Raw genomic sequence first — 72,089 nt, 5'->3', positions numbered from 1 at the left:
CTTAGAGTAGTGAATTATACTCAGTTGTTGTTAAGGAATTTAAATATGCTTGGAAAGATCTCTTATGTTATGATGAAATCCTAGTGTATTAGAATGTTAGATGTATGGTTGGTAATTTTAAATGAAAAGCTTGAATGGAAATTATGAATGGATCTTAATGGATGAATCTTTGTTGTGATTTATATTTCCGTCCTTTGAAAGAAAATTATCCTGATTAAGAATTATCTCGTTGTTAAGATAATTAGCTTATTGGATTAATTGTGTGAGTAAATGAATTGTGAAATTTAAGTAATCTCGTTGGGAAACTCTTTAGGTGTTAGTTGATGTCTTCCGCTATGTAATCTGAATCTTTGATATCATGTTGCATCTTATGTGTTGTAACTTTAAAAAAATAAATTATTGCACTCTATTCGTGTAATTTTGGCTTATCCCTTCGGGGTTTCCTGGCGGGGCATTACACTTTCCTACTGGTATATCAAAGCCAAAATATTTTCTACCAATACCGGGTACTTGCTTAATAATGTACAACATTAAACATACAAGTAAATTTCCAAATCTAAAGGTTCCTTTCTTATCTCCCTTTATCTTCTTCAGATTGTCTATTAATTCATGTTTGAGCCATTAACACACATTTATTCTAGCATTATCATTTACCATGTCATATGCACTTTCGATACATAAGCTAGATACTAGGTTTAACCTATTTGCATGTGTAGCTTTGTAGCCTAAAATCACACTGACAAATCTGACATTTATATCCTTCACATCATTTACCCTTAGAGACCTTTTATCAAATGTTGCATCGGTTAGATCTATCACTATGTCATTTGAGACACTTTTAGTTCTGTCAGGTTTGCTGTCGATGGAAGGTAACCCTGTTATTGCCTTAACGGCTTCTTTGGTGATCTTATGAATTGAATCCAACCAAAAGAATTCACCATAGACTCTGCTTAGGACTATTCTTATCACATCTTCAAGAAAATTAGGAATACTAAGAATATCCACAAAACCTAGGGTTTCTATTACCTTGTGTTCCGGTTTGATATTGCCATTTTCATCACAAATCACAGTCCGATACATGTTCTTGATTTCATCATCTCCTAGTTCCTCTATGTGACAATGTATGTATATCCTAGGGTCTTCAGCATATACTACTCCCTTAGGAATTTGAGAAAATGCACCTAGGGTATCATCTTTCTTTGCTATTTTGGGAACAAGCTTGAATACGGGTCTAGGGCGCTTGATAAGTTTGATGTCATGCCCAAAATTTAGGGCAAAAACGGAACGATTTTTTTTTTTAAATACTAATTAATTAACAAGTTCGCTCACACGACAAGTGTTAATGAATTTGCCATAACTATATTCGAGCTAATTCTGAAACGAACCAAGCATCGATTATTGTTTAATTATATTTGCGGAAATCTAACTGGTCTAATTTTATCTCCACGAGATACCTAGTCATTAAATTTTATTAAAATCAATCACGTTAAAGAAATAGAGGAGGAAAATTAATTCAATCTTCAATATGACTATATAGTCTAAACATCCTTTTTTAAATTTTAATGCTCTAATTAAATTAACTAGGGCAAAATTAAGCATTTATCACATTAAATACATTTGAAATTATAATACTAAGGTTTATTCTTAAAATTGTATATTTCTCTTTCTTTTACTTCCTATTAGGAATCATGCGGAGGTATTTATATATTTAAATCTCTATTAAATACTTACTCCAAAAAAATTACAACCGATATATATATATATATATATATCCTTTAAAGAAATAATAACTAACCAATATAATAGTCAATATTTTTCCAACCCTAATTAGGGATCTATTTTTTTATATATATATATTAAACAACTCTAAACTATCATAATATTTTTATTTCATTTACCCTAGCCCTACCTGGGCTAGGGTTTAATCTCTTTGTTTTTATTACCACCAAATTTCCACAGGGCCGAACCCCCATGGCGGCGGCCATTTTTTTTTGTTACAGGTTTTGGTGAAGGGTGACGGGCCGAGGGCGCCACTGTGTGAACGCACAGTGGCGGCGCGACACCACTGTGTGTCCACACAGTGGGAGCCGCTGGCGGCTCACACCACTATGTGTCCACACAGTGGCGGCTGCGGCCGACACTGTGTGTCCACACAGTGGGAGCCGAAGCGGCCTACACTATGTGTACGCACAGTGAAAGCCACACGGCCCACACTGTGTGCACACACAGTGGGGTCCGCGAGCAACCAAAATCCTTTTTTTTTTTTTATTATTATTTTAAAAATATATATATATATATATATATATATATTTATATAAATTTATAAATATAAAAGTTATAAGGGTGAAAATATACAAATATATTTTTTTCCAATAAGATTTACATGCAATTTTTTTTTTCTTTTAAAACAAAATAACAAGGAAAAACATCATGTAAAATCAAATTACATGCGCATATATATATATATATATATAATTGGTATATAAACTTAGGCTCTTTTTCTTTATTTATTTTAATTGCTGATAAAAGAATGAAGCAAATCTATTGTTAAGCTTTTTATCAACACTAATTAGAAATACAATTTAGAAATACAATTTAAGAAATGCTATTTAGAAATACAATATACTTTTTTATAATAAATAGATTCATTGATTTCTCAACTAATAAAACAACTAATTTATTTACATGTTAACAACAAATACAAATCATGATTTTCTGCAATTAAATTGGAGATAGATTCTCAGCTAAAAGGAAGAACTCAGATTTAAATAAAATTGATTTTTATTTTTTTTTATATTACAAAAGAAGCTTTTGCATGCAAATCAAACAATCCCTTTACTTTTCAAAATAGAAATAGAAACATATCTGGCTTTTTACAACTCTTTCAATATTCTGCAAATATTACAAGATGTTTCTTTATTTAACTACAATATTAAATCTCATGCCCTATCTCAAAAATTACAACTTGCTTCTCATTCAACGAACGAGGTATTTTTCTACTAACAAATTTAAACAAATAACTACAAATGGATTTAAGTATCTTCAACAATAATCTTCTGCATCTTTTCACTGTTCCTATTCTCTTCTCCTGACTTTTCCTGCATAATAAAATACAATATGACCACGGAGTGCTCACCTCCCAGCCTAGGCTAACTGGTAGCCACCCCCGAGCTCGGAGAACCAATTCCTAGATGGGTAACAAACAGGCAAACACATAGAAGGCAAAAATACATACAGATTTTCAGACACACTCCCAACTTGGCTTCACAGCACCACACTTTGGTGATGATCTTTTCAAGGGTGGTAGTGGACCAATACCCTGAGGAGAACTGCAAGTATGGAAAAACAAGTAGCCACCTCATTGCACAATAAATGTATCAAGAATCTCAACCCCATATTCCTTATGCCCCCCAAAGACATTCTAGCCTTATATCCCTCCTTATGACCCCCATTGCACAAACAGGCCATGCGGCAAGGGTCACACAAAGATCCATTGTGATCACTCTCAAAACGAGAGTCTCTCACTCGAGGGTTGTCATTGCTACCACCCACAAGATCCTCTTCTCTCCCAAGAGTAAGAGGTCTTGAGAAAACTCCCAAAACACAACAAGCATAATGAAGGATTTTCAAATGAAATTCTAAAACAAGACATACACAAAAACACAGATTTCTTTCACCATTCATACACTCAAACACATGCAAGAAAATAACCATTTTAAGGAATGATCAAACCAACCTTAATCTGCCCAATGGTAGTTTTTGAAATTTGAGGAAGAGCTGCCCAATCCACGAATCTTTTTCCTTCTACCCTTAGTCAATTTTTCTATTCCAAACTATTATTTTCTTTTCAAAATTTCTCTTGTCTCCAAAAATGGAGAGTGGGTGATTACCCTCCAATTCCCAAAAATCTTGCTTAAGAAGCCCATTCTCTAAGTTCTCACAAGTTTCTAAAAACCAAAAAAAAGAAAGAAAAGCAGAATGCAAAAAGACTCTCATTCCAAAAGGAAAAATCTCAATTAGATTTAAACTTCTAATTTTCAATTTTCGCACAACTCAGAAAAGCCAATTTTTAAAGCGTGAAAAAGATCATTAAAAAGTAGAAACTTGCCTAAAATTACCCCTAACCCCTAGGTATACCTTATGGGCTTTAGGAAACCCTATTAAACTACCCCTAGGTGTTCATTTAACCCATTTTAAATCCCTCTGAAGTTTATTTTCGGGTCAAACATACGTTGACCACTCCAAAGATTATATTCCCAAAGTATTTATGACAACGCATTATATTATTTAAGAAAAACTATAGTTAAACACTTTCCCACCAAGAGACACAAATAAAACATTTAAATTTAAATCCACACATGTGTCAAGTGACACAAATAAAACACTTTTACAAATTAAAACATGGAATTGTCTCTTGTGGTTGTTTACACATTAAATTTAAATAACACTTAACACTCATGCAGCATATACTATTACGAATAAAATACAACACAAACGGGGTGTTGTCTCTCCAAATAGACAAACCCTGGCTTACGAACATACATAAGTCTAGGTTTGGTTCTCCGTAATTTTCCATGGTCACATGGTAAATTTCCTGCGCATCTCATTTAACACATTAGTACTTTCAAATATCCACATATAATATAATTCAAAGGAATAACAATACACATCATCACTTGGATACAATTTTCATCAGCACAGATTAAATACATCTTTTGTCAAGCAAAGTTCTCATAAACAATTTCATCCCAATTCACATAAACTTAACCATACATCATAGTTCTATTATCATAGCAAAGTCCTGCAAATTAAATAACGACATCTATCATTGCAATATCATCCTATCTAACAATCATGCAGTGTTCTATCTCATAAAGCATACAAGTAAATCATCAAAACATAGCAATGTTATCCAAATCCTGAAATCATGTAAGTTCTAAGTCTCAAAATGCATCAAAATAAAGTATCCATAATAGTCTAAATATAAAATCCACTGAATGTCTGACTGAGTCGAGGTGAGGCCTCACATCCTCCCCCTCTAGGCATGAACTTCCTCCTGGAGTTCATCAAAGAGGTGGGGGTATTCTGATCTCATACGTGTTGCGTCCTCCCATGAAGCCGTAACCTCATCATAACAATCCCACTGGACCCTAACCTGGTCCAGCTCTCGACCTCGAAGGGCCAATGTCCGGCGTGCCAAAATGCGAATGGGCTCCAAAGCTAGTTGCCCGTCCGACTCCACCTGCAAGGCATCCCAATCTAAAATGTGAGACTCTTCATAGATATATTTTCTCAAAACTGAAACATGAAACACATCGTGGATGCGTGACAGGCTAGGTGGCAAAGCTAAACGGTAGGCAACTGGGCCTATCCTCTCAAGAATCTCAAAAGGTCCTACAAAGCGAGGTGCGAGCTTAGAACCCTTTCCGTAACGAATTGGACTCTTATGCGGTCGCACTCTCAAGAAAACTCTGTCTCCAACCAAGTAGCTATGATCTATCCTCTTTGCATTAGCATATTTCTTCTGTCTATCCTGAGCCTCTCTGAGACGCTGCCTAATCAAATCCACCTGCTATTCCATATCTCGAACTAACTCAGGACCAATAGCAACTCTATCCTCTATGCGATCCCAACTCAAGGGCGTCCTGCAAGGCCTGTCGTATAATGCCTGATAGGGTGGCATCCCCAAAGAAGTGTGATGCCCATTGTTATAGGCAAACTCCACTAAGGGGAGATACTCTTCCCACCGGGTCTGATGATCCATGACGTACATGCGAAGCATATCCTCTAACACCTGATTGACCCTCTCTGTCTGACCATCTATCTCTGGGTGATAGGCTATACTGAAATTGAGCTTAGTGCCCATAGCTGCCTGCAATGACTTCCAAAAGGAAGAGTGAAAAGAGAATCCCTGTCAGAAATAATCTTGCGGGGCACGCCATGAAGTCTTTCCTGCGCATCTCATTTAACACATTAGTACTTTCAAATATCCACATATAATATAATTCAAAGGAATAACAATACACATCATCACTTGGATACAATTTTCATCAGCACAGATTAAATACATCTTTTGTCAAGCAAAGTTCTCATAAACAATTTCATCCCAATTCACATAAACTTAACCATACATCATAGTTCTATTATCATAGCAAAGTCCTACAAATTAAATAATGACATCTATCATTGCAATATCATCCTATCTAACAATCATGCAGTGTTCTATCTCATAAAGCATACAAGTAAATCATCAAAACATAGCAATGTTATCCAAATCCTGAAATCATGTAAGTTCTAAGTCTCAAAATGCATCAAAATAAAGTATCCATAATAGTCTAAATATAAAATCCACTGAATGTCTGACTGAGTCAAGGTGAGGCCTCACATCCTCCCCCTCTAGGCATGAACTTCCTCCTGGAGTTCATCAAAGAGGTGGGGGTATTCTGATCTCATACGTGTTGCATCCTCCCATGAAGCCGTAACCTCATCATAACAATCCCACTGGACCCTAACCTGGTCCAGCTCTCGACCTCGAAGGGCCAATGTCCGGCGTGCCAAAATGTGAATGGGCTCCAAAGCTAGCTGCCCATCCGACTCCACCTGCAAGGCATCCCAATCTAAAATGTGAGACTCATCATAGATATATTTTCTCAAAACTGAAACATGAAACACATCGTGGATGCGTGACAGGCTAGGTGGCAAAGCTAAATGGTAGGCAACTGGGCCTATCCTCTCAAGAATCTCAAAAGGTCCTACAAAGCAAGGTGCGAGCTTAGAACCCTTTCCGTAACGGATTGGACTCTTATGCGGTCGCACTCTCAAGAAAACTCTGTCTCCAACCAAGTAGCTATGATCTATCCTCTTTGCATCAGCATATTTCTTCTGTCTATCCTGAGCCTCTCTGAGACGCTGCCTAATCAAATCCACCTGCTGTTCCATATCCCGAACTAACTCAGGACCAATAGCAACTCTATCCTCTATGCGATCCCAACTCAAGGGCGTCCTGCAAGGCCTGCCGTATAATGCCTAATAGGGTGGCATCCCCAAAGAAGTGTGTTGCCCATTGTTATAGGCAAACTCCACTAAGGGGAGATACTCCTCCCACCGGGTCTGATGATCCATGGCGTACATGCGAAGCATATCCTCTAACACCTGATTGACCCTCTCTGTCTGACCATCTGTCTCCGGGTGATAGGCTGTACTGAAATTGAGCTTAGTGCCCATAGCTGCCTGCAATGACTTCCAAAAGGAAGAAGTGAAAAGAGAATCCCTATTAGAAATAATCTTGCGGGGCACGCCATGAAGTCTAACAATGTCTCACAAGAACACATGTGCTACTGCTGGAGCTGTGAATGTAGTACGAACTGGTGAAAAGTGAGCTACTTTTGTCAACTTGTCAACTGTCACCAAGATAGCATCATGGCGATGAGAAGACATAGGAAGACCAATGATGAAATCCATGGATATAGTATCCCACTTCCACTCTGGTATAGCATGAGACTGAAGCAACCCACCGGGATGGCGGTGCTCCGCCTTTACCCTCTGACACTCGAGGCATCGAGCTACTATCTCAGCAATGAGCTGCCGCATTCTCGGCCAATGATACAATTGCCTCAAGTCAGCATGCAACTTCTTAACCCCGGGATGCACTGCATAAGGAGCTCTACGAGCCTCCGTGACAATGAACTCTCGCAACCCTCCGGAGGAAGGTACATAAATGCACCCTCTGTGGCATAATAGTCCATCAGACTCCAAAGAATAATCCACATATTTTCCTTCTAGAGTAACCTGAGATCGTATTACCTGACAAACCCCCTGCATACCATCCATCCTCTGACAAGTGCTGTAGTATACGGTCTCTCAAGTCCATGCCCATGGATATGGTGTAAACCTCGTGACGTGTCCTACTCAAGGCATCTGCAACTACATTTTCCTTTCCCTTGATGTAGTGGACATCAAAATCATATTTGCACAAGAACTCCATCCATCTCCTCTGACGTGCATTAAGGTTCGGCTGAGTGAAGATGTACTGAAGACCCTGATGATCTGAATGCAACTCGAAGTGATGTCCTAAAAGGAAGTGTCTCCACCTCACAAGTGCATGCACTACTGCTGCGAGCTCAAGGTCGTGAGTGGGATAATTAAGTTGATGAGTCTTAAGTTTCCTAGACTCGAAAGCTATGGCCCTACCATCCTGCATAAGAACTGCCCCTAAACCCTCTAGTGAAGCATCTGTACAAACCATGAAGTCAGTTGTAGGATCTGGTACAACAAGGATAGGAGTGCTAATAAGTGCCTTCTTGAGTTCCTGAAAGGCCTTCTCGCACTTCTCTGTCCACTCAAATTTCTTCCCTTTACGCTGAAGAGAAGTAATAGGGTGTGCGACTCTGGAGAAACCCTCGACAAAACGTCGGTAATACCCTGCTAAGCCCATAAAACTCCTGACCTCTGTCACACTGGTAAGCACTAGCCAATCCATAATAGCCCTAATCTTTGATGGGTCAACTGAGATCCCATCATCGGAAATAACGTGCCCAAGGTACTTAACCTCAGACCGAAAGAAAGCACACTTCGATAGGCTGCCAAACAACTGATTATCCCGCAAACACTGCAATACCTGTTTTAGGTGCTCCTCATGCTCCTTCTCATTCCGAGAATATATCAGTATATCATCGAGGAACACAACAACAAAACGGTCCAGAAAGGTACGGAACACCCCATTCATGAGGCTCATAAAAACTGCTGGTGCATTCGTAAGTCCGAACGGGACTACGGTAAACTCATAGTGACCATATCTAGTGCGAAATGCGGTCTTGTGGATATCACTTTCCACTATTCTCAACTGATGGTATCCTGACTTCAGATCTATTTTGGAAAAGACTTTGGCACCCTGAAGTTGGTGGAATAAATCATCAATTCTGGGCAAAGGATATCGGTTCTTGATGGTTACTTTATTTAGCTATCGATAATCTATACAGAATCGGAGAGATCCATCCTTCTTCTTAACGAAGATGACTGGTGCACCCCAAGGGGATACGCTAGGACGAATATGACCCTTCTCAAGGAGTTCCTCAAGCTGTATTTTAAGTTCATTTATCTCATTTGTGGTCATCATATAAGGTGCTCTGGAAACTGGCTTGGCTCCTGGTACTAGGTCTATATGAAAATCAATTTCTCTACGGGGAGGCATTCCCGATAACTCTGAAGGAAAAACATCTGAATATCCCTTAAGGATAGGATGGTCATCGAGCGATGTTTCTTTTTCTTCCTCTTCTCCTCTGTCACTGATAGTGATAGCAAAAAGCTGACATCCCTTCCGCATGCTCCGCTTAAGCTGCATTGCGGAGATCATACGAAGAGACATGGGCCTCTGAATCCCGGTAATAACTACGGGCGAACCATGATCATCCTCACACTCGATCTTTCTCAAGCGGCAATCCATCTTGGCTCTGTGGGCATAAAGCCAATCCATGCCAAGTACGATTCCGTAAGATCCAAGTGGAGTCACTCTAAGGTCTACTAAAGTGGTTCTCTTGCCAATCTACAGCTGACATGCCCTAACCTCTGATTCCACTGACACTCTAGCCCCTAAAGCTAATTCCACTTCCCAACTGACACCATGTCTAGTTGCCACTAGCCCGCAACGCTCCACAACCAATGGAGATATAAAGGAGTCAGTAGCTCCTGAATCAAACAAAATAGATACATTGTTATGTTTGATTATACCTGAAGATTCGATAACCGTGGCCTGATGCTCAGCCTGGCGGTTGTCGACCGTTGCGAATACTCTATGGGACCTGCCCATATTACCAATTGTCGGCTCTGAAGCGGCCATCCGCTGACTCCCTGCCACCTGTCCCTGAGGGCAATCCCTCGCCATATGCCCCATGGCTCCACATGTAAAGCAAGCACCCCGTGCCTGAAACTGGGCACCCTGAGGCCTAGAGAATGCCTGACCTCCTTTCCTACTGGATCCGCTGTACCCACCCCTGGAGGACTGTTGAGTCCTCGCCGGCTGTGTGCACTGCCCCTATGCTCTCTGATCTCGTTTCTGTCCCTGAGTCTGCCACTGCTTGGGCTTGGAGCCCTGCTGATACTGTGGAGGCTTCTGCCTTTGGTTCTATGGTGTCTGTTGTGGAAGAAGGGGTTTGGAGAACCCTTGAGAATTTCGGTTGTTTCCTTTCCAATGTGGTTTCTGGAATCCATAAGTCTGAGGTGCGGGATTTCGGTTCTGAAATCGATCCCTATTGTCCTGTGGTCTGACCTGTATTTCCTCGACAATCAGTGCCTTCTCTACAGCAACCCGAAGGCTCTCTGGAGCGGACATCCTAACAGGCCCGGCTATACCGGCATTTAATCCCCTGATGAAGCGGTTTACAAGAAGTTTCTCATCCTTAAGATAATCTACATAAGGCAACAACTCAAAGAATTTACTCTCATACTGGGTTAATGACAAGCCCTTTTGTTGGAGATCATGAAATTCGTCTATACGACGCTGCCTGAAGTGTTCTGATAGGTACCTCTCATGGAACCTCTCTGTGAATATCTCCCAAGTGAGAGTATCAGGAACTAATCCGCATTTGTACTCTTCCTGTCTCCACCAAGTGGAGGTTGTCCCTCTCAGAAGATGAACTGCAACACGTGCTTTCAAGTTGCTCTCATAAGAACGCAACGCAAAGCACCTCTCAAGACTCAGAAGCCATGCCTCGGCCTCTACTCCATCTGTAGACCCTCCGAAGGATGGTGGTTGGAGGCGCATGACCTCCCTAATGAGATCCCCTGGATCTCGACGAGCTCTCTCAAAAAAAACTGGTTCCACCGCTGGAGGTGGTCCTGGCATATGCACAGACTTTGGCTCATTACCACCCTGACTCTCTACAGGAATCGGAGCTGGGCTCCTGCTTCGTTCTCTATCAACAGATCTATGACTCCCAGAGTCACGACTTCTAACCTGAGGGTTCTCTGCTGGGATCCTTTCCTGAACTATGCCAATAAGATTCTGAATGGCTGCTAACAGGTCTCGGTTAGGTTCATTTGGTTGTTCGGGAGGTGCTCCTGGGTTCTCCTCTGGAACCGATGCCTCCCTCTCTACCTCTTCGCGTGCTATGCGCACACGTCTAGGACCCCGTCCGCGCTTGCAAGCTTGTCGCGTCGTTGGAGGCATCCTATGAGGAAAATAAGGCAAAGTAATTAATTAATTTCTTTTAGAATAATATTAATTCAATTAAATTCAAAAGTCTGATAAAATCAATTTAACAAAATAATTTTAAATATTCTAAGGCGAAACGTAAGTGGAGTAAGGTTCCTAGTGTGGAAACCTTGCTCTGATACCAAAATGTCATGCCCAAAATTTAGGGCAAAAATGGAACGATTTTTTTTTTTAAATACTAATTAATTAACAAGTTCGTTCACACGACAAGCGTTAATGAATTTGCCATAACTATATTCGAGCTAATTCTGAAACGAACCAAGCATCGATTATTGTTTAATTATATTTGCGGAAATCTAACTGGTCTAATTTTATCTCCACGAGATACCTAGTCATTAAATTTTATTAAAATCAATCACGTTAAAGAAATAGGAGAGGAAAATTAATTCAATCTTCAATATGACTATATAGTCTAAACATCCTTTTTTAAATTTTAATGCTCTAATTAAATTAACTAGGACAAAATTAAGCATTTATCACATTAAATACATTTGAAATTATAATACTAGGCTTTATTCTTAAAATTGTATATTTCTCTTTCTTTTACCTCCTATTAGGAATCATGCGGAGGTATTTATATATTTAAATCTCTATTAAATACATACTCCAAAAAAAATACAACCAGTATATATATATATATATATATATATATATATATATATATTAATCCTTTAAAGAAATAATAACTAACCAATATAATAGTCAATATTTTTCCAACCCTAATTAGGGATCTATTTTTTTATATATATATATTAAACAACTCTAAACTATCATAATATTTTTATTTCATTTACCCTAGCCCTACTTGGGCTAGGGTTTAATCTCTTTGTTTTTATTACCACCAAATTTCCACAGGGCCGAACCCCCATGGCGACGGCCATTTTTTGTTGTTGCAGGTTTTGGTGAAGGGCAACGGGCCGAGGGCGCCACTGTGTGAACGCATAGTGGCGGCACGGCACCACTGTGTGTCCACACAGTGGGAGCCGCTAGCGGCTCACACCACTGTGTGTCCACACAGTGGGAGCCGAAGCGGCCCACACTGTGTGTACGCACAGTGAAAGCCGCACGGCCCACACTGTGTGCACACACAGTGGGGTCCGCGAGCAACCAAAATCCTTTTTTTTTATTATTATTATTATTATTTTAAAATATATTTTATATATATTTATAAATATAAAAGTTATAAGGGTGAAAATATACAAATATATTTTTTTCCAATAAGATTTACATGCAAATTTTTTTTTTCTTTTAAAACAAAATAACAAAGAAAAACATCATGTAAAATCAAATTACATGCGCACATATATATATATATATATAATTGGTATATAAACTTAGGCTCTTTTTATTTATTTATTTTAATTGCTAATAAAAGAATGAAGCAAATCTATTGTTAAGCTTTTTATCAACACTAATTAGAAATACAATTTAAGAAATGCTATTTAGAAATACAATATACTTTTTTATAATAAATAGATTCATTCATTTCTCAACTAATAAAACAACTAATTTATTTACATGTTAACAGCAAATACAAATCATGATTTTCTGCAATTAAATTGGAGATAGATTCTCAGCTAAAAGGAAGAACTCAGATTTAAATAAAACTGATTTTCTTTTTTTTTTTTATATTACAAAAGAAGCTTTTGCATGCAAATCAAGCAATCCCTTTACTTTTCAAAATAGAAATAGAAACATATCTGGCTTTTTACAACTCTTTCAAAATTCTGCGAATATTACAAGATGTTTCTTTATTTAACTACAATATTAAATCTCATGCCCTATCTCAAAAATTACAACTTGCTTCTCATTCAACGAACGAGGTATTTTTCTACTAACAAATTTAAACAAATAATTACAAATGGATTTAAGTATCTTCAACAATAATCTTCTGCATCTTTTCACTGTTCCTATTCTCTTCTCCTGACTTTTCCTGCATAATAAAACACAATATGACCACGGAGTGCTTACCTCCCAGCCTAGGCTAACTGGTAGCCACCCCCGAGCTCGGAGAACCAATTCCTAGACGAGTAACAAATAGGCAAACACATAGAAGGCAAAAATACATACAGATTTTCAGACACACTCCCAACTTGGCTTCATAGCACCACACTTTGGTGATGATCTTTTCAAGGGTGGTAGTGGACCAATACCCTGAGGAGAACTGCAAGTATGGAAAAACAAGTAGCCACCTCATGACACAATAAATGTATCAAGAATCTCAACCCCATATTCCTTATGCCCCCCAAAGGCATTCTAGCCTTATATCCCTCCTTATGACCTCCATTGCACAAACAGGCCATGCAGCAAGGGTCACACAAAGATCCCTTGTGATCGCTCTCAAAACGAGAGTCTCTCACTCGAGGGTTGTCACTGCTACCACCCACAAGATCCTCTTCTCTCCCAAGAGTAAGAGGTCTTGAGAAAACTCCCAAAACACAACAAGCATAATGAAGGATTTTCAAATGAAATTCTAAAACAAGACATACACAAAAACACAGATTTCTTTCACCATTCATACACTCAAACACATGCAAGAAAATAACCATTTTAAGGAATGATCAAACCAACCTTAATCTGCCCAATGGTAGTTTTTGAAATTTGAGGAAGAGCTGCCCAATCCACGAATCTTTTTCCTTCTACCCTTAGTCAATTTTTCTATTCCAAACTATTATTTTCTTTTCAAAATTTCTCGTCTCCAAAAATGGAGAGTGGGTGATTACCCTCCAATTCCCAAAAATCTTTCTTAAGAAGCCCATTCTCTGAGTTCTCACAAGTTTCTAAAAAACAAAAAAAAGAAAGAAAAGCAGAATGCAAAAAGACTCTCATTCCAAAAGGAAAAATCTCAATTAAATTTAAACTTCTAATTTTCAATTTTCGCACAACTCAAAAAAGCCAATTTTTAAAGCGTTAAAAAGATCATTAAAAAGTAGAAACTTGCCTAAAATTACCCCTAACCCCTAGGTATACCTTATGGGCTTTAGGAAACCCTATTAAACTACCCCTAGGTGTTCATTTAACCCATTTTAAACCCCTCTGAAGTTTATTTTCAGGTCAAACATATGTTGACCACTCCAAAGATTATATTCCCAAAGTATTTATGACAACGCATTATATTATTTAAGAAAAACTATAGTTAAACACTTTCCCACCAAGAGACACAAATAAAACATTTAAATTTAAATCCACACATGTGTCAAGTGACACAAATAAAACACTTTTACAAATTAAAACATGGAATTGTCTCTTGTGGTTTTTTACACATTAAATTTAAATAACACTTAACACTCATGCAGCATATACTATTACGAATAAAATACAACACAAACGGGGTGTTGTCTCTCCAAATAGACAAACCCTGGCTTACGAACATACATAAGTCTAGGTTTGGTTCTCCGTAATTTTCCATGGTCACATGGTAAATTTCCTGCGCATCTCATTTAACACATTAGTACTTTCAAATATCCACATATAATATAATTCAAAGGAATAACAATACACATCATCACTTGGATACAATTTTCATCAGCACAGATTAAATACATCTTTTGTCAAGCAAAGTTCTCATAAACAATTTCATCCCAATTCACATAAACTTAACCATACATCATAGTTCTATTATCATAGCAAAGTCCTGCAAATTAAATAACGACATCTATCATTGCAATATCATCCTATCTAACAATCATGCAGTGTTCTATCTCATAAAGCATATAAGTAAATCATCAAAACATAGCAATGTTATCCAAATCCTGAAATCATGTAAGTTCTAAGTCTCAAAATGCATCAAAATAAAGTATCCATAATAGTCTAAATATAAAATCCACTGAATGTCAGACTGAGTCGAGGTGAGGCCTCACATTTGATAACAGTAGAGTTTGCAATAAATTCAGGAGTGGATGAGGAAGCCATAGTTATAAATACCTCAAACTACCTTAGGGATGAGTGCTTGGATGAACTGCTTCACTTCTTCGCTAAGGATGCCTTCGCTCGGGAGTTTTCGCACTCTCGAAGATTTGAATGCTCGGTGAATGAAAAAGGAGCCAAAACACTTGCTTAATGTTATTTTCTCCAACTACCACATTTAATGCTTGCCGGTTAAGTTATAACTTAACTCATCTACCGGTAAAGAAGTAATTCAACTTCTCACCATCAATCGAGGGTATATTAGCATGTTTTTCAATTTGTTGCCAAACCCCCAAAGGATTTTCCTTTAGTTAGATGAAGAGTCTCCTGCCAGTGGAGTGTTACTCTATTCTGTCGGTGGAGGAGCATTCCCATCAACATTCTGATCTGACTTTCTGATCCACTGTTTTGAGAATTCTTGCTTTACTTCATCAACCTTTTCTTTACCTTTCAAGCTAGGACCTTTGTTGTTTGCCGGTGATGCCTTCTACAAAATTTAGTAATATGTCCAATCTTGTTACAAGCATAGCAAGTCACATTGTTTTTCTGAATAGCTTTCCCATATCCTAAGCCGGTATGTGTTCTTCATTGATTAGATAGGTGTCCAAATCTTCCACAAACACAACATCTTACATTCATTCTACAATTTTTTGAATTATGACCAACTTTGTTGCATTTAGAACATTGACCGGTGGGTGTACTAGTATTTTGATAATTTCTAGATCTACACTGATTTTCTCTATGACCATACTTGTTACAGTTAAAACATTTCCCATTAAATTTGTGAGCATTAGGTTGTCTTACTGGTTTGCTATGATTATGTTTGTTTGCAGTACCAGAGCTTTCACCAACTTCAAAGCCAAGGCCATTTGTATCACCATTAGGTTTCTGATTCTTCAGCATGCCATCAAGTTCTTCTAAACTTTTCTTGAATTTCTCCTTGTGTTGATTTGCAGTAGCCAATTCATTTTCCAAGAAGTCCTTCTATCTCATGAGTTCAGTTTTATCATGTTCTAAGTGAATTAGATCTGTCTTTAGCATATCATTCTCATGACCGAGTCTTAGATTTTCATTTGCAACATCATTGATTCTTCTAGTCAAGTCATCTTCATTCTTCTTTCTATCTTCAATTTCTTTACAAAACCTCATAGTCATATCTTGCATCTCATTCTTTGTTGTACTGATTTCTTGTCTCAACTTGTTTACCAAATCATTAAGAGTTCCCTTTTCATCATTGTCATTCTGCATCTTTTCACAAAGTTCTCTTCTCTTGTTCCTTGCAATAGTGAAATTCTCTTGAAGTCTTTGAATGATATCCTGAGCAGCCCTCAAATCATCTTCAAGTTTGATATTCTTCACCTTTTCTGCATCATAGTCTGAAAGAGTTGTTTCCAATTGCTTTCTCAAGTTTTCCATCTCTATTGGTGAAAAGATCTTCCTCAAGCTGTTAGGCTTTTGAAAATAGAGGACCAGGCTTTGATGTCAATTGTTAGGATTCCAAAGATATTGAGAGAGGGGCGGGGGGGGGGGGGGTGAATCAGTATCTAACCGATTGGATAATTTTCTTAACTTATAACATGAAAAGCATATTAAAACTGTGTACCGGTAAACCAAAAATAATGCAGTAAATAAGAATAGCAACAACAACATAAGAGACACACCATAACATAATATTTTAATGAGGAAACCCGGTGTGGGAAAAACCTCGTTGGGATTTGTGACCCACAATATTCGCTTACTGGCCAATAAGGGAATATTACTGTCTACAACAGGGGCCTGCACATGTAGGAAGGCCAAGTGCCTAGAGCTCACTGCTTAGTTACAAAAGAAGTCACACTGACTTACAAAATTGGATTATACAAATCCAATGTCTTGTACTGCTTCAGATCAACATCTTCTATGCCAGATTTAGTACTAGTTTAAGCTCTGCAATATACATAAACCCTTATCCTAATAATTCGCACATTAGGTTTGCTATATTCTTTCTCATACTTCTCTCTTTAAATGGGATCCAAGTTGGTTGTTTAAGCTTTTCTCTTAGCTCATTTGCTTTGGTGACATAATCTTGGATTGTATCAAAATTCTTGGGATCCAAGTTGGTGAGCTCATTGTCAATCTTGTAATCTCTGATTTCATCAACTTGACCATACAATTTTTGAAACATATCCCAAGCCTCTTTGATTGTAGTACACTTCTCAATGTGAAAAATGAGGTCATCTGATACATACTTACGCAAAGTTCCAAGAGCCATGAAATTTTTAGTGAGCCATTCCAATTATGCATTAGGATCAGCCTTAGGATCAGGTGGTGCTATTATTGTTCCATCTATGTAATGCGTGAGACCTTTTTCCATTAATTTGTTCCATACTTTAATTTTCCAAGATGCATAATTATGCTCTGATACCATGTGAGATTTTGCCAAGATCAATGGCACAATGAAACGTATAAAAGAGAGACAAAAGTATGACAAGAACAAACTGTATTCTCATTAATATACAAATAATCAACTAGATTAACCAATACAATGAATATGAGCCTGCTTATATAGGCAAGGCCATATGGATATACGAGCACACAATCATGACATGTGGCTCAATGAGAAATAAGGGTAGGTAAGAAATACTAGGGGTAGGTAGGAGAAATAATATAATATTCCACAAGAGGTGGATGACCCACCGAATGTAATATAATATAATATTTTGTTGCATCGGCGATAGGGCCATCAGCGTGGTGAGTGTTAGCAAGAACAGAGAAACGGTTCACATAGCCCAGATAGTTGCCAAACGACGGTCTTGACAGCAGGTTAGGAGTCGCATAGGCGTTACGACGATTTTTCACTTGCAGAGCCATGTTTTTTTTCATCTCGTGTTATTCTTATCCACAATATTAATTTAATATAAAATAAATAATTAAATTAAAATATAAAAGATATATTTAATTTAGCTGCAGAAGAAAACCACACCCTCTACATATTTCTTAATTTAGCTTATATGCAAAAGAAAACTACACACCTTCTGCATTAAAGAGACAATTCTAAATAGAAGTATTATTTTTCAATTTTATTTTATTTTATTTTATTTTCTACAATATTTTATTTTTATATTATGTAATTTGAATATTATTTAAGTATTTATTTCAATTGTATATAATTAATTAAATTATAATGTTAATATATTATAAGTTTAAATTAAATCATAAATATAGATTTTTGAAATAATCTAAATCTTTATATAAAGACTAAATTAGTTTTTACTATATTTGAACTACAAATCAACAACTCGTAAACTTAACAAAAACAAAAAAAATGACATTACCATGAATGTTTGAACTAAACAACCAATTTAGATTTCCATATTTGTACTCATAATACCTTGAATTATCTACCCTATATATATACATATAAATTATATATCTTTTTCATTAAAACCCAACACACTCGTTTTGAAGTGTGATGGCTTCTATCATGATTACAATATTACCTGTTTTCTATCCACTCATGATGTATATTCCTCCCCCAATGTTTTTCCCCATATGTTTGCCTAGAACACTTATGTGGGCAAACATATTTTATGGCCTCATCAAGAGAGGACCTCATTGTTTTCTCTACAATTACCCACAACTCATGGCTGCTCTAAGTTATGTAAGGCATGTTCTACAATTTTATTTCTTATTAGGTTATTGTTTTATTTTGCAATCATACAAATCTTTGATGACAGATTTGAACTTAGGTAATTGGGTTTTGTTTTGTAGGAATTTGTGATCAACCAGAAGAAAAAAAAAAGTCTGATTTTCACATAATTAAGGAGATTGTATTGATAGGAATACAATAAAGTGGTTGTTTGGTCAGAGACACATGGAGTTTAAGAAACAAACTGATGATAGACAATCTTAGTTTAAGAAACAAATTGCTACACAATATATGCTAATTTTGGGTTTTATGGGGTTCTTTTCTTTCTTGGTTTTAATTAATCTGTGTAATTTTAAAAATATATTTATTTATTTTACTTTCTGGTTTGGTATGCTTGGGCATCAAGATTGAAAGAGAATTGAAGTATTATTTAGAAACATGTATTAAATATATATTTATTTAAATGAGTATGTTTTTTATGTTCTAAGGATTTGTGTATTTTATATTAATTGGTTATTTTTAAAGAAACGAATCACTTACTGTTTACTATGTTATAGTATCAATTGTAGCATTGAAGTGTTTTCTGGAAGATGGTGATTACAATTAATATTTTATGATTAGATCTAAAATTAGGAAAAGTTTGATAAATGATTTTTTCATTTGTTTTCTGTTTTATGTTAAATTCAAGTAGCTGAAATTAGTAAGCTTTAATATTATGGGTTTATTAAGATCAAATTCATGTTAAGAAAAAGAAGTTGGTTTGTGGGTTGGACATATATTAATGATACAATATCAATGTTATCAATGATGTAGTGTGATGAAGTGGATTGCTCTAGGATTGATCAAATGATTAGATAATTTAAATTGAATTGGGGTTTGTCCTTTAAATTTTTAACAATCTAATGTATAAACCACGCATTTCAAACTCAAATTGGTATGTAATGGTTCCTAGAAAAGGGGTCAATTTGATCCATTTTCATTAAATAAAAAAATAATTTTTTAAAGTACCATGAATAAAGATAACCAATAATTAATTAATTAAACACATTTATTTAATAAGTAATTGGAATTGGATAAAGTCTAATGTGACTAGGTGTGGATATATTTAAGTCTCTAGATTTTTATCCTTTTTGAAATGACAATGTAACGAAACAATGATGTTTCAAAGAAGAATAGAACAAAGTATCTAGAAATGTTCAATTCATTGGAAGGATAGGAATGACAATGAGGAGGGAGGTTGGTGCGATCCCTTCTTAAGATTCTGTTGATAGTTTTTATTGTCTTTTCATATCTGCTTGAGATCTTCAAGATTCAAAATGCTTTCATATAATATACCATTACACATCTCAATTTTTCAAATGTCTATATCAACAACAAACATATCAGTTCCTGCTCATCATCACCTAAAACAAATATACTTGTACAATTATGTAATGAATTTTGGAAACTCCTTACAAAACAAGCTATGGTGATGGACATGGTTGAGCCTCTTTGTTATACTTTCCAATCATTTATAAAATAATACTTTACAATTGAATTAGATGAAGCCTAAACTTGTACCTACATCCATGTAAATAGAGAGACAATTCGGAGTTTGGATGAATTGAAGCATACCCTTGCTCTTCTGGCCATTATAAAATGAAAAAAATAGGAACAAAAAAAGGGTTAGTCTACAAAAAGGCTGGCAGTAGAAGAGTTGGTACCCATTGCATAAAAATAGAAAAGAAAATATTCACCAATCTTAACACCAGAGTCAAGTTAAGAAATGGTTGAAGGGCCATTTTTTAACGATCATGCAAAAGCACTGGAGCTAGTATCTATTGGCTTCTACACTAGTTTATAGGATGCAAAAGACATCACATTCCCATTGAATCTTGAATCATATTAACAGGGAAACATGAAAAGCATTTTGCTCCCATTTTGGGACAAGCAGGAAGGACGCTAACAAAGGTTGTGGAATCTGGCTTTAAACCTGCCACTTGCATTTGCTTGAAAGTTTCTACAGCCTTTTCAATGAATCCATTTTGTACATATCCTGCAATCGTTGCAGTCCATGAAACCGCATTTCCTTGAGGCATCCTGTCAAACAATTGAAATGTCTTGTCTATGCTGGACCATAATTTGCAACATGTCAACCAGGGAAGTTGCAACTACAACATCTCACAAAATTCTTCAATACTTTATGCTTTAATGGATGTCCATGCCCTATTTCAAAGCTCCCATTTTGGCACAATCATGGAGGATGCTTGCAAAGGTTGTGGCATTTGGCTTTACACCTACCAATTGCATTTGCTTGAAATTTTCTAAAGCCATTTCAACAAATCCATGGAGTGCATATCATTCAATCACATTATTCCATGACACCACATTTCTTTCAGGTATAATCTCCACTTGTGTTTTCTTGAAAGATTCTAATGCCTTTTCAACAAATCTAGTTTAAGTTTATCCTGCAATCATGGCAATCCATGAGATCAAATTTCTTTGAGGTATTCTGTCAAACACTTCACATGCTTTGTCTGTGCCTTCTCCACATTTTTCATACATGTCTACCAAGGCAGTTGCTACTACAAAATCTGAAAATATTTCTCTATCCTTTATGCTTCGATGGATATCCATACCATGTTCCAAAGCTCCCATTTTTGGACAGCAGGAAGGATGCTAGCAAAGGTTGTAGAATTTGACTTCACACCTGCCAATTGCATTTGCATGAAGGTTTTTAAAGCCTTTTCAACATATCCATTTGTGTGTATTCCATGTGATCACATTTCTTTGAGGCATTCTTTAAAACAGTTCACTTGCCTTCTCAATGCTTCCACATTGTGCATATACTTCTACCAGGCCATTTGCAACTACAACATATGACAATATTTCTCTTTCCTTTGTGCTTTTATGGATGTTCATACCCTGTTCTAAAGCTCACAGGAAGAGAGGATGCTTTGAAAGGTTGTGGAATTTGGATTTACACCTGCCAATGGCATTTGCTCGAAAGTTTCTAGATCTTTTTCACCATACTCATTTTGTACATTTCACGCATTCAGACATTCCATAAAATCACATTTTTTTTGTGGCATTTTGTCAAACAGTTCACTTACTTTCTTCTATCCTTTATGCTTTGATGGATGTCAACGCAGTTCCAAAGCTCCCGTTTTGGCACGAGCAGGGAGGATGCTAGCAAAGGTAGTGGAAGTTGGCTTTATACCTGCCAATTGCATATGCTTGAAAGTCTTAAAATTTTTGCAGCAAATCCTGAAATCATTGCAGTCCATGAGAATTTGTCTCCTTAAGGCATCCTGTCAAACAATTAAGACATAATCGGATTTATTTCTAAAAGGTGCTAAAATCAATCACGCCCTATTTAAACCATCATTGGAAGACATTGTTTAAATCAAAACTTTTTAATATAATTCAAGAAACTGAAAATCCCGATCTCAAAAAACTTGCAAAACTTGCATGAGTTCCCGATGCTTCCAATTACTTAACTGGAGAAGTTGCCAAGTAATTTTTCTCTAAAATTATGGAACTTACAGATAATGGTAAGTAGAAGATGAGTTTGAAGGAAAACGTGTGAAGCAGAAGCACGAGAAACGGAGATCTGTCAAGGATAACGCCCATAATATATCAAAATAAATAATGGAATTTATAAATAAAAGAGATACTTCACAAGACAACTACATAACTTCTACATGTAAAAATAAAATAACAATAAAAAATATTATCAAAATTAGTTTTTGAATGTTTAAACCAAACAACCAACTTAGATATCAATATTTTCATCTTAATTTTGAGTTAATTAATTTTTATTAAAAAATTATACCTTAGTAAATAATTAAATTTAGAATTAAAAGATATAGTTAGTTTATATGTAAAAGAAAATTATATATCTTTATGTAAAAACAACTTTAAATAGAAGAGCTATTTATTTTTTAAATTATTTTATTTACTTTCAAAAAATGCTTTTTCCATAAAATAATGATTATATAATTGGAATATATTTAATAGCTATTTCAATTGTATTTAATTAATTGAATTATAATTTATATTGATAATAATTATTATTAACAATAAATGATGAAAATAGATTTTCAAAAGAATCCAAATCTACATAAGACTAAATTATATTTTTTATATTTAAATTGTAAATCAACACTAAAACAAAAACAAAAACAAAAAAATCATATTACCAACTTAAATTTTCATATTTTTCTTCATAATTTATATTTATTTAAAAAATAAATATTTTAAATTAGAAATAAAAGATATACTTAATTTAGCTTATACGTAGAAGGTAGAAAATGATATCCCCTTTACATTAAGACAATTCTAAATAGAAGAATTTTTTTTATTCTTTTATTTTTAATAATATTTTTTAGTATATTAAATAATTTGAATATTATTTAAGTGTTTATTTTAATTGTATTTAATTAATTAAATTATAAATTTAATATATTATTATTTTAAATTAAATGATAAAAGAATCTAATCTCTATATAAGGACTAAATTAGTTTTTCTATATTTGAACTAAAAATCAACAACAGTAAACTTAACAAATCAAATTATTTAAGTATTTATTTTAATTGTATTTAATTAATTAAATTATAAATTTAATATATTATTATTTTAAATTAAATGATAAAAGAATCTAATCTCTATATAAGGACTAAATTAGTTTTGCTATATTTGAACTAAAAATCAACAACAATAAACTTAACAAATCAAATTATTTAAGTATTTATTTTAATTGTATTTAATTAATTAAATTATAAATTTAATATATTATTATTTTAAATTAAATGATAAAAGAATCTAATCTCTATATAAGGACTAAATTAGTTTTTGCTATATTTGAACTAAAAATCAACAACAGTAAACTTAACTATTTAAGTATTTATTTTAATTGTATTTAATTAATTAAATTATAAATTTAATATATTATTATTTTAAATTAAATGATAAAAGAATCTAATCTCTATATAAAGACTAAATTAGTTTTGCTATATTTGAACTAAAAATCAACAACAATAAACTTAATAAATCAAATTATTTAAGTATTTATTTTAATTGTATTTAATTAATTAAATTATAAATTTAATATATTATTATTTTAAATTAAATGATAAAAGAATCTAATCTCTATATAAGAACTAAATTAGTTTTGGTATATTTGAACTAAAAATCAACAACAGTAAACTTAACAAAAATATATATATATTATAAAAGACTGATTTGTAAATATTTGAACTAAACAACCAATTTAGATTTCCAATTTTTTATTCAAAATACCTTGAATTAGCTGCCCTATATAAATATTGTATAAACTATATATTTTTTAGTGTTTAAACCCCAACTCAGTTGTTTGGAAGTGTGATGGCTTCTATCATGATTGCATTGTTACTAGTTTTCTGGCCACTTACGTTGTGTATTCCTCCCCCAAGGTTTCTCCCCATATGTTTGCCTAGAACACTTATGTGGGCAAACATATTGTATGGCCTCATTAGGAGAGGAGCTCATTGTTTGCTCTACAATCACCCACAACTCATGGCTGCTCTAAGGTATGTTCTACAACTTTATTTCTTATAATGCTTTGATTTTATTTGTAATCATAACAATCCTTGGTGACAGATTTGAACTTGGACAATTGGCTTTTGTTTTGCTTTGATTTTATTTGTAATCATACCAATCCTTAATGACAGATTTGAACTTGGACAATTGGCTTTTTTTTTGTAGGTTTTTGTGATCAACCAAAAGAATAAAATAAAGTGGTTGTTTAGTTAGAGATCTGTAGAGTTTTTGCATGCCTTCTTATGGCTCTACATTCAAATTGATAGCTTTTATTGTCTCTTCTGATAACAGTATTCAGTTTTAGTTTTTAAATAGCAAATTGTAACACAATATATAACAATTTTTGGTTTGATGTGATCCTTTTGTTTCCTAGTTTTATGTAATCAGTTTTATGTAACTTAAAAAATATATATATTTATTTTATTTTTTGTTTTGGCATGCTTGGACATCCAGATTGAAAGAGAATAATGAAGTATTATTTAGAATATATTTATTTAAAAGAATATATTTTTATGTTCTAAGTATTTGCATATTTTATATTATTTTTTTATTTTTAAAGAAATGGATCATTTAATCTTTACTAGGGGTTCTGGAGTAAATGAATGTGCACTATTCATCAACTTAAAACTGAAATTCTAAGCTGTGTTTTTCAAAATTGTTAAGCCAAACTCATTCAATTCAGAAACAAAACAAGTCCTTAAAGATCATCTGGAATGGCTCTTCTTAATGTGTACCCTACACCCAATTTATGGTAAAATTTCAATTTTTTTATTTTCAGAATGAAGGTTATATATTACTTTTGTGTGAGATAATTTGAAAACTGTAATTTAAAATCTAAAAAATTCAGTTAAACATTTTCTACCCTAATTTCTAATACCTAGATTTCCACATCTCGCCTGGTAAATGAATTAAGTTATGCATAAATATCCAAATCTAGGTAACCAGACCAAGACTTTAATTTAAAATCCAATGAATTCAGTTAAACATCCAACTCAGAAACTGTAATTTAAAATCCAAAAAAATTCACAAAATCCTTGTTACTAGTACCTAAAGTTCTACATCTAGCCCGGTAGCCAGAGCAGAGACTATAGTTTATCCTCTTACCCAACCTTCTAAATCGATCCATAATGAATGCTCCAAACCTATTCCCGAAAGTATGATGAAATTTCCACCATTGAGAAAGAGAATTGCGATGGCCTGTTCAAAGTTGATGCTTGCGTTTTTCTTGGTCTGTTTAATGTTTGTCCAAATAAAGAGCGATGGACTCCATCATAATGCTCTTCAATCTGCCTGCAATATGACGTTGGATCCCAAATTTTGCATCTCCGCCATGACGACGTTTGCAGGGTCATGGCAGTGAGGCTCCAAAGATCTCGGAAGAATTGCGCTCAAGCTGACCATTGTCGAAGGTCGAAAAGTTTCCAAATTTCTTTCTGGACCGAGTCGGGAGGCAGTCACTCCACCGCAACTCGGTGCTCTCCAAGACTGCATCCAGCTGTTTGATCTGACTTTAAGTGATTTAGAGAAATCTCTGTTAAATGTCAGCAACTCTAACAGTAACTTTTTGGCGTGGAGGCAGGCATTTGATGTTGAGACTTGGCTGAGTGCAGCTCTGACCAACCAGGCCACCTGTTTGGAAGGCTTTCAGAAGGCCAGTGGAGGTCGACAAATAACTTTAAGTAGCAATTTGCATAATGTATCGCGGCTTCTCAGTAATTCTCTGGCGGCCGAGGCATAGGAGCTACCGAGCGGTCTCCTATCCTGGCAAGTCCTGCCCTGTTGTCCTCTCTCCTGGAACAGACAGAGCTATGGAGCTACGGCCCTAAAGCTAATCCAAGGTCGGTGAAAGTTGATTGGGATTGGGATGGAACCCTATTGCACCTTCTCAACGGTAGGACTTAACCGGTCGCCCTTCTTCTTTATATCTCGAATAGATATAAAGAAGGCGATAATTGAAATCACAGAGGGAGGGGGGGGTTAGAACGTAAAAACCCAGTCGATCAAGGCGTCGCATCTAGATCTCATGCCCCGCACATGAAACCACGTTGGGATCCCATCTTCCTCCCCGGCTATACAGGATGGGTGGTGGTCGTATCCCTTCTGCAAAGGCAGGTGATATGAGATTGATTGGATCAGAGGATGGATCGTCCGGTTACTCGACTTCTTAAACGAGATGGGTCGATGGTGGTCCTGAAAAGCCCTTATGCCGTATTTCGGGCAGAGATCAAATCATCCGTTCTTTCCGAACCTTCATCCTCCCGTACTCTAGCACCATTTTTTTTCACAGGTTTCACAAAGATGCATAAGGTGGAAGCATTGTCAGTAAATGACTTTTCCAAAACAATAATCTTATAAGCTAAGACATGAGAGAGGCCTTCAAATCTACAGAATTGTAATGCTAACTAACCTTGGTTTTCTTGAGCTCTCCAGCCTCCAGATTCGTGTTGCGAGGAATGGAAGTTTCCAAAATGGCTTACTAATTTTCGTGTTATAGATGCAGCTAATTCTGCGAGCATGACCAAAATCTTCGTGTTATACGAAAATCCATGACTTTTTGAAACCAGTTTAACTACAACCGAAACCTATATACATTGATATTGCAATTAGGCCTGGAGGTAATAGTAGAGGAAATCTGTAGAAAAAAGGGTGTACAAGTTAATGGAATCAACAGATTGGAGAAGCCATGTATCTTATAGGGTGAATGAAACAGACCCAGACCAGAAAGAAAATGTAGGTTACAAAACAAGGGGGGAGCAGCCATAAAATCATTGTGCTTTAAGTTTGGATTAGCCAATATAATATCACTTTTGGTGTGATGAAGAAATTGCATGGAGTAAATAGTGTGAGCATTTTCTGTGCAGGACTATGTTAATTGTTGGTGAGGTAGTTACAAGATATTTATAAAAAATTATGAAACTTTTTTTTAAACGTTGCAAAATAGTTTTCTTACAGACAACTATTTTTTCTTACAGCATTTGTTTTTATGAAATTAAATATTTAAACAGTTACAAATTCAATCTCGTATTTCCTCCAATACCTGTGATCAAAATCTTTGTCCAGATCTCTCGTTTTAAATCTGTTTCCGTTTTCTTTCACTCCATTTTTAGCACTAATTCTCCACAATCACAAAGTCAAGTCAAGATATGGTTTGGAGGGCCTGAAATGCACAAAAGAATTCAATACAACCCATGAAAGGCCATCATAATGGTGAAAAAGCAATGGAGACAGTATCTATTGGCCTATCCTAAACTTTTATTTAGATGCCTCTATACTAGTTTCTTGAAAAAAATCCCCATTGACACTCCTTAAAACATATTGATAGAAGAAATCATATTTCAAAAGACATCAAATTTCCAATTGAGGCTTGAATCATATTAATAGAATGCATGAAAAGTATGCATTGAAAATAGATGGAATTGAATAAAAATGCACTTAATATGCATGTAATTGAAAAATGTGTCACTTTTTCACATAGATCATGGGTTTTACTCATCAACATCAGCTCATATGTAGACAAGCATTCCTAATTTTCATTGTCATTCTTTTTTTTTTTTTAGAAGAAAATATCATTACAATATGACTCCAACCAACTCACCACTTCTAATGTTTCAACAAATTCCTAGATAAAATGTTAAAGAAAATAAGAGGGATGCCTTGGCTTGGTAAAGCTTTAGATCTATCACAATGAATTTATCTAGGACACCTTCATTTTAAATCCATCTAATGGATGCCTTGACCCTAAAGGCATCTAGGCCAACCCAAATTAAAATAATGGGACTCCTTAACCCTTTATCCCTTTGGTTACTTCAAATAGTTTAATAGCATACTTCAATTTGATATGTACATACTTAAAATGCTTTAGATCAAAAAGAAAAATCGGCAGTAGTTGATCAACAAACAAATGAGCATGAAATATATAAATAACATTAATCATAATCACATATCATAATTTTCATGAAAGTAAAACTTAAAAAACAAGTCAAACAATGAAATATCAATAGATAAATTAATTGATGTACATATCTTATGTACACTTTCGAAGCCTATTTTCTAATCTTCACTTTTTAGTACTATAATAGGGTGTTGAGGAGATTTTTCCATGCAAACCAAGATTGTTTAAGTTTATTAACCTATTTTGTTTTAGAAATGGCTTATGAGTGATAAGTCTATTTCAATATGTACTCTAGACTAAAAAAAAAATAGATACTTAATTTGAGAGTTTGAGAGCAACTATATAACTGAATATTTATTTGTCTTATAATTGAAGTTTGGATTGTGTGTCTCTTTCTACATATTCTATTTGACATGAAAAAACATTCGCAATTGATTTTTCTTATGTGTTTTATACATATTTTAACATTGTTTAATTTTCTCTATTTTTCTTATGTTAAATTTGTATAATTGAACTCCATTTACACTTTTAGTTTGCCATGGCATTGCCATGTAAGTATAATGTGACTGACTTGTACTGTATCTAAAATGAACTCCGTTTACACTTTTAGTTTGCGATGTAAGTATAATGTGACTGACTTGTATTGCATCTAAATTATTAAAGCTTGTATAATGTGACTTGACTTGTATTGTCTAAATATTGTAGTGATTGTATAGAAATATGCATATCTGAAAAATCACATTATATATGTAAAGCGGAAAATCGCTGTCGAACCCTAGTTGGTCTCCCCTCTTCTAACTCCGAGGAGAGAGAAGGGAGGTTCGCTAGGATTCGATGGGTTTTCACTTAGGGGGAAGACTTTACATTCAAAAGAGGGGTTGAAACTCATAAGATCCAATCCCACACAAGGTAAGATTGGATGCTAGATGAATTTCAAGGGTTTGGAAAGCAAAGCTACCCTCTTTTGTAAAGAATGTTGATTAAGGAAATTAAGCTAAGGATGCATAGAAAGTCATAAAGATTCGCTTATAAACTGAGTTTAGGTTATAGGATGAAGCTGCGGACCTGGAATTAGCAGTAAAATGTCGATACGACGTTGTCCTGCAAATTTGAGAAAAAGTTGTCGGGACGATGGCGCCCGGCGCCACGGTCCTCCGAAAAATCCGCGAAACGAAGGGGGATCGGTTCGTCTCTGCACAAGGATTCCAGATCTTCAATCTCAACCGCGTACCTGCAACCTACACACAGAAAAGCGAAGACGATGGGGGGTTAGGGATTAGGGGTTTGCCTTTAGGTCAAACCCCGGTTTTGGAATTAACCAAGAAATGAGCAAGAGCTGTAAATGTAAATGACTGTAATGTAAAACAAGTACTAATACCTTGTTCTAAGGATGTTGGTATCCTTATGTGCGAAGGTTTAGATGTTGTATGTTGTAGTATGTAGCATGTAATAAGTGATCTCCTCTTCAATGGTTGAATCCTTGACTTGAATGCAACACTTAGCCTTGAATGGAGACTTGAAATGATCAATTGCTTGAATGCTTGAATGCTTGAGTATAGTTTCCACGCCTTTTCCATCATATCGAATGAGAGAGGAAAATGTAGTTTATATACTTGTCATTTAGGGCTGATAGACTGATTTTCCCGACCTTAGGCCGACCAGGGAAGTATATTTCCAAATTGCAATGAAAAAGACCCGATATCACTTAGGAAACCGGGCCCAAAATAGGACCCAGGGACTAGGGCGCTGGGCGCCATGGTCCTGGAGGACCAGGGCGCTGGGCGCCTTGGTCCTGAGGGCCCAGGGCGGGCGCCCTGGTCCTGAGGGACCAGGGCGCTGGGCGCTCTGGTCCCACCTCCGGGACAGCGGGGTGCAAAGGAGGTTCAGGCCAGGGTGCATGAAAAATGCAGTTTTCAGTGTCGTGAGCAAGTTTTGGGGTCTCCATTCAGGTTGCGTGTTGCGTCGCCATCGTGAAGACCGAAATGCAGTCGAAATTGCAAGTGTCGCAATTTTAGGACGCTACATTTAGCCCCCACTTTAGCGGGAGTATGTATGCTCATACTTCTGGTAAAGTACAAGGAAACAACATTGAAAGACTTTCACCACGTCAAGGAGGCAAGACACACCAAGCCCCCAGTGGACTAAGGATCTTACGACTTCGATTGACAAAGTAAAAGGGAAGATCACGAGGGAGAACCATGACTGTCAGTAGTAAGGTTCCCTCACTATGAGTCATGCAAAAGAAATACCAAAAATTTTCAAGACAAAGCTAAGTTCGCCAAGAAATTTTCAAGTATCGTGAAGGGATAGACAGGGTGTATGCCCCCCTACGTTAAAGCGATCGCACACGCCTTAACGGGGGTGATTGTTTTAACGTAGTGATACACATAGAAAATGAGAAAGGAAAGGAGCACGTTATCGCAAAGATTTAGCCCCCAAGTATGAGATAAACCTAAGGATAATGAACACAAACACAAAGCACGAGGTGACTTTGCTTGCCTCGGGGTCAGTATGTTGTATGATAAGTCATGTATATATCATATGTATGTATGCATAATTGTTCTTCATTCCCCAATCAAGGAAGGTCACCTAGAAGAAGGGAACACATGTGTCTTTTGAGTCAACATGAGAGAGACCAAAGAGATCTCAATGCTTTGCATCGTCCTCAAGTAGACAACACTAAGGACAACAAATAGAAGAATGAGAATAACATATAGAAGAAGTAACAAAAGAGAGGGGGAGAGAATCTGCCATGCTAATGTAACTAGTCTAGCACGTCATCTACCCCCCGATCTTGTTGATCAATGTTTCGGGAAGGCAAGGAACACGCTAGAGGAGGAACATCCAACACAGCAGATGGAGCTATCACAAGATCCAAACAAGGGCTATGTTCATGTTCCAAGCCACATTGTTCTTGTCTAGGAGCTAGGATAAGTGCTTTAGAAAATTCATTAGATAAATGGTTATCAACATCAACAAGTTCATATTCACTGTCAGAAGCAAGAGGAGTAACATTTTCATCATGAATAACATTTTCATCTATATCATCATCAAGATTTATAAAAATAGGATCTTTAACTCGCACAGGATCAAGACCATCATGCATCTTATGTTTAGGAGATTTAGGCTCAATATCCGGCTGAGGAGAAAATGGAATAATGCTTGTTGAAGGTGTTTTTGGAGATTGTAAAGTTTGAGAAGCAGCTGCTTGAGCCCTAAGACGACGCTTTCGTCGGCGTTCACGTGCAGAACAATTACGTCTAGTCTTAGTAGGAAGTGGAGAAGATTGAGGAGGAGGAATGTTCTCATCCTTAGCACTTGGGTGTTTAGGTTGTGGTCTCTTAGGCTGGATAATAGGAGAAGAAGAAGGTCTCTTTTCTCTATAAAAGGCAGGAGGAGGAACTGCTCCATATAAAGGAGGAATTTTTGGTTTAGGGAGAAGACCAAGTCCATCATGACGAGGAGGTATAGATCTACTCTTAAAAGATTTATTAGGCATAGACATAGTTACATCCATGGGGACGGGTTGGGCATCTTCTTGGGGAAAGACATTAGTTTTGTCTTTCAAAGGAAGAATTTCCTTCTCAAGAATGATAGGAATGTCAAGTTTAGGTGTTCTAGGTTCACTTAAAGATAGGATCATATCTGTTTTCCACTTTTGATAAGATTTGAAAAGATGATCACTTCGTGGGGGAAGAGATTGGAATTGTTTAGGCCAAAAGTAATCAATAGGAACACTAGAGGTTCTTTCAGCTGGCTTAAAGAGACTATGATTGACAGTAACAACTTCACCATTATGGGGAAATTTTAAACACTTATGAATAGGAGAAGCAATAGCTTTCATGGAAGATAGCCAAGGATAGCCAAGCTTCACACGAAATTGTTCGGAAGAAGGAATAATAGCAAAGTTCACATCAAGGGATTTATTATGGACCTCAATAGGCAATGTAATAGAACCAATTGCAGGAGAAGAAAATGCATCAAATAGTTTCACAATCACATCTGTTTTGTCATATATCACTTGATTCAATTGCAAAGTAAAAAGAAATTCTTCAGTAATAACATTAACCATGCACGAAGGATCAATAAGCACTCCACGACAAGGTGTATTCTTAACTTTTGCAACTATGTATAAAGGACCATCAGGTGCTCTAATGGTTTCACTAGAATTAAATGTGATGGAAGGTTCTTTAGGGATTTCTTGCTGCTCTACAAAGTTAATCACATTCGGAGTCATAGACACAAGACCATCAGATGAAAGAGAGGAGTCATTAGCCTCAATTGCATTAGAGGTATGAGAAGGCAATGGATCAGTAAAAATCTGAAGATTTTGGTTAGGAGGAGCTACAGATGTGTTGCCTTTATCATTCACTCCAGAAATAGAGATAGTATTATTATCAATCAAATCCTGAATTTTACCCTTTAAAGAAAAACATTTTTCAGTATCATGACCAGGCTGACGATGAAAATGACAAAAAGCTTTGTGATCAAAATAAGGTGAAGTAATTTTTGCAGGATCAATTTGTCTTATAGGAGGAAGAGTAAGCACATTTTGTCCCAATAACTTATTCATAATATCATGCAATGATTCATTCAAAGGAGTATACTTTCTTTCTTTCCTGAAAAATTTAGAAATAGGAGGCACACTTGATGCTGCATTCACATTGTTGTTGATGATGTTTTCATTGAATTTGATGGAATCTCTGTTCGGTTTAAACTTCCCAAATGGTTGTTGACTGCTATCACCCTTATCACTCGGAGCCATAGGATGTGATTGTTCCATTTGACTCACAGTCAGTTGATAATTGTGAAGAGTGGCACACAACTGTTGGAAAGAAGTAAACTCAGAAAATAGAAGTTTGTCTCGAATATCTTTTTGCAAATTAGAAATAAAGATTCTTTGAATATCATTATCAGGCACTGGAAAAGAAATTTGAGCATACAAATGCTTATATCTACCAATGAAATCAATCACTTTTTCTTTAACACCTTGTTTACAATGCATTAAATCAATCAAAGTAACTTTAGGACTTATATTGTTTTGAAATTGTTGAATGAAAGCATTTGCAAGTTGTTCGAAAGAAGTAATAGAATAAGAAGGCAACGAGCAATACCATTGTAGGGCTTTGTCTCTTAATGTTCTAGTGAATAGTTTCGCAAGCAACCTTGGGTCGTAAGCAAAATCAGTACAAATTGTTTGAAAAGTCTTAACATGTGTTAGAGGATCTCCTTTACCATTATAAAGCTCCAGATGCGGGATTTCAACATGTTTAGGAGGGATAGCTCAAACAATGTCAAGAGAAAGTGGGCTCGCAACATCAAATGTGGGCACACTAAACTTAGATTGATTCATAGAGGCAATTTGTTGCTGTAAAGAAGAGACAGTTTGTGCAAGATTGTTAATGGTTGCTTCAGTCGAAGAGTTCATATTAGGTGTGTTAGATTGAGATGGAGGTGTGATGTTATTGAAAGAAGGTAAAGAGTAAGGTGGTGGGACCCTATGATAGTCAACCATAGGGGATGATTAGATAGGAGGAACACTACAAGGAGGAATGGAATGGTTAAATGAATTGCCCCCTTGCGTCATGTTCATTTGTGAAGATGTAATAGGAACACTCATTGAAGGAATGTACGAAGAAGTTGGATTGAATGAAGGAAGAGGATTAACTGAAGAAGGAGGATTGCCCCCATGACTGGTAATCACAGGAGGAATGTCTTGTATAGAAGTAGCCATGATGTTTGATGTAAAGGTAGGTATACTAGCAATAGGAGTGGTCAAAGGAATAGAATGATTAACTTGTGTAGGAGGTTGTGTATAACCTAAGGATTCAGCACAACTCTTCATAGGCATCACATTCGAATCCACAATGTGTGCAATACCACGCAAAACATCAATTCCATTCTTATCACTTTGAAGCATGCGCTTTAGACCCTCAATTAAAGGAAGAGCTTGACTATCGGGATACTCATGAGACATCCACTGGTGAAAATCGTCAAATTGGTTATCCAATTTGGAAAGTTGTTCAACGGAAACTTCATGGAGAGCTTCTTCATCATTAGGAGGATTAGAGGAATTACCCATGTCCTCGTTAAAAAGGCTACTCAAATTAGGTTCCATCTCCTCGGTAGTTAAACCTTGGAAAGACTTAATTCTACGGCTTCGTCTAACGGGAATAGTGTAAGTAAGACTTGTTGTTGTAAAACTCATGCACTAGAGAGAGAGAAAAGATTTTGAATTTAGAGGTAGCAATTTTCAGTAAAAACAGCCAATCTTCCAGATTTAAGCTGTTAAATGCAATCACAACAGTCTCCCGAAATTTCGGAAAAAATGTTCGGGACCGTGGCGCTCGGAGTGCAACACGGTCCTTGCAACTTTTTTCGAAATTTGCAGGGATGAAAGGTATGATGATTTTAGAGATAATCTGAAAAAATTGAGGGATTTTACGATCTGTAGATAGGCCAAATTAAAGTTGCAATCTCAAAATTGAACCCTATCAAGATTGTCGAAAAATGCAAAATTTGAATTTTGAAAAAGAGAGGGAAACTGAAATTTTGAATTTTATGATTTTAGAGGGAATGTCAAAAGCAGTGCAAGTTTTGAATTTTAAAAATTGACTCAATTTCATACAAAATTCAATTTTGAAAGCGGAAATCAAAGTTGTTGTAATTAAGCACTTAATTTCAAAAGTCACCAATTGCAAGAATTTGAATAAAGCACTGAAATTTCGAATGAATGCAAACACACTTTTCAGATTTAGGACAGTAAGAACACAATTTTGACACAAAATTTCAATTTCAATGATTTTTGAATGATTAGAAGCCTTAAACCAAGCAATCACAAGACCAACTTTGACTGTAATTTTGAAAGTGTTATAATTGACAAAATCAGCCAAAATTCTGGATTTTAGCAGGAAAATACAGCAAGATCTCGCTCCCGAAATTTTGGAAAAAATGTTGGGGACGATGGCGCTCGGAGTGCAACACGGTCCTCGCAACTTTTTTCCAAATTTTCAGGGATGAAAGATATTGTGATTTTATTGCAGAATCCAAAGTTACAACTGATTTGGAGATGTTTTGATCGGTCAAATTGTCGGACAAAGGTTGAATTAAGAGGGTTTCAAAAATTAGGGTTTTGACATTTAACCACTTAATTTTCAAAATTAAAGTACAGATATGAATTGATAATTTATAATAGAAAAGCAGATCTGAAGCAAGCATTAATAATTAAACATTTCACAAGCTTAATTTTCAAAAAGAAATTTTAGGGTTTTTATGCAATCACCTCTAAAATTTTGCAAAAGATCAAACATGGAAATGTAATCAAGGAATCAATTTTCAGATCTAAGCATGAAAAATCAGAAAGGATGTTCACGTCGGGTTCACCAAAATGTAAAGCGGAAAATCGCTGTCGAACCCTAGTTGGTCTCCCCTCTTCTAACTCCGAGGAGAGAGAAGGGAGGTTCGCTAGGATTCGATGGGTTTTCACTTAGGGGGAAGACTTTACATTCAAAAGAGGGGTTGAAACTCATAAGATCCAATCCCACACAAGGTAAGATTGGATGCTAGATGAATTTCAAGGGTTTGGAAAGCAAAGCTACCCTCTTTTGTAAAGAATGTTGATTAAGGAAATTAAGCTAAGGATGCATAGAAAGTCATAAAGATTCGCTTATAAACTGAGTTTAGGTTATAGGATGAAGCTGCGGACCTGGAATTAGCAGTAAAATGTCGATACGACGTTGTCCTGCAAATTTGAGAAAAAGCTGTCGGGACGATGGCGCCCGGCGCGACGGTCCTCCGAAAAATCCGCGAAACGAAGGGGGATCGGTTCGTCTCTGCACAAGGATTCCAGATCTTCAATCTCAACCGCGTACTTGCAACCTACACACAGAAAAGCGAAGACGATGGGGGGTTAGGGATTAGGGGTTTGCCTTTAGGTCAAACCCCGGTTTTGGAATTAACCAAGAAATGAGCAAGAGCTGTAAATGTAAATGACTGTAATGTAAAACAAGTACTAATACCTTGTTCTAAGGATGTTGGTATCCTTATGTGCAAAGGTTTAGATGTTGTATGTTGTAGTATGTAGCATGTAATAAGTGATCTCCTCTTCAATGGTTGAATCCTTGACTTGAATGCAACACTTAGCCTTGAATGGAGACTTGAAATGATCAATTGCTTGAATGCTTGAATGCTTGAGTATAGTTTCCACGCCTTTTCCATCATATCGAATGAGAGAGGAAAATGTAGTTTATATACTTGTCATTTAGGGCTGATAGACTGATTTTCCCGACCTTAGGCCGACCAGGGAAGTATATTTCCAAATTGCAATGAAAAAGACCCGATATCACTTAGGAAACCGGGCCCAAAATAGGACCCAGGGACCAGGGCGTTGGGCGCCATGGTCCTGGAGGACCAGGGCGCTGGGCGCCTTGGTCCTGAGGGACCAGGGCGCTGGGCGCCCTGGTCCTGAGGGACCAGGGCGCTGGGCGCTCTGGTCCCACCTCCGGGACAGCGAGGTGCAAAAGAGGTTCAGGCCAGGGTGCATGAAAAATGCAGTTTTCAGTGTCGTGAGCAAGTTTTGGGGTCTCCATTCAGGTTGTGTGTTGCGTCGCCATCGTGAAGACCGAAATGCAATCGAAATTGCAAGTGTCACAATTTTAGGACGCTACAATATATATGTTGCACGATGTTTTTGTGTTGGGGTGCAAGACAACATACAAATACATATATAAGAGAGAGTGAGAGAGAGTCAAATTTCTATGAGTCAATGAGCATAAATATAATAGCAGTAATATAGCATGACAATGTTAAAATGATGTTGGATGATGTCTACAAAAACCTGCATGCCAACCAAATTCAGAAAAGAAATTTTTTGTTTGTACTTCTCACACAGTACCACACAATTACTAGACTATGGAAAATACACCTTTAATACTATATCAAATATTTTAAAGTTTGCAACTTTTTTGAACAATGAAGTCTTAAATCCAAATTATTGTTGGTAGTTATAACCATTATATAACTTAATATCATCAACTATGAATTTGAATCATGTGATGTATCTATTGTTGTTATTTGTCATGATTAATTTAATTAATGTTATAATAATTCCATGATATTTATTGGTGTCATAATTATTGTCGTGTTCTACTATTTTTTTAAGTTTTAGTGACATATTTAACAATTTTTTTTTAATTGTTATTTATTTTTTTACACACTATAAAAATTGATTTTCTATAGGGGACGTCTAGTTGTCCCTAGGACAATTAAGGGATGTCTAAGATGTCCTTGTCTACCTTGGGGATGGCTTGGCATCCCCTACATGTTCATACTATCCTTGATTTTGGGGATGTGTTCCGAGATGTTTCTGGGTTTTCTCATATTGTGGGAGTAGGAGGGGGTGACTAAGAGATGTCCCCTAACATCTCCTCATCCCTAAAACACCTCAAGGGGTGGGGATGAGGGTTTGAGAAGTGGGGACACATCCTCATGTAACACAACATTATTTGCAATGATACATTATGGGAATATCACTCTATAAATGAAAAAGCTATAGTGTTCCATAATGAAAGATTCATACAACACAATTCTTGTTGAAAGTTTTACAAATTATGTACCACACTAAGCAATCTTGATTTTTGAGAAACTATATAGTTAATGTGCTTGAGTCATTTTAGTACTCATATGGAGTGACCTCTCAAAAAGTCTGCGGCTCATTCCTATGAGTATAATTAGTTTCAATGAGTGTCAAATAGACCATTAATGCTCATTATAAATCAATTCTTGTGAACCATTAGTGATGAAATATGGGTCAATATAGGTGGACTAAAATTTACGTGTCAAATACTAAGAAATAGATTTCATGTACTATGGACTAAAAAAATATCACTGTATAAAATGAATGAGCTAGGAAGCTCCATCATAAATGTTGCATAAGGCACAATACTTGCATAAGGTTTTACATATGGGTGTTAATTTGTTCATATTATGCATGTCCTTGACTATGAGTTGATTTTATCTTTGACATACTTGTGTCTATCACAAATATTTTGAAGAGATACTATGCTCTTGGGAAGATATCTCATTTCCTTTCAACTAAATAATCTTGGACTCGACATCAACTTCAATTTTTTTTTGCTTCTTAAACTTGTGTCATTGATTCTCATTAGAAATAATGACTATCTTCAAATAATAAACCTTTGAAAACATTTAAATTTTATAAAAAAATAAAATTAATAATGTGATAATCATCATTATCCACAAATTTGGGATGAATACATACCAAATTTCAGTACATCACTTATGAATTATAAGGTGGTATGCTCAAAACTATCTTTTTATACTTTCAACGACCTATAATGATTGTCTGTGACATGTGCAATTAAAGAAAAAAAAAATCAAGTAAAAAACAAGTTGCATCACACATAAAGCATGCAACATAAGTAACTCTAGGCAAACTTTCAACTAGGAAGAAAACTCCATGAAGAGTAAGCTACGATATTCATCTTCACATGGAGTGTAATTAGAGATTGACGTTTTAGAAGTCTTCTATAGAAAATCTACTAGTGTATTACACTATTTGTTCATGATATAATATATTTGAGTGTGTGAGTGCTTTTGGAGGTAAGGATTTTCACCTTTGAGGTTTCTTATAGAGTAAATCTTGTGTCATTTTAATGATATATATATATATATATATATATATATATATATATATATATATATATATATATATATATATATATATATATATGTATTATATATTTTGAATACTTATTTGCATATAATAAGTAGATTATTTGAATACATATTGCAAAAAAAAACAATCATTTGGTATCAAAATTTAGTTGTCAAGTTGGGGAAGGAGATCTCCCAAACATTGTAACACTTAGTATAAGTAGATTATTGTGTTGGCATGTGACACTCATCCGACAAGGGTTAATGGCATTATGGGTTGTCATTGGTGGCAACTCATCATCTCAAGGAAAATGGTTTCATTGTTTAGTTAACCAGCATGCATTACACTAACTGGTATTAGTATTCACATTGCTTTACACCGGCACCAGCACTGGCATTCACTTCATATTCGACTAAGTCTTCATCTCGGTATTTTGTCCTGATCTTGGTAACGTGTATATAGAACCCGGTAATGGATAGGACCCGGCTAAGGATATCTTTTGGTCTCGACTATGTCTTCATGGATTTTGGTGGTAATGTGTGATGGTCGACTTGGTCATTGGACTTATGTTTGATTTTCATTATGTTCCGGCAGCTGACTTGTTTATATTTCTTATTGAAGCCGACATGGTTAAGTTAGAAGGATATTTAAGAAGATAACCTTAGCGATAGATCAGATGTATCAGATGGAATGCGAACTTTTGGTTGCAAATATTTCAGTGAGTTTTGGTATGCATTTTAGTCAGCGATTGGAAGCGACTGTGTGCAGTTTCACATGCATAGCATAACCGGTAGTAGAACGAAGTATCAGAGAACTGAAATACAGAGAAGGATATCAGAGCATTCACTGGAACTTATCCAACATGGTCAGATTCTATTTATAAGTTTATTTTCATTTGTAAATATTTTGTAAGTCAGTGAGACTTCCTATTTTATGTTTGAGTAGTGAGCTCTAGGTGGTTGGTCTTTTTGCATGTGCAGGCCCTCTTATGTAATATTTGTATACCTTGATCAAGTATATAGATATTGTGGGTATGAGCCCCACCGTGGTTTTTCCCTTTGTAGGCTTTTCCACATATAAATACCGGTGTTATGGTGTTGCCTTTCTTTGTGTTATTTGGTGTATGCATTCTAATTTTATTTACTGTTAACCGGTTAATAAGGAATAAGTTCAAATCTAACATTACTGGTAGAACATTGATTTCCCCCCCCCCCCCACCCCCCTCGCCCTCTCAGCATTCTTGGATTCCAACAATTGGTATCAGAGCTTGGTTCCTCGGAAGAAGTTTGTGTATACACCTAAAAATGGTCTGAAGATAATTAATTAAATAAACAATTATTTAATTAATCTCCCTTCCCAATTTAATTGAATTCACTAAGCAATTTGATTAAATTTCCCTTTTCATCTACTTATTAATAAATCTAAGGATTTATTAAATAGGTTCATTTCATTTCACCCCTTTAATTAATTAATAATTAATTAATTCCCTCCATCCAAAATCATTTCTCAAATCAAATTCATGGGTTGTTGAGATTAATTAGCCTTTTCATATTATTTGAATTTTTAAATTCAAATTCTCCTAACTTCTACCACTCCTAAACCTAACCCATTCTACCTACCACCATGTCCCCTTTCATCCAACATCTTCTAGAACCTTTGTGACACTTGTCACTAAGTGTTCCCTTTCATCCAACTCCTTCTAGAAGCCTTTTGACACTTGTCACCATAGAGATGATAGATGTTCCCTTTAATCCAACCCCCTTTGCCATCCTCCTCCAATTTAACCATTGATATCTTCAGATCAATCTTGACCGTTGATTCTTGCCACATTACCCCTAGCCTTGGAAATCCTATAAATAGACCTCATTTTGAGCAATATGGACCCCATCTCATTCTCATTTATGCATTGTTACTATAGGCATCTAGCTTCTAGTTTATCATTTCTTAGCAATGTTATCATGCTTAATTTTAGCTTAATTGCATCTTAATCTTAGTTCATTTTTTAGATCAATCATGAATTCATATAGCTTAATCATGCTATTCTTGCTAGATCATGCATTTTCATCCATCAAATCCTCCATCTAAGTGTAGTCAAGTCACTGGAATATGCATAATCAGATCTGAGAGCATTTTTCATACTCGCATTTACTAGGAGGCAATAAGTCGATTAGCTATGGTTTTGTCTTTCATTGTTTCAATTTACTAACCATTGCTTATAATAATTTATTGAGTGCATTGTAGTTGTAGGTACATGTACACTTCACAGAGCACGACATTTTGGCGCCCACCGTGGGGCCGGAATCATCACTTTTGGCCTCTTAATCTTCAACAAACATTCATCTCTGTCGGATCAGAATCAGAATTTCGTACGAGTTGATTTTCCAACTCGTACGAACTACCTTTTAGCCCAGGACGACACTTCATCCTAACTCGTACGAGCCCATTTTCCTTGTCGTATCAAGTATAAATTCATGTCGTACGAGTTAATTTTCTAATAAATCCTATGTCATACGAGTTGATTTTCACTGTCGTACTAGAGCTAATTATGTTTCGTATGAATTTCTGCTTGTTAAATCCAATGTCGTACGAGTTCATTTTGGTCTCTGTGCAAAATCTAAAGTTCTGTCATACTAACTGGTAAATCATGTCATACAAGTTTCTGCATCTCTGATTTTTTTTTACAAACTGCAAGTTAGAATTTTCAAGTTTGTCTATACGTTGGTAATTTGCATTTTTGAAGGTCTTAAAGGCATTTTTAGCCCTCGAAAGTGCAATTTTTTTGGCTACAATCTCATCTACAACTCTTGGAGACCTTTCCAACGAATTAAACGGCTCGTGATTTCGAGTCTTGAGCATAAAGTTATGCCTATTTGAAGTTAGGATAAAATTTCATATAATCTGTTTTGAAAATTTTGTAGTTCGGATCACTAATGCTAATCTTGTTTTGTTTGTGAGATTTTTGGCAGCCTAACTCTTTTCTGCGGGACGATTTACGAAGATACACTTGTCAAAGACATAATTCAAAACACAATCATGACTACTAACGGATTTATTGCAGGTTACCTATGAATTCAACTAAACTTGGTGCATTCATTTAAATTTCTAGGCACACTTGATTTTGGGTTAAAATTGAGCAACCATGTATTTCATGTCTTTGATGATAGGTGAGTATGCTCTCACCTTTCTTAGGTGATCAGAAAGCTAGACTTGTCCTTTTACTTTCATTAGTGCATCTCTTTACCAGGCCTGCCCTCCCGAGGAGTTATTAACTCTTAGCCCTTAAGGCCAGTGAGAGGGGAACAACCTAAGTGGGAACGACTAATGCCAAGTAATCCAACCCACTATAAAATAAATGTGTTTTTGATGAAAATCAAAGCAACGGCAATGCTCGGGAATATCTCTCCTCCGTAACTTCGGGTATATCAAACATTGGTTTTCAAGGCTGGGAGACCTCTTAATTGAGTTTATACCCCGACGCGCCGAACGGATCCCTTACTAGTGTCAGTTAAAATAGAAGCTACCTGATTCACCTCTGAAAGGGTGATAATCTTTGTACAAGAGAGATAGTAACTCTCTCAAGACACTTGCCATATCGTGCCCCCATTAGTGTTTGGAGTCAGATAATACGGCGTTGAGAATCCATTGCGTGAGACTCAGTGGCCGTATTCTGATTAGCTATTGGGTGTGTACCTAAGTCAACAAGCAAAGGTTTTCATTCTCAGCCAACTTCCTTAGGGTTTAGCTTGATTGAGAGTCATGTATCACATCATGTGTTTGTTGTGCATTCATCCCTAAATTGAAAAATCAGACACTTAAAACTAGAAAACCAAAGTAAAACATCGAAATTCAGTGATCAAAACTCAAACAAACAAACACTTTTTACACCTGTTAAAATAACCTGTCGTACGAGCTTTAATTCTCTGTAGCACGAATCATAATCTCTGTTGTACGAGTTAACTTGCATAAAATCATTTATCGTACTATCTGCTATCTTGTGTCGTACGAGATAAGTGTTTTGTCGTATAGTCTATAATCCCAAGTCGTACGAGTTGTTGTTGTTGTTTATATGAAAAATTTTGTTCTGTCGTATGGCTCTGTATCTTGTGTCATCCTAAGCTGAATCTTATGTCGTACAAAACTCTGCATCTGTCAATCCAGAGCTGTGTCCTGCATGCCTATTTCAGATTTATCATTTCTGCCTGATCAATTTGCAGTAAGCATAAACACCTGTTATATGTCAATCCATGCTTAGATTGTCTGCTTGGTTTGCTTGGTCAAGTTATCATCCATCAAAATCAAACTCTAGAAGATAAACACCCTAAGATTTTCAAGTGCTCACCCTTAACAAGTTCAAAATCTAAACATCTCAAAGTGCACTATCACCCTCTTTAATAAACTAATCACTCAAACATAGTTTCTCATCAGGATCAATCATCCTTTATCATGAAACTGAAACGTTTGGTCAGGATAACTTTGTCCCACATCATAGGATATATCGTTCCTACTGGACTTAGTTCTTATCAATCATCATCATTGCACTCCCAAACCGAAGATCGAAAAACTTGCGAACTTTTAAACACTTGAATTCTCTTTTAGTGTCATATCACTCTATTGCCTTGAAATTGACTATTGATCGCTTACCCAAAACAACCTTTTGGACAATCGAATCCTAAGCAAGATAACATATGTGTATGCCCGTTCTAACTAGAGCTCAGAAACGAAGGATCGCAGAGACAAAAATCGAAACATTAAAAACATTTGAAGAGCATATAACGATGGAACATGAAGATGAAATACAAGTTGAGGAAGAAATAACAGAACAAAACATTAGAGACATCAAGAAAGATCCCCAATTCGAAAAATTTATGCAGAAATCGTTGGAGGAAGAAAAAGAAAAATACTTTCTAATGCTAGCCAAATCTGGTGCTACACTTCCCCAAGATTTTGATGTGAATAAATTGACACAAAAGAAAAGTGACCCTCCCCCTAATAACGAACAATATGAGGACATCTTTGGTCTCCGCATGAATGACACATCAATTCCCAATAACACCAAAAACAATGAAGAAACCGACATACCTAGAAGAGATGAAGTAGAAATCCTGAATAACATTCAATTCAATGAGGATACAAGAAGAGCTAGAGATGAAACAAGAAGAGATCCCAATCCTCCTAGAATGCAAAATCATGGTCATGCAAGAACAAATCATGTTGATAATCCTATCATGACTCTCACACAACAACTGCAAGCAATGCAAACACAAATCCAAGAGATGCAAAGAGGAAATGTAAAACGATACTCACTTCAAGAAATTTGTCCTTTTCCTTTCGACAGAAATCTAAACATGATACCATTTCCTATAGGTTTTGAAACCCCGAGATACGAAAAATATGATGGAAGCACTGACCCTCAAGATCATATAAGATAATTTTGTACAATGAGTATGGAGTTTGCACATGAGGATACCTACTTAATGATACTATTTCCGAAAAGCTTAACTGGATTAGCTATGGAATGGTTCTCCAAACTTACACCTGGAATCATATCATTTTTAGAGTTGGTGGATAAGTTTGTTTCACAATACTCCTACAACATGCAACATGAAGTAACAATGCTAGACCTATGTAACACTAAACAAAAAAGTGGAGAACCCTTCATGTCATTCTTACAACGATGGAGACGCCTAGCACCGTGGTATCCTCGTACATTGCCAAAGTACGAAAAAAATGGACATATTCATTGACAACTTAAATGATCAAATGAGTTATTACTTAAAAATGCAAGGAAATCAAAGCTTTGGAAAAATGGTTGATAATGGAATCAAAATGGAAGAAGCCATGATAAAGAAGGGTGAGTTGAAAATATGCAAAGAAGGAGTCCATCCTCCTAACAAGAACAATAACAACAATCACAATGACAAGCCAAAGTTTTGGAATAGAAATCGAAATGTCGTCAACGATGGAATAGTAGATAACAACAATGTGAAACCAAAGCAACTGGTTTTCATTTTATCTACTCACTCGGCAGCAGCATAGCAAAACAACAATCACCAAAGAACAACTATCAAGACTTTCTTTCAAAGACCATTCACAAACATTGGTGAACCCATTGGATCGGCATTAAAGACACTTCTCGCAAACAAATTGATCACTCTACCAGAAGAAAGGAACTACGAACCTCAAATCAAACCACATTGGTGGAATGATAATCGGTATTGTGATTTCCATCGAAACAAGGGACATCTCACAGATAATTGTCAAAAGTTGAAACATATCATACAAGACATGATTGATAATGGCATAATAACTGTGGATGGACATACAACAAATGAATCTCATACTGCCTTTAAAACTCCACTTCCAAACTATGAGAAAGGTGAGTCATCAACAACAAACAATGGTAAGGGTAAAGCAAAGGTAAACTACGCTCATACATATGAAAATGTCGTGAATGTGATTGTAGTTAAAGAAAAACAAAATCAAGAACATGCTCAGGCTATTACAAGAAGCAAAGCCAAAGTTTTTTTGTCGGGTCCTACAACAAACACATCATCCATTATAGCAAAACAATACAATCTAGTGGAACAATTGCAGAAAACACCCGCACAAATATCAATCTTGGAACTTTTAAAACTTTCACCCGTACACAAGGAAATTCTTGAACGAGCATTAGTAGATACCACAGTATCCAAAGATCTTGATATTGGTCAATTCCAAACCATGGTGGGACACCTCACAACCCCTCATTTCTTATCATTCACTGACGAAGACAACATGTCCTTGCAACACCCTCACAACGCTCCCTTGCATATTGAAGTCCTCATTCACAAAACGCGAGTCAAGCGTGTTCTAATAGATGGTGGAGCTAGCCTAAATATTTGCTCATTAAGTCTTGTTCGTGCCTTAGGATATTTAGAAGATGCAGTTGATGTACGGAAAAGGATCACTATAAAAGCCTATGATGAAGAAGAACGTTCCTCCAAGGGAATTGTGATACTACCAATTAGAGTGGGACCTCTACAAAAAGACACAGCATGCCAAGTTCTAGACTTGGACCTATAATATAATGTGCTCCTAGAGAGACCATGGATACATGACTTGCAAGTTGTCCCATCAACCTATCATCAATGTGTAAAATTTCCCTATGAAGGACAAGAAATCACAATATTTGCAGATGCAAATCTATTCCAATATTGCAGCAATCTAAAAATGGGTCAAGAAGTAATTGTTCCACATAACAGGGAGGTAACATCTTCGAGCACACAATCCAAGGAAAAATCATTCGCCTCTATTCTATCAAGTATGGAAAAACAAATGCAGCTAAGAGATCGAGGGAACGGAGAATACTCAATATCACAATTACCACTTCCTCCTAAATCCTTGGGAAAACCATCAAGCTCTAAACAACAACCAACTGTGAAACATCTTCCAATATTTGATGGAGCATTTATCAGTGCTAGAACCTTATCAGAGGAAACAGAAGATAAAGATGTATTGCAATGGCTATACAAAGATGAAGAAGTTCAACAAAAGGTCAACAATGTCAGAATACCTACAGAAAAATATGGAAAAGGATTCAACATTCTTCGAAGGATGGGATACACTAGGACAAGCCCTATAGGAAAAAGAAAGGAAGATATCTCAGAACCTATTTAGCCTCATACTCAACAGACTACAGACAAAGTAGGCTTAGGGTATGGACAAGTCATTATACCGGAAGACACATCTTTTAGTCAACAACAAGAGGAATATGAAAACAGACAAGAACAAGTGGCAATTGAAAGGGAAGAAAAATCAGTTAAGCAACAAGCACAAGCAAACACAAAATGGCAAAAGAAACAAGCTTCAAATCAACAAGAGAAACAAACTAAAAACATCTCTCAAGCAGCATTAAATCTCAATCAAAACAAGAAAGAAGCTAATATAAGTTCAAGAGAACTCATAGAAAAGTTGACAAAACTCAATCTCAGTCCTGAAGAGGTTGAATATGAAAGAAGGAAAAGTATAGCCAGAAAAGCGGAAGAAATATTATATGACCAAATTTGTAGACTACAAGCTGCAAGTGATACAAATTCTAATGAATGGGAATGGGATTCCTATCACTCTGAAGAATCAGTTGAAGAAAAATTCTTTGAAGGAGATATAGAAGTCAATGTAGTTCACACGTATGCAGGACAAACGTCAGGAACTAGTTCACTTGAATTAGAATCACATTCGGCTAACTTGGACTTAACCGAGGATAATCAAGAACTTCTTACGCAAGATCATTCTGACGAGAGTACCATTTTAGACATCGACACACATATTGAAAACTTTGATACCTCCATCATGACCCTTGAAACATCCCAACCTGAAGATCCATTACCTCTAATCCACCCCGAGCTTATCGATTGGGAAAATGAAGGACATACTGTCATTGATACCTTTCCAAACGACCATGCCATATATGTATATCTTAACGCAATCGAACCTATAACAACTCTCACCAGGAATTTCAGCAACGCATCTTCCATTCAAGTGGGTACCAAATATCCTAGTCGCAAAAGTGAAAGTAAAGAAAACAATATTAGGTCTAATGCTAAAAACCATTTATTAGCAACATTAGACCAGGAAAAAGTAAAAACAAAGGAAGCATCTAATGGTGAAAACCTCTTTGAGGCGCCGGAAGATGGGAGATTTGACACTTTACCTGAGCACTATCAAGAAAGGTCATCCATTTTGATCGAACCAACAGAGGCAGTTAACATTGGCACAACAGAGCAACCAAAGATTCTTCATCCAGCAACATCTCTATCAGAGGTAGAAATGCAACAATATGTGGAATTCTTCAACTGACGGCAAATCAATTTTGCCTGGTCCTATGCAGACATGTCAGGGTTAGATCCAGAGCTTATTATGCATCGCTTGAATGTTAATCCAAGAGATAAACCAGTCAAACGGAAATTAAGGAAGATGCATCTGCATATTGCTCTTCTAGTCAAAGTAGAACTAAAGAAATTACTGGATGTCAGATTCATCAGACCTGTAGCTTATCCTCAATGGGTATCCAACATTGTTCCTGTTTCAAAACTAGATAAAAGCATCAGAATATGCACAGACAATAGAGATCTTAATAACACATGTCCAAAGGATGACTTTCCTTTGCCTAACATCGACATCATTGTAGATTTAACTACATGACACTCCATGTTTTCTCTAATGGATGGTTTCTTTGGATACAATCAAATCAAAATAGCACCCGAAGATCAAGAAAAGACAACTTTCACATGTTCATGGGGTACTTTCTGCTAGAATGTCATGGCTTTTGGATTAAAGAACGCAGGTGCTACATATCAAAGAGCTATGACAACTATATTTCATGACATGATGCATACATTCATGGAAGACTATGTGGATGGCATATTAGCTAAATCATACAACAGAGAAGAACATATAGAGATACTGGAAAAGATCTTTGACAGGTTAGAACAATACAAGTTAAGGCTAAACCCTAAGAAATGTGCCTTTGGTGTTACTTCAGGAAAGCTATTGGGATACATTGTTTCAGCAAGAGGTATTGAAGTAGATCCAGCTAAGGTAAAAGCAATCATGGAAATGGCATCTCCCAAAAATATTAGTCAACTAAGATCCTTAGAAGGAAGACTCCAGTCAATCAGAAGATTTGTGGCTCAATTAGCAGATAAATGTCAACCATTTACACACCTATTGCACAAACATGTTAATTTCAAATGGGACCATCAATGTGAAGAAGCATTCAACAAGACCAAAGCATATCTCATGCAACCGCCTGTTCTAATGTCACCAATTCCAGGAAAGCCATTATTACTCTATGTATCAACTACCGAAGCATCATTGGGATTTTTACTCGCACAAGAGGATAATGAAGGAAAAGAACGAGCCATCTACTACATCAGCATAACACTAGTGGGATATGAGGTCAACTATTCATCAACAAAAAAAACATGCTTGGCAGTAGTTTTTGCTTCTCAAAAACTACGACACTATCTACTATCTCACTCCATCAAGTTAATTGATAGCTAAAATCGATCGTCTAAAGTATTTGCTCAACAAAGCCACATTGACAGGACGAATAGCAAAATGGATCATGATTCTAAGCGAGTTTGATATCAAATATGTTGATAGAAAATCTATCAAGGGACAAGTCATCGCAGAAACATGACTTCAAGATAATCATCCTCTACAGATCAAATTCCCTGATGCTGATATCCTAACAGTCACAACAAAAGCATGGCAACTATATTTTGATGGTTCATATACACCACGGATTAGGAGCAGGAATTCTATTTATCACGCCACAAGGGCATACAATACCAAAAGCATACAAATTAAGCTTTCCGTGTACAAACAATATAGCAGAGTATGAAGCATTGGTAACAGGTATCAAAATGGTTGTAGAATGGAACATTAAACAACTTCAAGTCTTTGGAGACTCTCAGCTTGTCATTAATCAAATCAATGATGACTATCAAACAAAAGATGACAAACGCATGCCTTACAAAAAGATAGTTGATGATTTCAAGAAGTACTTTGTAGAAATAACTTTTGAATAAATTCCAAGAAATGACAACAAAGCAACAGACGCCATGGCTACACTTGCTTCTCTATTGCAGACACAAGAAAATCAACAGTGTTATGAATTCCTGGTTGAAGAGTTGTTTCATCTCGCCTTTAATTGTCCTGATTCCCAAACCATATGTCAACTTATTGGACACGATTCCTCTCGCTATGGCCAAACTTACACATACTTGAAAGATAATATCCTACCTCCTAACTTATCAAAAAACCAAAAGAGAAACTTTATTTGCCAATCCTCTCATTTTACTCTCGTCGCAGATACCCTGTATAAACGAGGTCTAGACGATACTCTCTTAAGATGTATTGAACAAGAAGAATCTAAGAAGGCTTTACATGAAGTCCATAATGGCATTTGTGGCACTCATTCAAGTGGTCTTACCCTTTAGAAAAAAACTCATACGCTTGGGCTATTATTGGCTGATTATGGAATGAGATTCTTTTAAAATAGCAAGAATATGGAAACAATGTCAGATCCATGGGAACTTGATCCATGCACTAACACAAGAACTACATGCTTTAGCAACATCTTGGCCTTTTTGTCAATGGGGACTTGATCTAGTAGGAAAGATAAATCCTTCCTCATCTAATGGACACAAATTCATTCTTGTAGCTACTGAATATTTCACAAAATGGATTAAAGCGGTACCTCTCATAAACATCACAGGAAAACAAATTGCTTCATTTATCTTGAATTACATCATCTCTCGCTATGGAATACCAATGACCATTATCACTGATAATGGGCGACCATTCAAGAATCAAGATGTACAAGAGCTATGTGAGAAGTTCAAAATCCAACACAGATTCTCCACACCATATTATCCACAAGGAAATGGGCAGGCAGAAGCATCTAACAAAACTATTCTGAAAATCCTCAAAAAGATAGTGAACAATGTTGGGAAAGATTGGCATATCCAACTAAACCCTACTTTATGGGCCTACTGCACCAGTATCCGCACACCAACAGGTGCCACACCTTTCTCTCTTGTATATGGATCAGAAGCCATATTGCCAATCGAAGTAGAGATACCTTCTCTACGTGTATCACTAAAAGGTCTCATCCCAGATGAAGAACAAAGAGTATCTAGACTACAAGAGTTAGAACTGATCCATGAATGAAGACAAAATATCTTTGATCATCTAAAGCTATATCAGCAAAGAATGTGTCAGAGCTATAATCATAAGGTCAAACCACGAGTCTTTCAAGTGGGCGAACTAGTGCTAAAGGAAAATCCACGCAACCAGGCAGATTGAGAAAAGAAAGGAAAATTTGAACCAAACTGGTTAGGTCCGTTTGTGGTCACAGCAGTATTTGGATCAGGAGCATATTAGCTATCAACACAGGACGAAGATCAACTTGAAGAACCTATCAATAGCATGCACCTGAAGAAATTTTATGTCTGAAAAATCAGAAAAAATAAAAAACAATGAAAAATCAGAAAAATAAAAAACAGTCAAAAATAAGAAAAAATCAAAAACAGTGAAAAATAAAAAAAAATAAAAAACAGTGAAAAAAAAAAAATCAAAAAAAGGGAAAAAGTAGAAAAATCCTAAAAAGTGAAAAAAAATCAGAAAAATTTAAAAAAATCAAATATCAGAAAAAGTGTAATAAAAACAAATGGTGAAAACCTGGCAAACAGGCGCTATCTGTCAGCTAGTTCTTCCATCTATTAGTTCATGCATTCTTTCTGTTTGCATTCATTCTTCCATCAGCGCTATCCATATGCATCATAAGCATTTGTACATACGCAGACATCCTAAGTGGTTTCTTACCATGGTTTGGATCATTGGATATATTATTATGACTTTGTTTCTAGGCTTGGGGCAAAATCCTACACCTAGCTGGGGGTAAACTCTTGATCATTCTAAGCTTAACCAAACATGTAGACCAAACAGTTAGACAACTCTTATCAAGTGAAAACTGAGACACGTCCAACATTGAACACAAGATCAACCTATCAACTATCAAGCTATCACAAAATCAATCTAAACACATCACACACTTTTCAGTGGAATGATATCTTTTTGGATAATGATTTTGACATGATTGTTCAATTTTTCTAGATTGTTTTTCGCTATCATGATTTTTGAGTGACTTTAGGATGTCATTGACTAGAGGAACAAGGAAAAAACATGATATTTTTCTTGTCTGTTGTCTAAAAATTAAACATTAACATGTGCAAATTTGTCTTGGGACATGATCATCGAAGTATCATTGAAGACATTTCCGATTTGCATATTGAAATGATTAATATTGTCTGTTTTATGCAAACAACACTCAGGTCATCTCGGTTCAATTATACCTCGATGCTTGTGTTAACTTGCTATATCAAAATCCAGGAAAGAAGTGCTCAGGTCATCATGGTTTAATTATACCATCGATGTTTGCACTCACTTCCCACATTTCAAAAAGCTCAATGATGACAAAAACGCAAAATAATCCAGTGATTGGTCCGGTCATTCCATTGCACTGCATTTGCATTTTAGCTTGCATTTCATTCTTGCATGGGATCCTAAACGCTCATTTTACCCAAATTTAAATCTATCATAGGAATCATCAAAGTATCATCACAAGTGTATACGCAATCAAAATGACGACTCATCTCTCTCATGATATTATCGACCTAGCCCAAATCTTATGCTATCTCTCTCAACAGAATCAACAATCAGCATATCCAAATCTTTCTGCAACTTGATATCAACAAACTGTCAGTTCTTTATCTAATCAACCTTATCAAATCAAATCAATCAATCAAACCTAATCGATGTTGAATCATGTCTTATACAGGATGTATCCTTCCTGAAACCAGACGATCTGATTCTGATTCATGTCTTATACAGGATGTATCCTTCCTGAAACCAGACGTTCTGATCATGTCTTATACAGGATGTATCCTTCCTGAAACCAAGCGCTTTGATCATCGTTGTCTTGTACAGGATGAATCCTTCCTGAAACCAGCCTAAATCTAATCAATCAAGATTTTTCAATCTTATCAATCTAAGCAATCAAACTAATCAAAGAACTCGCATTTTCATCAAAACCACAGTTGCAGAGATCAAATCAAATCTATCGAGATATTAATCTCGCAAAAACTCCAAAGATCAATTATCTCAATTGATCTCCCGAGGGGGCATCATCATACCAGAATTTAGCAATCAAGAGTTCGGGCATCCTATCAACTTAATATTATCATCAAAATGAGATTATCCTTTGAATCAACGCGTCATCACACCTCGCTTCAAAGAGGGGCAAAATGTATACACCTAAAAATGGTCTGAAGATAATTAATTAAATAAGCAATTATTTTAATTAATCTCCCTTCCCAATTTAATTGAATTCACTAAGCAATTTGATTAAATTTCCCTTTTTGTCTACTTATTAATAAATCTAAGGATTTATTAAATAGGTTCATTCCATTTCACCCCTTTAATTAATTAATTCAAATTAATTTATTCCCTCCATCCAAAATCATTTCTTCTAAATCCTCTAATTAATTAAAACAAATCAAATTCATGAGTTGTTAAGATTAATTAGCCTTTTCATATTATTTGAATTTTTTAATTCAAATTCTCCTAACTTCTACCACTCCTAAACCTAACCATTCCTAAACCTAACCCATTCTACCTACCACCATGTCCCCTTTCATCCAACATCTTCTAGAACCTTTGTGACACTTGTCACTAAGTGTTCCCTTTCATCCAACCCTTCTAGAAGTTTCTTGACACTTGTTACCATAGAGATGACAGATGTTCCCTTTAATCCAACCCCCTTTGTCATCCTCCTCCAATTTAACCATTGATATCTTCAGATCAATCTTGACCGTTGATTCTTGCCACATCACCCCTAGCCTTGGAAAATCCTATAAATAGACCTCATTTTGAAAAATATGGATCTCATCTCATTTTCATTTATGCATTGTTATTATAGGCATCTAGCTTCTAGTTTATCATTCTTTAGCAATGTTATCATGCTTAATTTTAGCTTAATTGCATCTTAATCTTAGCTCATTTTTAGATCACTCATGAATTCATATAGCTTAATCATGCTATTCTTGCTAGATCATGCATTTTCATCCATCAAATCCTCCATCTAAGTGTAGTCAAGTCACTGGAGTATGCATAATCAGATCTGAGAGCATTTTTCATACTCGCATTTACTAGGAGGCAATAAGTCGATTAGCTATGGTTTTGTCTTTCATTGTTTCAATTTACTAACCATTGCTTATAATGATTTATTGAGTGCATTGTGGTTGCGGGTACAGGTACACTTCACAGAGCACGACAGTTTGACCACTTGAGGAAGATCTAGAATTTGAAATCAATGGAAACCGGTCTGCAGCAGCAACTCAGACTTGCTCCTGAGAATCTTGATAATGAGCAGATGGAGAAAAGTAAACTGAAAAAGTGAACTAAAGCAAGGCAGAGAACACATCATTTCATTACAAGGAAAGCTTTCAGCTATTAAGGCTAAGAGGAAGGAACTTTGTGATCAACTGCAAAATCAGAACAGTGATGAGGAAGATGTTATGAAGGATCATTGTCAGAAGCTTACTCAGGAGAACACTATCTTGAAGAATGAGATGCAAGCCTTAACCACGAGAATTTGCAAGGAGATTGAAGACATAAAGAAAAATGAAAAAAACCTAGCTCAAGAATTGAAGGATAGATCTGAGGAATGCAATAGATTGACTCATGCAAATGATATGCTGAAACTTGAATTTGTCCAGTCCCAGAACAATGAACAGGAACTTGAAAGACATATTTTAATCATGAGAGATGATTTGGTCAGTGCTAATGAGTACAAGGATAAATTTCTAGCCAGCTCTGCCAAACTTGATGAAATGTTGAAGAATCAGAGAAATGCTAATGACAAAAGAGGTCTTGGTTATGAAGAAGGAGAAAGCTTTGGTACTACACAACAAGATCAATCAACCGGACAGAAGCAGAATCATTTCAACCAAAACCATGAAATCACCGATAAGACAGCCTAATGCTAACAAATTCAATGGTACATGCTTTGCTTGCAATAAATATGGTCATATGGCTAGTTAGTGCAAAAATAGGAATAATCGAAACAATGCATCATTCACCAGTCTTGGAAATGTAAGATGTCATGCATGTAGTAGATTTGGACATATGGCTAATCAATGCAGATCAAAAGGAAATCAAGAAAATCAAGGGGTCAACAAGGCAATTCAGAAAAACAATATTGTTTGTTATGCATGCAACAAGATTAGGCATATGGCTAGATATTGCAGAAGTAAGAATCCACCGGCAAATAATGGAAACACTGATGAGAAGGGCAAGGAAAAAGTGGAAGATATCAGGAAGCAGCATGAGATGAGATGGGTGAGAAACTCTGATACACCATTGACAGAACAATCGGTAGAGTCATCAGGCCCTACATCGGTAGCAGATACAATCGGTAACTAAGGCATTCGGCCTTAGGGGTAGGAAAATCATTGAAGATCATGCAGATACCCCGGATTTGGTCTGTAGTCAGAACATTATGATTGTGGATGGATACAGAGGAGATTTTAGTGTTTTACTGGAATTTACTTGCAGATCATGTGAACCGGTCAAGCCTAATCGACAGCATTTATGACAATGGAAAATTAGGGTTAACAGCGATAAAAAGGAAAAGTTAAGTTATTTTCTTCACACAACAATCGAGTATTCAAGCGAGTGAATTTCCAGAGCATTTCAGAGTTCTAGAGAGATTTCAGCAAGCACTTTCTTTCAAGCAATTTGATCTCCCGGCAGCATTTTCGAGGTATTTTCATGTTTACAGAAACCCTAGCTTTCATGTTTGGTTGCAATGGCTTCATCTTCATCCAGCATTGATACTCCCTTGGTGGTTGAGATCAAGAACCGCCCTTGTCCCATTTTCAAGAAGCATCTGTACAAATCCCTTTTGGACGAGTCGTTAGGTGCATTTTCCCAAGTTTATCATGGAGTTCTTCACACTAAGGATATTAGGGCATACATCCACTGCAATAATGAAGAACTTGGCGGATATGAGTTGTCCTGTGTTTTAACCGCTGAAACCGGAATTTGCACATTTGCAGAGGAAGGGTTTCATGCAGTTTATGGATTTCTCGACTTTTGATGAGGCATAATGGGTACGCTATGTTTTGAGCCGCATTCATGGAGAATTCATCTGATTGGATCGGTCGTACAAGATTAATGAGGAAGTTATCAAGAATGTTACATGTCTTCACAAAAAGGGAGGCGTTCTCGACACTAGATGTAAGTTATCTAACACTGAACTAAATAAACTTACCGGCACAACTTTTGATGGAAGGTCTATGAGGGTAGATGATGTCAGATATATTGATGTTAAGTTTGTAGCAATGGTTATCCAATCAAAACGGCTAAACTCTGTCTCCAGTAATAACATTTTGGTGGCATAGGATGCCCATTATGATCTATGCAGTGTAATGTTAAAAGAGCTCATGACTAATCTGCAAAAGATTAAGAAAGATAAAAAGAATACCTTTCGGTATCACTAGTACAAAAACAACAATATATGACTAAATAAACTACCAAAAATTGTAGATAAATGACTAAATTTGATCACGTGACCAGTGGTAGTTTATTGTCAATCATTGATTGTTGTTATCTGGTCATTTATTTAGTCATGATAGTCACTAATTTAGTCATATATTTAGTCATTGATTGATTTAGTCATTGATTTGGTCGTTAATTTAGTCATTGATTGTTGTTAATTGGTCATTTATTTAGTCATTAATTGTTGTCAATTGGTAGTATATTTAGTCATTTTAATCATTATTTTTTCATCAACTAGTCATATATTTAGTCATATTAGGGCACGATGGAATCGAACCACCATCTTTCTGCTTGTAAAGCAAGTGCTCTTCCATTTGAGCTAGCACCCTTTAAGAATAATTATACCATGTATCTTATGTTAGCCTATAAACATACATTTCTACAAAATACAAAATCAAGTATTTGATTTTTATGCAACTATCTTTCTATCTTTCAAAGGTAAAACTATAACTTGCATGATACTTGCATGATAATCTCATGTTAAGCCTCCAAACCCTAATATCTTTCATGGAAAAGTAATGTGAACACATTTATTCATGCAAACCCTAGTGAGGCAAATTTATTTACTTTCAGACTACATGCCATGTGAAATACAAGGCCATTTATACAGTATCTTAAATGTCATTACTCAGTGTGGAACAGTAAAAAACCTTCAACAAGATATCATCATTGATGTCTTCATAGGACAGTTAGGGGCATTTGAAGATGCATTCAAAGTACCATTCACAATATATAGTAAAGAAGAGCCCATGTGTTACTATATTTGACAGTAACAAATTACAAAGATTTTCAAACTCAAAGACATATCAGTGCCCTCATGCATGAAACAAAGACAACATGCATAGATCTTTGTCAAGGTAGGGGTAGAGCTGTAATAATGAGGGATATATAGTCATGAACATGGATATGGAAACTCAGGTCTATTGAACACCATCAACTCTTGCAGAAGGTAGCAGATATAACTGTAGATGACATATGAATCAGTTAAAGGTTCGAGCCCTAGAATACTATAGACAAACTCATGACCAGTAATGTCAAAAGGGAACTGTGATAGTATTTTCAATTGACAATCTTCTCCATAATGAAATAATCATTCATGACTGTCACCAACACAGTCACAGCCATAAAAGACTGTCAAAAGGTCCATAAAAAGCTGCAGTCAAAGTCACAGGCACTCACAAGGAACTCGGGGTGAAGGGAGTCTCAGATATGTAACAGATAGAGAAAGTAGATCATAAAGATGTTTTGCAACATAAGAACATTGTAATCTCAGGTCTGTCATTTCATGCTTTTATCTCCTTTGACCTCTTTTCTCACTTGCTGAGATTTTCTTTTCATCATTTACCTGTATATATTGGTAGTCACTAATCTTTGATAGTGAACCTCTGAATATTTACGCATGATACTGCTATTTGTTCAGATTTACCATCTTTTATCCATCATTGTACTGTGTTTACTAACCTTTTAACCATTATTTGAATGCTTTATACATCACTGAGTTTATTGTATTTGCATTCTTTGTCTTCTGTCACAGGCCTTGAAGACTGCACCTTTCCCTGTTCATTGGAATCTTGCTTTAATCTGCTGACTGCACAACCTTCTTCTTTGTCTATGGGCATTGTCATGGCATATACCAATCATCCTTGTGATTTGTTTAGAAAGAGCTCTTATTATCACTGTATTCTTTTATTCATTGTCTTCATGATTCAAACTTCATGGAAGGCTCCTCTGTATCGGTGATATCACAATCCTAAGGATGTATTGAAGGTATCTTCACTATCATTAAGCCTCATGACTGTGTATGGTCCACTATAGATACTATCAAAAATATGATACTACTCTGTGTCTATCATAGATGCTCTTTACTATTTATATTCTTTGTGCATCAACATCATTTCATGGTGATTTGCCTTTAGGATGATAGTGTTTTACTCTGCAAGTCAGTCATCTTGGAGTATACTATGTTACTGATATCTCTGTGTAATGTTTGACAGTGATACTATGTTAGTCATCTTGGAGTATTTGCAGGTCTGGGATTGTTTTGATACTATGTTAGTCATATCTCCATGTAATGTTTGACAGTGATACCTTGTCAGTATGGTCTGCACTTTTAGACTTGATATATCTATGATTTGGTGTATATGAGAAATCTCATCTTATGTTTGCTTTTGCCTTCAGTGGTGTTTACTTTATTTCTTTAAAGTATCCTTGTACAGTTAGGAGAGCACATTTAAAAGTTTCATCTTTTTCCCAAAAGTTCATTGCTACATACATAGGGTTTTCGTTGTTTAAGAATTGGCTCTAGTGGTCATTAAGTCCAGATTAGTCCAAGGAATAGTATCTTGTTGTCACTGTTGTTCATGATAATGGCAGCAAACTGAGTCACAAAGAGTCTAGAGAATGCTAAGAGTTGCAAATAGATTCGATGCACAAGCTTGAGATTTGAGACAAGCTAAGATATATGAGTAGCAATGAGTACCTAGAAGGTGGTATATCACTATCAAAAGAATCATTCACAAAGCTACAGAATCTTTAAGAGGTTGATTCACAGATCAAATCACAGTCAATCCACTGTCAAATATAGTCACAGAGATATCAAAGGAGCTGACTTTAAAAACACAAACCTAAGGACAAGAATCTTAGAACAAAGTGAATACATTTATGACAGTCCAAGGGCTGATTTAATAGGGCATGACAGTCTTAATAAGACAGTCATCACAGATATGAAAACACACAACAACCAAGAGTATTAATATGGTTCGATCCTTCGGATTTTACATGGTAGTATGAGCAGCCACAAAGGAGATAAAAGAAACTTAAAGGTTCGGAGACCATTCAAAAGCATAGAAAGCTTTAAGGGCCACAAAAGAATAGTCATCAGTCATAGGACACTCAAAAAGCTCCGCAGTGACAGGTCATTAACAGTCAGATGCAACTCAAAGAACAGACCTAAAGATTCATACTCCCAAGGTATTTCACAGCCAATGAAGTAATAGCCCTCTAAACACCATTCACAGTCACAAGGTAGTCATAAGAATAAGATGGACAGTTATCAAAGAGTTTGATATACAATCTCTACTAGCACCACAGTCCTCACAATCAAGGTACCAAGATAGTGAGATCAAAAGTTACAAGGGTAATATGTTGAAGGCCCTATAAAGATTAGTGAAGAGCACGTATTGACATTAGGATCTGAGGCAAATATCTCTGCTAGGCATCAAAGGTCAGGTACGGTCACATACTACATAAGCCAAGGGAAGTCACAAACGCAGTGAGAGCACCCAAAAGTTTAGTAATGATGATGTAATGGAAAAGAGCTAATGACTGTCATAAAATAATGAATGTGCTAGAGCAGTCTCATGAAGGTTTAGTGACAGTGAATGATAAAATATGTGCACAGTAGCTTCATATGTTCAAAAGCTACTTTTGTCTGAGTCATAGGCTGGTGATACTAGAAAGCAATGAATAAACAGTCTTAAAAGGAGGATTTCATTTAATAGAGCAATGATGGAGGATGAGGAGATTGTCAAATAACAGTAAATAAGACTCAAGACAGTGCCAATAAAGACAGTAGGTTCGAGGATATATCTACCATTAGCAGTGTTATAAGCATGAAAGAAGCCATATATGCAGTCATCAAACCACAAAGGATTGCCATAACCATAGAAAGGCACATAGATTTAGAGCAGCACTCACAGAGGTATGAAGGACATAAAACTTTTGATTTTGAAATAGCACAAAGATAATCTCAGACCTTAGAAGCAGACATGTACGGTGATGAGAAGGGTCTGTAGCATAAAAGACACAGTTGCAGCTTTAAAAAAATAGACACCATTCAAAGTGCACAATGATGATGCACTCAAACGATAGTCTCAATGACAGAGATAAAGGCAGTCAATACCATCTTTAGTATAAAAACACAATCATAGTGAATCCCTATCATTAAATTATTACTGTTCTTTGATCATTTCTCTTGCTCTTTTGGGTTAAAAACCATACAATATTAGTGATTCATGGCATGTATGTTCTTTTCATTGAAATATCTTTGTCATTGAGCCATCACATAGAATGTGATTTAACTACCTTGCAATATAAGGCTTTCTCACTATTGTTCCTGTGCTGCACTATTTTGGTTGTATCAATCATTTTGTACAGGGATTGGTCACAATGAGATACCAAAGCATTTGGACTATGTCAAGGGTCACAATCATATGTGTTATGATCAATGATATAGGTCAGTAAATAGGAGGCAATATGAGTTGTTCTATATGCCAAAGGCTAAGAATTAAAGGTTAAGGGAAGTGACCTAGGTTAAGGAGAAGATAGTGCATTCATAGATTATAAATCAAAATGACACAAAGAAAGGGAGCATAGTATGCAATAAAGTCACTGTCAAGATCAGGCACAAAATATAGTAGACAGTTCATTTTGTAGTCCAAGTGACTTCAAGTAAATAAGAGACAAGTATTAGACTGAGCGTGTGATACCAAAGGCAAAGGCATTCCATTACAGAAATCAGAAATCATTAATCAATGAGCCAAGAAGACAGTAAGTAAAGATAAATTGCAGGGCGGTGAGGTCACTGTCAAAAGACAGTGAAGGTAAAGAGGCCTCCATGTAAGATGTTGCAACATAAAGACAACCTATAATAAAAGAAGCAGTGAAAAGACCTATTGTGCAATGACAAGTCACTGTCAAGAGCAGGCTTCATAAGGAGGACACAACCAAAGCAAATATCAGTCCTTGTTACCTTGCTTTAGAAGGTAAATATCAGTAAGAGGGCATTCATAAAAGGATGAGATTTCTCAAGGGACAAAAGTATACAAAGGGGACAGTGAAAGAAGCTTCCATAGAAAAAGTCACCAGTCACTAAACAACCCATTGTAAAGGACAGTGAAATAGCAATCATTAGCAGTCCACTAAGGAGATAGCACTGTCATGACAATCAACATTGAAGAGCAGCTACAGTAGCTTCAAGGGCAGAGATACACGTGTCTAGGTTCAGTGCAAGCAGCAACTCTGAAATGTTATAGACAAAGCTACAGGTTTCTAAGTCATCACAGAAAGTAGACCAGTAACAGGTTGAATTCATAAAGATGGTGAATGTAACATTTATATATAATATCTAAAATACTCCATAATAAAACTAGTGTTTTTGATGATGTATTTGATGAAGGTAATAACTCTTCCAAGGCTGTAGACAATGGAGTAAGTATCAATGCATATTTAGTAAATGGATTAATCAGCGTTGTACAGACTGCCACTTTTGAAGCCATTTTTTCTCTTGGGAGGTTTAATGTTACTTGTGATAACAGCTCATTTCCAAACAGCACCCAAGGAAAGAATGGCTATCAAAGGGCCATAAAAGGATCTAAGAAGAGTTTTGAGTCTACAAGGTCTAAAAGACCATTTGATAATGTAATTGAGGCTATTAAAGCCATATTTACTCAGATTGAGTCATTTTGTAATCAAGTTGTCATAATTGCCATGTTGGGCAAATAATGTCAAATTGAGTCATGTATGGGGTTCAAGGGGTAGATAAGGGTTTGTTTAATGTTTTGTGTTCATAAGGTCCTAAAATGACCATATCAATTTAATGGGGATGATAAATTAATTCATGTTGTAAGAAAGATCAAAAAGTTGTCAATTGACAAACTAAAAGTGTCAAGTTGACAACAAATTAAAGTTGTAAACACCCAAAAATGGTTGTATGGGTGGTTAAGAGTTGGTTGTCGGTCTCCATGAAGGGAAGAGGTTTAAATATATTTGTAATGATCCAAAATGCAAGGGATTGGTCGATGTAAAAAGTTTTATAAGAATAAAAGTGAGTTTTCTGTAGTTTTCCTTGTTTTTTTTCAGCATAACAGTCTGATTGCAGACGTTATTTCATGTCATAAACTTAGTGCCAGGTTCTGAAAACTATTGGGTTGGATGGAGGCGTGAATCTACTTCATTTTGGCTTTTGAATCACCCGATTTCATTAAGAATTGACTGAGATATTCACATTTTAGTGGAAGGCTGTCAAAACCCTCATTTGGGTAACCTGAGATGCATTAAAATGTAATATCTTTCTTAGTTTCGTGGATCTAAGCCCCAAACTTCGTGAAATGATGTGAGAGGGTCTGTACATTATTTCTTATCTTTTTCAGGTCACCATGCAATGGGTTGGCATGTGTTTTGATGGTGGAAGATGACTGCAATTTTTGTCTCGGACTGAGACAAAACAGTGAGATGGCAGCTTGGGCAAAGTTTTGTGTATGCAAGGTGTTTGTGAGGGAAAGTGATGGCTTGGAGGAGTGGATTTGTGAGTTTTGAGAGTGTTCTTGTGATTATAAGGGAAGGGAACACTTGGTTTATATTGTTTGAGGGACTGTCTCAGTTAAGGGGGTATTGACTGTCATAAATTGACAGTGAAAAATCAGAATTATTTGCGTGAAAGTTGGTCCAAGTCCAAAGAGGTTTCAAGGGGTGTTAAATGCATTGTGTTGAGGGTCTCTTAATATTGATAAAATTCAAGAGTCCATGTTGTAAGGTTTTGTCAAAACAAATAATGGTTAAGGGTTTGTTGAGTGGAAAAATTGTGGGACAGTCACAGTCATATTGGTTGTCGATGAGTTGACAAAAGTTTGATGTTGTTGGTAGGCATTGTTAGTGTCTACAATATGGGAAATGGTTTGGTGGAGCAAAGGTGAGTCCAAGTTGTCATCAGAAGAATTGGAGTCTAGTTGTCTATGTGAGGGTTGTTGAGATGTAAAGGTGAATGGTACTGTCATAGGGAAAGGGTGAATGCAAACAATCAAGAAGGGAATGAGTTCAGTCAAGGAGTTGAACATGACCATTCTCTGAAATTCAATAAATCATCCATTTTTGTTCTAGCTTCATCAATGCATCTACTATTTTTGGTGTTCTACCCTTTATATTCACACCATGTTGTCACATAATAGTTCTATACAGTCATGGCTTGTTGCATAGTGAGTGGAACATGTGGCTATTTTCAGCTCATGGCCACAACTATCTGTTTTCCTTTGAGTTTGGGGTGAAAAGTAACTATGCCATGTAGTCAACATATCCAAGAATTCTAATATTTGGAAATGAACTTAATTTCATTAGGGAAAGGTGCACAATCTTTGAAAGGTGCACAATCTTTCCCTAATTTCATTAGGGAAAGGTGCACAATTTAATGTTTTGTGTTCATAAGGTCCTAAAATGACCATATCAATTTAATGGGGATGATAAATTAATTCATGTTGTAAGAAAGATCAAAAAGTTGTCAATTGACAAACTAAAAGTGTCAAGTTGACAACAAATTAAAGTTGTAAACACCCAAAAATGGTTGTATGGGTGGTTAAGAGTTGGTTGTCGGTCTCCATGAAGGGAAGAGGTTTAAATATATTTGTAATGATCCAAAATGCAAGGGATTGGTCGATGTAAAAAGTTTTATAAGAATAAAAGTGAGTTTTCTGTAGTTTTCCTTGTTTTTTTTCAGCATAACAGTCTGATTGCAGACGTTATTTCATGTCATAAACTTAGTGCCAGGTTCTGAAAACTATTGGGTTGGATGGAGGCGTGAATCTACTTCATTTTGGCTTTTGAATCACCCGATTTCATTAAGAATTGACTGAGATATTCACATTTTAGTGGAAGGCTGTCAAAACCCTCATTTGGGTAACCTGAGATGCATTAAAATGTAATATCTTTCTTAGTTTCGTGGATCTAAGCCCCAAACTTCGTGAAATGATGTGAGAGGGTCTGTACATTATTTCTTATCTTTTTCAGGTCACCATGCAATGGGTTGGCATGTGTTTTGATGGTGGAAGATGACTGCAATTTTTGTCTCGGACTGAGACAAAACAGTGAGATGGCAGCTTGGGCAAAGTTTTGTGTATGCAAGGTGTTTGTGAGGGAAAGTGATGGCTTGGAGGAGTGGATTTGTGAGTTTTGAGAGTGTTCTTGTGATTATAAGGGAAGGGAACACTTGGTTTATATTGTTTGAGGGACTGTCTCAGTTAAGGGGGTATTGACTGTCATAAATTGACAGTGAAAAATCAGAATTATTTGCGTGAAAGTTGGTCCAAGTCCAAAGAGGTTTCAAGGGGTGTTAAATGCATTGTGTTGAGGGTCTCTTAATATTGATAAAATTCAAGAGTCCATGTTGTAAGGTTTTGTCAAAACAAATAATGGTTAAGGGTTTGTTGAGTGGAAAAATTGTGGGACAGTCACAGTCATATTGGTTGTCGATGAGTTGACAAAAGTTTGATGTTGTTGGTAGGCATTGTTAGTGTCTACAATATGGGAAATGGTTTGGTGGAGCAAAGGTGAGTCCAAGTTGTCATCAGAAGAATTGGAGTCTAGTTGTCTATGTGAGGGTTGTTGAGATGTAAAGGTGAATGGTACTGTCATAGGGAAAGGGTGAATGCAAACAATCAAGAAGGGAATGAGTTCAGTCAAGGAGTTGAACATGACCATTCTCTGAAATTCAATAAATCATCCATTTTTGTTCTAGCTTCATCAATGCATCTACTATTTTTGGTGTTCTACCCTTTATATTCACACCATGTTGTCACATAATAGTTCTATACAGTCATGGCTTGTTGCATAGTGAGTGGAACATGTGGCTATTTTCAGCTCATGGCCACAACTATCTGTTTTCCTTTGAGTTTGGGGTGAAAAGTAACTATGCCATGTAGTCAACATATCCAAGAATTCTAATATTTGGAAATGAACTTAATTTCATTAGGGAAAGGTGCACAATCTTTGAAAGGATTGTGTTGACAAACCACATAGGAAGAAATCAGCTCATAAACAAAGACACAACACTTAATAACAAGAGGTTTGTTGGTTAGAGTAGAGGAGATAGCAAAATCATTATATTTGGCACCATCCTCAAAGCATTCAACAAAGGGCTAGGGAAAACAAAATATTTGAAAACCTTATCAAATCAGCTCATTATGAGCACTATGAAATCAGCTCATTACTATCACTATTAATTTTCCATAACCAACACTATGAATTTTACATAATCATCTTATTACCAGCACTACGAAATTAACTCATTATCAGCACTATGAATTTTTCATAGTCAGCTAATTACCAACACTACGAAATCAGATCATTACCATCTCTATGAATTTGTTGAATCCAAAATTTTGCAAATAATTAACCTAAAATAAACCATGATCTGTCAAGCCCAATAAGCTCAGATAAATGAAGGGACATAAAACATTCATAGGCATATGCTCAAAGAGTGGATACCGTTGGTTAGAGTAGTAGAGATAGCAAAATCATCATATTTGGCACCATCCTTAAAGCATTCATAAAAGGGTAAGGGAAAACACAATATTTGAAAACCTTAGCAAATCAGCTCATTATGGGCACTATGATATTAGTTCATCACTAGCACTATGAATTTTCCATTACCAACACTATAAATTTTCCATAATCAGCTTATTACCAACACTATGAAATCAGCTCATTACTAGCTCTATGAATTTGTTGTATACAATATTTTGCAAATAATTAACCTAAAACAAATCATGATTTGTCAAGCCCAATACGCTTAGATAAATGAAGGGGAATAAAACATTCATAGGCATATGCTAAGAGACTAGATATAGAATCTCGATGCAAGGAAAATAATTTCAACTAAAATATTTTTTCTATTTTATAAACATGCTTTGCATGTAATATAATAGCTCAGCCATCTCTGTGCATATTAAAAGCATTAAAATCTATATGAATCATAGTAGAGACTCCATCTTTTATATTTCCAGCTGTCACGACCTCTCATGGGAAAACAAAAATATGGGTGGGGAATGAAGTTGAACTTCTGCAACGAGAGGAGCACATAACCATAAACATGTCTGAATATCTGAAAATGCTAGAATTAGTTATAATCTTTCTGTTCTCATGGAATCTTTTGCAAATTTTTACATTCTAGAGTATTTGTTGTTTTAGATTTGTAATAGTAATTGAATATTATATTTTAGATATGTAATCCAGATTTGGCCTTATGGATGGTCAAAAGTGATTTTGTTTTTCATTATTCTGGCTACTCTATCTCTCTTCGTATTATTAGTAAGTGTAAGCTTCAAGAATGTTACTTACAACACAAATGGTCCTAATGAGTCTAAGACTCCAGCCAAAGCACAAGCCTATGTAGGGAATTAACTATGGCTGTAGTTTTGATGCAGGGAATGTGCTGAATTGATATATCATATACGGGGATGCAATGTAGGAAAAAAATGAACTTCAGACAACTAACTTGAAGAAATGTTTTTAGGATGGAAACATTTTTTATGTTTGATGCCTCAAAGTAAACATCGATCTCTTCTTTCTCAATATATTCCATGTTGGCACCAAGAATATCATGTATCATGTTTTGAATATTGTTATCATGTGCCAACAATAGCATAGGATAAGCATCTGCTAGAATTAGAAGAACTAAAATTATTATGTATCATGCTTTGGATAATGTTATCATGTACCAAGAATAAGAGAGGATAAGCACCTGCTACAATTAGAGGAAAATGCACAAGAACAAGCATGTACATCCTAGAAGGACATGTCTTGTGCATGATGTAATTTAAGATTGATAGCTAGCTTTCACAAAGCATGTACTAAAAATAGTTTCAAGCAAAGTAATCCTATTATAGACTTAGTTGACATTGGGGACAAGTGCCTATATAAACCTCGTCTGCCAACATTTATAATAGAATTTCCCTTCTTTCTTTATTAAATCCTCCATTTAGATGTTGCCTAGTCACTAGTATTGCAAATGAAAATCTGAGGGCAAGACTAAACTCGCATCTACTAGAAGGCAATAGGTCGCTTTGTGATGGTTTATTGTTCATTATTGATTGATTTACTAACCATGCATCTAATGACTTAATTGAAGTGTTGTGTATTCCAGATACAGATACGATCCACTTTTCACACACACATCCCCATATTGTAATATTATTTTTCTATTGGCCATAGAGGATTTAATATATATGTTGACATTGGGGACAAGTGCCTATATAAACCTCGACTCATTTTAACGTGGGAAAAGGCCTTTTGGGAGGTCTTGTAATAATAAATAAAGAATTTTATTTATCATATTAAAATTACTACTCAAGTGAGACTCCTCCCAAATCATGTAATGTGAAAAAAATTCAATCTTAAATTATACCCCTTTTACTTTTTGGAACCTTTAAAAGGATATTCGCATGATTATTTCACAAATTTCCTTTATTATAAGCCCTCTTTTACCACTAAAGAAGGAATTTTAAATATCCACAATTTTATTAAATCAAAGATATTTGATTTAATATTTTAGCCTTTTGTTACTTGAAATTCATGAGACACATTTTTTAACAAATCACAAGGTTTTTTTTTTTTTTTTTGTTTACTTCAAAATGAAAAATAGGTAACAATTTTCTCATAGTAAAATTTGAAACATTGAAATTACCATAGAAAGCAATCTAATGCACATAAGCTACATTCTTATTTTTTCACTGAAACTCTTGGGGTAATGAAAAATACAGGATTGACTGAACAATTGCCGACTAAACTTTTTGACTTGCTTGCTATGAAGAATTAAAAATGGCCCTATACCTATTTATCTAACTCATAAAATGACCTGATCTCAATCACATATGACCTAATTTAATTTGAAATCGATAAGCACAGGCATTATACAATAACAAAGTCAAAAATATAATACCAACTGCATGTAAGTTGCATGTATGCAAGATGTGGAAGTAAATACCAAAACCAAGGGCAAAGAATACATTTAAGGTTAGAGGCAAGATGAATACATACCCACAGGCCCTGTAGCGATCAGAGACAAGGGTAGATACGGGTGACCGATCAACTATGAGATGAAAGCAAATGTTCTCTCTTTTCTCTGAATAAGGTGTTGCTTGGGTCATGGGGATGCTACTTCGAGGGATTATGAAAGAAATGTTTTTTAGTAGAAAGCCCTATAAAATAATTAGTAGACAAAAAATCACTTCCCTCCATTCATATATATATATATATATATATACACACACACAATATATATATATATATATATATATTTATATATCATGCAAAGTTTTCACACTCCTCTTACACCACTAAGACCTCACCAAAGAAAAGCCCTAAGTCATGCAAGCATCCTCGCGTGCGGAGAATGATCTCAAAGTCTTGAGCAGAAATTAAAGATAGAGTTAAGGGAGTCATTTTTAATATCAACATGGAGAGGTAGGGTTGCAATTCAAAACAATACCCTGCATTGAAAGCAAACTAGTTTTAGCATTTATTTTTCATTGCTTATTAATGAGCATGTTATCATTAACAAGGAAATAGAGTAGGAGTATATGGTTACATGGAATAATGACAGGGTGCTCTATATATTATTCATTTCTCTGAATAATCGTCATTGCTCTATATACTATTCATCATTTATGCTCCTTACAATGCCTGAGATGGATGAATCGTCACATGTTTAGGGCCAAGAGGTTTGAACCTATCTAAAGCCTACACAATTAACCTGTTTAGACCAATCACAGTAAATGGAAAGAAAAGGCATGATGTCAATATGAGTTCCAATCTACATTGTGTTGAAAGATGAAATAAGACCAAATTTTAATACAGTCAAATAGAGCACCAAGATCCATCCTATGAGTAGCATGTCAAATAAGGAGGACTAAAGATATAGCAGTCCACAATGCAAAGACAGTCCTAATCACTGTCACAATCCAATGACACCAAAAGGCCAGTGAGTAAGCATTTTAGTGGCAAAAAGACATGGGAATCTATAATGAGAGCATAAGGTTAAAGTATCATCCAAAATCCACTGCACTATATCTTTCAATGATTCATTCATTATCAAGACTGAATAGAAAGAGCAACATCCTCTTATACTCAATGATCATTCTCATACCTATAATACAGTGAGAGTTTGTCAACAATGAAGGTCTTTCTTAGTCACAAGGCAGCCAATCACCAAGCGAAAATAGATCTCAAGAGCACCATAATGAATAAGACTCCATGGACAAAGAAAGCAATCAAGATTAGAAGAGTTTGTGAGCAGTTCATATGAGTGACAAGGTGGGTGGATGCTACAATAAAGAGCCCTAGGTCTTAGACAGTGCCCTCCAAAGGAAGAGCAGCAAGAACCATTCATAAAACTTTCTAAAGCCTAAAGCTTCTCATGGCTAAAACTTTCTCTAAAGCCTAAAGCTTCTCTATGCATATATAACAATCATCTTTTCCTCTAAGTCTTCTTAGTTACAACTGAATTTTGTTTTGTAGATGAATATATTGTCTTTCATGGTTCTAAAGCTTGTTTGATGGTAATATTTGAAGATTTTATTTGGAGAATTAAAGTAACCAAGTCTTTGTATGTAAAAATAGGTATCCTCTTATCAAAGACAAATAAGAAAAAGTGAAGTAAATAAAACCTACTTCATGCTTGCATGATCATTGCATGGAATAGTTGTGGTTCCTTCTGTGGTAATGGCAACTGCGAGGCGCACATCATGGTTCACTTTGTCGATATCTTTGTCCAGCTTCATTATGCGGAGCACTCGAGCCAGAGGAAACAACAACACACTTGAATTATTGATTGCCTCCTCAATGTCTCATCAATTTCAGCAATATTATTATTATCAATGCTCTGTTCTTCATATTGTTTCTAGAGTTCCGCTGGTATTAGGAGTGGAGGAGGATCTGGATGGCCATATGCATCATTTTCTTTGTCTGAGAGAGATTTCTAGAGCATAGAGAGCGCCTTGTTAACAGGGGTTTAAGGGTTGGATCCCTTAACTTTAGCTCTGTTGAGAGTGCAGAAATTGAAGTAAGGAGAGATCTTCTTAGCTTTGCCATTATCGTTGGTATTTCGCCTTTTCGAAGGTCCAGCCATTGTAAGATGCAAATTGATCGTTGAGGAAATGGAGGCAAAGGAAAGGGTTTGTAAAACAGAAAAGAGGGAATTGTGAATTGCAAATTTCAAATCTCTTTATCTGTACTTTTTTAGATTTCCCTAAAAAAATGAAAGAAAATGGGCACCAGGAGAGATCGCATTTTTTATTCATTAAAATGGGAGACAAATTAATATCTTTATGGATATACACTTTTTTTTAATATTATATTATGTTAAGTTCTTTAGTACTTATATGAATTTAGAAAATTGTAACAAATGATTGAGTCTATATAGATGCCCCAATTTTTAAGTTCATATAATGAATGCATGAAATATATTTGTATTGAATTAAATTATTAAAGTGAAAGGGCTTTAATAATTATTTAGTAGAAGATTAATAATATAAAAAGTTAGAGATTTTGGAAGAGCCTTCACAACTTATCACATAACATTGTGGAGCTATACCTAATAATGACTCAAACCGACATCTTCAATTATTATTGTTATTCTCATATTATTAGGATGGGCATTGATGTATGATGTTGAATGCGAGCTCAAATTCATAAATATTTGAAGGGGTTGGTGTGTGAGTAGTACGTGGAGGGTGTGGTTCCTCTCTCACGTTCGGCTTAATGATATCTCCATTGGAATATATAAGTACAACTAAAATATCATTATTTACACTCTAAGAATTCATAATGAAACGAGATGGCATAGAAACAAAGACAAAGTCCAACTTGAGGGGATGAAGTGGCCTCTTGAGGGGAATAATAGACAAAAGTTAGTAATTATCATCTATCTTTTTCATATAAGTTGTATTTTAATAACTCGACTATCCTTGGGCTCTTGTTGATTACCATCCTCCTGCCACATTATATCCTAGTTTATTCAGTATCCTAGGGGATAATAGGGGTTGACAAAGCTATATAAGCAATGGCATGGTTTGGTATATTTTGAATGGTATAGGAATAACTGTGATGGTGTTGTCTCGGCTTCCTTATGCTAGGGTTTCGACTTAGGATCTTCCAATATTCAGGCGTCATGTTGGGGAGGTGCTTTACAATCTCGTAGTGTTGGAGGGGAGAACTCACCATCCTTAGTATGCCAAGGGTTTTGTGCAACCTGTGGGTCGTCATGGTTGTGTGGCACCAAAAATCAAGTCTTGTTGAGTGCAAGGGTGCAAGGCTTCAACATTATAAGCGATGAGACCAGGATCATTCCCCTAGGCATATTTAGAAAAATGGATACCCCTCAATCCTTGGCTCTTAGCCAAAGAGGGTTCAGCCTATAGACTTGTGCCCCCATATTGAGTGGAAAAAACTACTCTGTGAAAGCCCTCATTGGGCTATCGTGCTCATAGGCCTAGACCTCAATAATAAAAAAAAATTGTATATTAAAATAATAGTCGAAAATGGTGAATTATTTTATTAGTTCTTGTTAGTGATATTATAGAAAGAGCACTTTTTTTACCGTTTAATTAATTTTTAGCAGTAATCAATTATATTTCATGATTTTTGTATCTCATAAAATCTAATTTTAGTTTTTTAAATATTTAAGCAGTAAGATTTAGTTTTTTAATAAAACATATTTACAAAATGAATTATATATCTTAAACTTTATCTAATAAGAGCAATGAATATGATATCAAAAACTCTAAATCTAAAATATTCACTATTACGTGGGGAAACACCATAAAATATCAATGATATCAAAAACTCTAAATCTAAAATATTCATTGTTACGTGGGGAAACACCATAAAATCTTATCCTATGAAGAAATAAGGTTTTAAAAGGGTTAAAACCTCACCTTTTGTGTGAATCAAACTATTGAATTGAAACTTTGAGAGACTCTTAAGTGCTCTTTTAGGAGTTTTGTTTATTTTCCTCTATGTATGAAGCCTTGCACGCCACAAATCACTATTCTTTAACAAGCTTCTAATGATAAAACTGCAGTATAGAAAGGTTTGCATGCAATTTGTTTACAATATTGCTACATACAGTTTTTGCAAAACCAAAACGCAGTCAAAATGTCGCTTGGGTTAATGTATGTTGGAATATTTGGCGCCAGTAGAGTGCCAACCAAATGGCACCCAGCATGAAATTTCACTCAAAGAATTTTTTTCATTTAATTTACTGCCATTCATCGACTTAGCCTATATTAA

General features: G+C 35.7%; 1 long non-coding RNA gene across 1 annotated transcript; it reads right to left on the bottom strand.

The window, feature by feature from the left end:
- Positions 1 to 20,425: 20,425 nt before the first annotated feature.
- LOC131856078 (uncharacterized) lies at positions 20,426 to 22,401 on the bottom strand. The gene is made up of 2 exons (XR_009358181.1): positions 22,269 to 22,401; positions 20,426 to 22,033 (listed from the first exon to the last, which is right to left on the bottom strand). It is a non-coding gene; the product is annotated as an uncharacterized LOC131856078 (long non-coding RNA).
- Between the last annotated feature and the right edge of the window lie 49,688 nt (positions 22,402 to 72,089).

Source organism: Cryptomeria japonica, chromosome 6, assembly GCF_030272615.1.
Source record: "Cryptomeria japonica chromosome 6, Sugi_1.0, whole genome shotgun sequence".
Taxonomy (NCBI): Eukaryota; Viridiplantae; Streptophyta; class Pinopsida; order Cupressales; family Cupressaceae; genus Cryptomeria; species Cryptomeria japonica.
Note: the sequence above shows the minus strand (reverse complement) of the source record. Positions and strands in the feature narration are given on the sequence as shown.